At 41.6% G+C, this 60,948-nt stretch overlaps 3 protein-coding genes across 9 annotated transcripts; 1 reads left to right on the top strand and 2 right to left on the bottom strand.

The window, feature by feature from the left end:
* Positions 1-323: 323 nt before the first annotated feature.
* Positions 324-19,738, bottom strand: tab1 (TGF-beta activated kinase 1/MAP3K7 binding protein 1). Of its 5 annotated transcripts, none has more exons than XM_040147137.1 (11): positions 19,420-19,738; positions 18,346-18,476; positions 17,468-17,621; positions 15,755-15,850; positions 14,779-14,917; positions 9,687-9,803; positions 8,681-8,792; positions 7,006-7,150; positions 6,355-6,568; positions 4,732-4,885; positions 324-1,949 (listed from the first exon to the last, which is right to left on the bottom strand). In XM_040147137.1, exons 1-11 carry the CDS (start codon positions 19,450-19,452, stop codon positions 1,724-1,726), a joined length of 1,521 nt encoding a protein of 506 aa, XP_040003071.1. In that variant the 5' UTR covers positions 19,453-19,738; the 3' UTR covers positions 324-1,723. The 5 variants fall into 5 exon arrangements, with proteins under 5 accessions (XP_040003071.1, XP_040003072.1, XP_040003074.1 ...); XM_040147138.1 differs by having other exon boundaries at positions 324-1,946; XM_040147140.1 differs by having other exon boundaries at positions 14,779-14,899.
* Positions 19,739-22,607: 2,869 nt separating this feature from the next.
* LOC120800380 (synaptogyrin-1-like) lies at positions 22,608-46,647 on the bottom strand. 2 transcript variants are annotated; one of them, XM_040146454.1, is made up of 4 exons: positions 46,546-46,647; positions 29,817-30,054; positions 25,585-25,730; positions 22,608-22,974 (listed from the first exon to the last, which is right to left on the bottom strand). In XM_040146454.1, the coding sequence occupies exons 1-4, from the start codon at positions 46,645-46,647 to the stop codon at positions 22,762-22,764; spliced, it is 699 nt and encodes a 232-aa protein (XP_040002388.1). In that variant the 3' UTR covers positions 22,608-22,761. The 2 variants fall into 2 exon arrangements, with proteins under 2 accessions (XP_040002388.1, XP_040002389.1); XM_040146455.1 differs by lacking the exon at positions 22,608-22,974 and adding an exon at positions 25,071-25,310.
* A 1,182-nt stretch (positions 46,648-47,829) lies between these two features.
* ift27 (intraflagellar transport 27 homolog (Chlamydomonas)) lies at positions 47,830-56,958 on the top strand. Of its 2 annotated transcripts, XR_005708972.1 has the most exons (8): positions 47,830-48,015; positions 48,583-48,662; positions 54,358-54,417; positions 54,827-54,886; positions 55,134-55,251; positions 55,889-55,998; positions 56,143-56,322; positions 56,535-56,958. XR_005708972.1 is itself a non-coding variant. In XM_040146435.1 (7 exons), exons 1-7 carry the CDS (start codon positions 47,982-47,984, stop codon positions 56,245-56,247), a joined length of 567 nt encoding a protein of 188 aa, XP_040002369.1. In that variant the 5' UTR covers positions 47,830-47,981; the 3' UTR covers positions 56,248-56,464. The 2 variants fall into 2 exon arrangements, 1 of the variants encoding a protein (XP_040002369.1); XM_040146435.1 differs by lacking the exon at positions 56,535-56,958 and having other exon boundaries at positions 56,143-56,464.
* The last annotated feature ends 3,990 nt before the right edge of the window (positions 56,959-60,948 follow it).

The raw sequence follows: 60,948 nt of genomic DNA, 5'->3' as shown, positions 1-60,948 counted from the left end.
ATCCCTTTGAGTGGGAGAATTTAATGATGCAGGTAGAGGGAAAGCGGTAAACTGAAAAGTTTCATTAGAAAAATACTGGTATACTGTCCAGAAATACAATGAACATCAAAAACTGATATCCAACAGTGTAAGATAAAAAGTTGGTGAACTTATTAGTTAAAAATTTCATGTTAGCTAGTAAGTAATGATTCTTGCTGTGGTGGTTCTGAGATCATGGTGGCAACATGGGAAAGAAAAACCAAAGTGAGTGATGGCTCCATTTGCTCCAACAACCTCTCAGCTCCTCCTGTAGACCCCCCCCCCCACCATACGATGGGCGATTATATTTTTACCCGACTGCGTTACGAACACAATCGGCAGGTGCTCAAGTCTCCATTCTCCCCATCTATCAATACCATACTGCCCGAGGTGTCAGGGAAGTCCTTTTCCCATCCTCTTCCTTGTCATGTTTAAAGAACAGGCCGTGCCTCATACTCAAGGAATTAAAATTGTAGCCGTTGTACATTTTAGCTCGCCACTAAAATTGCTCACTGTTGACACCTGAAAACCCCCAGACTCAGCGTCTTGGTTGTTAGGATCAGACTCCTCATGCCATCTCATGAAACTGAACTATTCTGTTGTTTTTTAGCATTGGAATTTAGAGCTTACCGAAACACTGAAATTGTATATTTTCAAAAATACGCGGACAGCACGATTATTCTTGCCTTCATTCTTGGAAGATACAGTTTTTACAAGACTTTTAGTGTAAGGGTTAGTTCATTTTTTTTTTAAGAAAAAAGGATTAGACCGATCAGCCACAACATTAAAACCAGTTACCAGTTTTAATGTTTTGGCAGATAAGGGTAGCTTGAGGCTCATTCTTTGCACTTCATCATCTTCTGAATAAAATTGAATGTGCTTCCAGTTTTAACCATTATCGTTTGCCTGAAAGTGGAGCTGTACAGAGGAGTGCCTCTTGTTCAGATGAATTACTGGCAAGGTGCTTTGCTGCCCCTCCACAGGCCCAAATACCTGTGTCATTTAAAATGAAATTAGAATGGGAGTGTATTATCAAAATCCATCTTATGTTACCACCTGTCACCGCAGGTGATGTCATACCATCCACGTGACATGGTCAAATATGTCAAATAAGTGTTTTGAGTGTTGATATGAAGAGACGCCCAGAGAGTCTACTGATTCATTTAGGTGATATATTTCATTACAAATAAAAAAGTACTTTCAAACACATCCATTCATTCAATTTTAAGGCCTTACAGTGTGAAGTCATTCTCAGCTCCACAAATTCCCAGGTCTATGAGATTCCTGTTTTGCTGATATATGTTTTTACATTTGAAGAAAAAAAAAAAAAAAAAAAACAGCTACAATCTCGATTACATATATCCACAATCGCTCATGACCAGCATCTATTAGGGAAGAGCAAAGATTGTTTTATGGTGCGCAGTGACACCATTTTCTCCCTCTTTTAGGGATCATTCCTTCCCACACTGGCTTCACAGTTCTTTGATAACAAGACCTTGAAAACCCCTGTCCTTCCTCCATGCGTCCCCATGCACCTTTGGGTCACTTATTTTTGAGTTATGATACATTAATAGCATTTCATCGGTTACCCCAACCACCTCTTAAATTCGCGCTCCCTTCACAATCCATGTGCCTCCTTGCTGCCAGAAATCCCAGTCTGCCTCTTTCCAACTGGCGCCCAGCATCCTCCTCGTCCTCATCCTCATCACTGGGGTCCAAGTCCTCCCTGGGTGCTCTGGCCATCACTGTGGTCACTTCCCCACAGGCGGTAAAATATACTGAAGTCCACGTACGGCGGAACTCTGCCCGTCTCGTCAGGCTGCGCTGCCTGACTGCCTCTCTGGCGGAACAGACTCCCATCTCCCGAGCTGGAGCTGGAGCTCTGTGTCTGGGTGTTGGTGGACTGGAGGGTGGCTGTTGGGCTCTGACTGCTGGGGAGAGTGGAGGAGCAGAGGGGGGAGGAGAAAGATGGGTGGTTGGGGAGGGTGAAGGACAGGGAGGAGACGGGTGTGAGGGTTGGTACAGAGGACGACGAAGTGGGGGTACCAGAGGAGAGGAAGGGGTCCGTATTGTGGGTAGACAGGCAAAGGAGCGAGGTGGAGAGGTGCAGAGGACGGGGAGGAAGAGGGGTGGTAGAAAGAGAGAAGAGGGAGGTGGAGAGGGGGAGAGGAGGAAGGGGGGAGAGGGGGGAAACAGGGGAAACAGGGAGTTCAATTATGGGCTGCAAGATGTTGAAGGAGGCTTGGCAGGTAGTGGGGTGAAACGTGCTAAAGGAGCAGCAAAAGGAGCAAACAAAGACAGAGTGTAGGACACAGGACAGACATTAGCAAGTCGGGGCCCATGAGGAAGAGAAACATAGATGTGAGTCAGAGATTGAGTGATCGACAGGAACAGAGTGGAAGTCCTAAAGGAAGAGGAGATGGTGAAAGTAGTCCTTGCGGACGCCTGAACAGAAGGCAAATAAGGAGAGAGGAAGTGCGCACATGCAGCTAACCCAAAGCTGCAGCTCCATAAAATGTGTAAGTGCACACAGAGTTCTATCATGTCCAATCACATTACACTACAGGTAGTTTCAAGCAGGCAACCTAACAAGCAAAAGGCACATTCCAAGTATGCTGATGACAGCTGTCAAACATTCATGCTTTGTTATACATGAGACCTACACCGATCAGCCACAACATTAAAACCGGTAACTGGTTTTTTAACGGGTAACCGTGCCAATATTAGAGTTGGGCTGGTTATTCCCCTGCAAAAAGTAAAATGAATCAAACATAATATCTTTTCAAATGGAGAAAAAGAGAACAAATGGCCAGGACGCTTGAAGTTTCTGTCCTGCATTTTAGCAACTGAATTAAAGGCGATAAATCAAAAGATTGAAAGAAAACACAGTAGGTCCGTCAGTTTAATTCAAAATTTAAAATTCCGTTTGAACGTAGGGGACGAGAAAAAAAAAAAAAAACAATCATAAATTATTGAACTGAATTCAAAATCCCTTGAATGTATACTACATTAATCATCATTTGTTTGAATTAAACAGGCCCAAAACACAGCATTTCCCAGTAGAGGACGTATTTGCTTCTTCTGGTTTTTGTACTGTTCAACTCACTCTTGGTCACTTTGCATGAAGACAAATGACTACAGAAAATGTTGGAAAATGCAGAGACATTCAGGGGAACCCTTGCAAATACCAGCTGTGGCCACAGTGGCTCCTGTTCAGCAAAAGTAACACACACTCAATTTAAAACAGCTCCACTCTAGACGTCGGGTGAGGGAAAAACATCTTGTATGTCCTGTCCTCTGTGGGTTGAAAGGTGTAAGGCGGTGTTAAGACTGACTTGAGCCCTCAATGGAAAAAAGCTGCCTTCTCATTCCCCTCATTCTTATGGGGCCGGTCCCTTGAAGCAGTGGGATTTCCAACTGGTGGCACCAGCAAAAAAAAAACCACAAGGTCGACTGGCAGAAGAGTCGAAGCAGACTAATACAAGCAGGCACACCTTTCAGGTGAATTACTCTGTAACGTATATGTTGTATTTCTAGTGTTAACCTCACGATCGTAATGACAGATCACATAGTTGCCGCCGTGATAATTTTCTAGGGTTTTAAAATCCTGTCTGTGAGTGTTAAAACTGTTGTGCAGTCTTTCAGCATCTGAAAAAGCCTTTAAACGCGTTGATCTGAAACATGCCGGTGCTTTAAACAAGTCACCATCACCAACACAGCCTCCTGTGTTGTTTTAAGGCAGGACAAATGTCTGTCTGAATGAAACCTCACAACTGGGTGTGGTCAGATGCTTTCTGTTATGCTTGTGACCACATCCAGCTGTGATGTAGCTTGGTACTTTAGTGCCATGCTGCATCACTGCTGTACAGGTTGTGGAAAAGCACGTTGTTGCCAACAGCTGGCAGTACAAGCAGGACTGGGGGCTGTTACTTTTTAACACTGACGTTGAAGCAGCAATTTGTACAATTGTTAATTTCATGTGAGAGCATGAATAAGTTCCTTTGTAATATGTTTCTGCCAAACATAGTAAATCACAGTAAAAATGACCCCCAAGAGCATTACTGATGTAATTACATCTATATACTTAAACTACCGCATATGGTATTCACCGTATACACTGCTTATGGGAAAATTTAATATTGAAGTATTTTTCCAGCTGTACTTGATTCATCTTCCCCTTCTAAACTGTGAAAGGAACCCAGGCCTGACACACAGAACACATGGCGGAACAATGGGGAAGTGAAAACCATGCTCACACATAAATAAACATAGTAGTGGAGGGGACACAGGGAAGTGAAAATCAAGCTTACCTAAAATAAATATAACGAGGGAGGGACGGGGGAGTTGAAAATCTTGCTTATCTAAAACACACCAGAAATAAACCTCTCAGTAGGGAGGGAAGTGTGGAGTCAGAATAACCCAAAGTGAACACAACAGGAGTGGGACATGGGAGATAAAACCAAGCTTATCCAAATCATATACAGCAGGAAGCAGGACACAATGGAGTGAAATGGGGTCAAGTTTATGAATCAAAAACACAACAGTAATGAGGCAAAAATCAAAAATTAAGCTCATGCAGGACATGCAAAGCAGGCAAAGAAGATTGGAATAAAAATCACGATTACCCTGACCCAACATAAGAGTGGGAGGGAACCAGGAGGGAAGAACAAGCTTAACCAGAGCAAGCAGGGACAAGAGACAAACCGAGCTTACCCTGGTGTGGGGGTGCCTTCCTCTAAAGTGGAGGCAGTGTTGGTTCCATTGGTGAGGGTACTTTGGGAGGGCATGACCAGTGAGAGGGTGACACTCGTTTTACTGGTGCTCTGACTGTTGGAGTAGGGCACAGACACAGGGTAGATACGGCCACCTGAAAAAAGGGCAGGGAACATTAAAAAAAAAAAATTTGTAAAAAATAAATTAAATAAATAAAAATCACACAAAAATTACTGAGTCCTGATCATTCATTACTGAGCTATCTATAAGGTTCACCAAGCAATAAGTTAAAAGCTGCTGTTCAGTTGTTTTGAAATGAAAATGTCTGAGGTACACCAATGTTGTTTTTCATTTTTCAAAAGTACTATTGTCAAGAAAATCATAGCTAAACTAGTGTGCAGGAACCTGGAGTAGACTTGATATTTTCTGCCTGGACCTTGTTATTTTGGCTCGATAAGATATTCTTGGCTACACTTCTCAAAATCTTTGATTCCTTTTTCTAAAGGCTGACTACTCAGACATGGATAAACCTAGTATTATTTTAAGATTTCTTTTGAAGTGTAGCTCTTCAGTGGTGTACGTTTTTTGGCGTAGGACTAGTTTTAATCCATGAGAAACCAACCCTGGAAATTCATCCATCCACATCCATCCAAAAAGCCACATTGTTGGCTAGAAGTACGTGCCCATCTGGGGAATCAAACCCTGGACCTTTGTATCCCCAGAGAAGGTGACTTACTGAGTCACTGAGGGGAGACCCCTAAAAATTCAATATAATCTCATTCCAACATAATTTTGAATTTTTCAAAATTCAATATTGTTCTGATTGTCCTAAAATTGTCCAGATTGTCCAGTATACTTACTGTATATTCACCCAAATGCTGATAAGATATATATCCGACACATTGAAAAAACAGCTGCTACTAAATTTGGCACACTTTAGTTTTCACGATCTACTTGATCCAAGCACTGGAGGTCCTGACTCAAAACTCTAAAGTGTTTCTGTTATTCAGATGATTCCGATCCTTAGGATTGGCTCGGGACATCTCTACTTTTAATGATTCTTATATTCTAAAGTTTAATATCATTATTATTTAGACCATAAAAGTTATAATGGTTTAAATAAAAAGGCTTAAACCAATTAGAAGTTCCTATAATTCCAAGTTCCAAGAGTGTCAGAAGGGGTTGCAAGATGATCATCAAGTTAGCGAAGAAAAATACATTCCTAGTCTATGCTTATCTTTTAGGACATTCATCTTTGCTATTTCCTTGTGACATACTGAGTAGTTTTATCTCTCTCTCTAAAAAATTATTCTGATTTAAAAAATCTGAGAATTTAATAACTGTTTTTTGCTTGAAGTGCTAACAGCTCGTAAAAATATATAACCTTTAACGAGGGGTTGTGTTTTGACTTTGTTTTAAAGGGTGACAAGCTAGAAACCTCTGATATAAATTTCTACGATTTTTCAAGATTGTGTATAAATTTGAATAATACATTTTTCACAAGCCTCCAAATTCTAATATTTTTAAATGCTGAAAATTGGCGTTGGTGTAGCCAGTATGGAGGTCTGTCCCTGGACAGGCTTTTTTAAAAATGTGAACTAATCCCAGAATGCCCTTTCCTACCCTGTGTGGGCGTGAGCACTCCATCAGCCAGCGGGTAGTTGAGCGTGCGGATGAGCAGGGTCATGTCCTCGTGCCGAGAACAGTAGGTCGCTCTCTGACGGCCAGACACGTAGACATCGTGGTGCAGCCGTTTGACGCGCTCCACCACTGACTGAGCCACTGCCTCCAGACTGGTCTGCAGGGCCAGCTCTGCTGCTACCATGGCAACGATTTCCTACGGTGACATTAGCAAGGAAAGGGAGTCAGAGAAAGATATACAGTATTGATGTTGGAATGGAAAAACTGAGGACGATGAGGAGGATGAAAAGAAAAAGTTGAAAATGAAACAGCAGAAGAACAAGAAGCCAATACGGAAACTAAGAAAATGCAATAAGTGAGGGAAAGAAAACAATAATGGACATCCAGACTAAAGTGGCTATGAAAACAGTACTTGAACTACAAGAAGGGGCAAGGAAAAGTAACAGAAAGATGACATCAATTAAAAAGAGAAAGGAGGATGTCTGGGTAGGAGGAGATGAAAAGAAGCACAGGAAGGAAGGAACGGAACAGACAGAGTGGAGGGTTTGAAAAAGATTAGAAAAAGATACCCGAAAAACAAGTGGAGGGAAAGTAGTTGAGGTGGGAAGAAATTGTCAGGATGAATGTACTAACCTGATTGGCCTGATCGGGGCCGTGGGCGGACTCAAGGGCATTGATTATACCTTCTGACATGAGCAACAAGAAGCCCGTCACGCTGTCCAAAGACTGGCTGCCATGAATCTCTGGCTCTGCGATGATTGGCCTTGTCTTGGCCGCACTGATGGTAGAGGAAGACAGGAGAAGATAGATATATGAATACATAAATGAATATCAAAGAGAAAGAAAGAAGAAAACAAGCAGGGCGGGGACTGGAAAAAGTGGGAGGAGGAGACAGCAAGTTGATTGAAAGTTGTGAAATTTAGATAAAAGGAAAGAAAGTAAATGGTCAAATTTGGAAAAGAGACTGGGAGATGGTATGGAAACAGAAGGGAGGAATTGAGACGAAAAGAGAGACGCAAGTGCAGCAGACTGAAATACAATAAATCTAGCTAATCTCATAAATCCAACGACTTGCCTATACTTTGACCACACCAAATTTCCTGCACTCTCCTTGATGGAACTAAGATGATTTTATTGTGTGTTTTATTAAGGATCATAATTGGAATGACTCATAGATATGTGAGATTGATTTTCTTGGCCTGGACAGCTGACAGGAACAGGAAATGAGACATGTGAGACAGGGGGCCCTGGATCATGTAATTTCAAGAGGCTCATCTTTAGTAAAAGTGAGGTCTGGAACAGAGTCAGATCTGATAATAACGCCTCCACTGTCCAGGTACTGCTGAGTACACACACTGATACAGAGGCAAAAAGGGATTCTACTTTAAAATGTTTCACTAGCTGCACCAGTTTCCCTTGAACACAGTCAAAACAGTTCTTAAAAGGAATAGTACAACATTTAGGGCAATATGCTGAGTCTTTTTTTTTCCCCCACAGGGAAATGAGAGGATTGATACCGCTCTCTTGTTTGTATGTAAGATTTCAAGTTAGATCGAGAAGGCGAAGAGTTTAGCTTAGCATAAAGACTGGAAGAACAGGTAAACAGCTAGCCTGTCTCTGTTCATTAAGCATCCAGTGGAGACTTGAGGAAGTCGCTGTGCCCGGCCAAGAAATAGTTGTAGCACATGACTCCCTGTAAAAACACCACTTTTCATTTTTGGATTTCGGATTGTGGATTAAACAAATAAGATATAACATGTAAATTAGTGAGCTTTGATTCTTTAGGTCAGATAATTTTTTAACTTTAAAGAGACCCAGACTGTTTCCCTAGCTAACTGTCGCTTGCTTAAAAAACAAAAAACAAAACTTGATATCTGAAGAAAGACCCACTTACCGATTTATCAAAAATACAAAAACCTACTTGTTATTGCTGAATTTTAGTTTTTACTTTTTTTCACGATTCTTGAGAATAATTCTTCTGATCATTCACGACACCAAAACACAGAAACACATGCCACAAAGTCAGACATCAAAGGAAACAATAGGAAAAGATGGACAAAAAGAACTGTAGGTTTTGAATTCATTGGTTCAATATTTCTAGATGACCACTAATTTTACCATTCAAGGTATTTTAAAGTATTACATTTTCAATTTTTTTGCATTTCATAAATAGACTAAACATAAAATATATAACTTCAAAAGTAGACAGAACAAGGAGAACCAAACAATAAAAAAGTTGGGGAACTGGGGGTACCGATGTGCTATATGAACAGAATGTGTATTTGTGGTTTGTGAACTGTGGCTTCACCTGAGCAGGTCAATTTCATTGTAGTTGAATTTGACCCTGTAGTCTCCAAGCCTCCGGGTGCTACTCTGTCCCGCTATCTGCCCTGCCTGCCTCACACGAGCTATATCCACACCTAGAGGAGAGGAGAGGCATTAATGAGGTGGACAGGGAGGAGCATCTAGTGGGGACAAAACAGGGGATGTGTTTAAGGAAAGTAGGGGAGCGAGCAAGAGATTTGGTATGGGGAAGGAGAGGACAAAGCAATAGGACAAGAGCAATAAGTTGATGCAGGAGGTGGGGGTTGGCAGGCGGAGAGGGATTCATATGTGTGTTTTGGGGTGGATGAAAGTATCAGGGGAGAGGTCACCTTCAGCTGGGTTAATGGAATGAATGCAATTTCATTTAAATCATTCAGAGAGCCTGAACAACAGAATAATTATGTGGCTCCCAACTGGCAGAGACAGAGAGAAGGAGCAAGAGAACAAGGAGTGACAGAGCTCCGGCTTCTCATCTACTGGTGTGGTGTGAAACGCTAGGAAACAAAGCAGCTAATTACCCATTAGACTTTTTGCAGGTGCCTGGCAGCACCTAATGCTTCTTCTGCAAAGTTAATCACAATGTATGTATTTTCTGTTACATATACAACCCTCATTACTGGACCATTAGCTTTTCTGTCTACCGTGAATAGACGACTCCAAGCGTGTCTATAGCCAGCTAGTCTGCACTAATGGTTGTGTCTCTGTCGGCCTCTGTATCCTGCACAGAATCCAAGGAATGTAATGTCAGGTGTGAATGTACTTGGGTATCCTGGTTGTTCTGAAGGATAAAAATCAGATTATCACAGTGGCCTATCTGTATATTCATCGGATATTCTAGGAAACTCAAAACTAAACAAAAAATAACGATAGTTCCTAAATATTACGGAAAATAACTCAACTGAAGAAGTGCACCAAATTAACTGTGGTCAAATGGTGTATGTGTGTTCCATTCTGTCACCTTTCGGGGTAACTATCTATCTGTGTCTCACCCAGAGCAGCCAGTCTCTGTAGCTCGTCCTCGTTGTCGGTACTGTGTGGACGGCCTATCTGGAGAACCTGGTTCTGGCCATCGCTGCTGGATTTACATAGCAGTGCCCTGTTGGTACCTGGAAGCGCAGACAAGTGGTTTATTAGGGAAATCATAATCTGGCACAGTCCAAAACTACAGCCCATAATAAATCTCCTCGAAGAATATAGACCGTCTGCATAGTAGATATTTTTACTTGTCACAGTAGGACATTCACAGGTGCAACTAATACCATTAACGTTGATCCCAGGTCCAGGTTTTGTGCACGCTTGCTGACTGGCCTTGCTTACTTGGACATTTAAATGGAACAGAGTCAAAATCAATGAGTCAAAATGTCTGCTGTGACAAAAGCAAATTCTAGGGCCCTGTGAGGGGTACGCCTAAACAGCAAGCAGCCATTACTGTTATCACTTAAACCCAATGTTTAACAAGTCAAAATGTCTGCTGCTTAAAATGTTTATAATGCTCTTGTCTATAATGTTTTTGTTGATACTGTCAGATAAGAGCTGATTCAACCCTATGGTAATTTTTGAGGCTGTGTGTAGTTTCGGTGCTTATGGGACTAAATTACCTATAAACTGAAATATGTTTCTAGTGTTTTAATGGTTCCATCCCATTTACACACAAGAGGGGGTCAGAATATTAAAAACACCACAATATAATTCAGTTTAATATAATGCCACCACTAACTGCAGCCCACGTGTCTGACACAGTGTCAACAATTAGGGAGATGATTTACTGCATGTCTGTTGCATTAGATTGCAAAATATTGTACAGATATACCAAATGAACTGGTACCTCAAGATGGAGCCTACATTTTAAACTTAATGTTAATCAACTTCATGATTAAAATGTAACAAAAAAAAAACTATAATATTTAAGTTCAAAATGACTTTCTCTTCATCTTCAACCCCCATTCATATCCTTGAGACATTTTGCCTTCTAATTTTTCCACACATTAATGATGCAGAGACAAAAAAGCACTGTCGTAGCTCTGAGGTGAGTCACAGATCCAAACGTTAGCCAATTAATCAGCTAAGATGCTGTGGTACTTTTTAAAAGCTAAATATTAATCACTAGCTAATGAATCCACTTCTTGACACATAGGAATAGATCAGATCAATGATTCATTTACTTTTATATTAACAATCTTAGGCCACTGAGCAGAAGCTAAATATTAAGCTCTGATAACGCCTGGAGTTGCATGCGCTGCTCGTATTATCTGCAGACGAGGCCATCCAAGAAGCCACGTTATATTGTTGGCCTCTCTGTGTCCTCTCTGTAGGGCCACTGGGCTTCAGCCTGTCTAACTCTGTGTGTTACGCAGGCAGTGTTGACAGGATATTTTGGTGTTTAACAATGATCTGTTGGTTTAGTAAGCCTGGCTATCATGTTCATATGTGCAAGAATAAAGTTGTTAAGCTACATATCAGCAAAGAATAGCCAACCATGCCCATTGTATGTTCATACCCCCCCACACACACACATGACCTTAACTGTCAAATATATTTCACGTCAACACACAGCTGGGAGTGCTTTCTAGAGCAAACTTACTCTCTTGTTTACACCTCCCTGGGATTCATGGCAACTTTGAACTCCTGACCCTCACACAATGGGCCAGTGGGGAGAACAGTCCTCCTTTCTACCCGCTACTAATTACTGCCCCCCTCCCATTTTAGCTCTGTGCCACGTCCTAGAGGACAAAGGAAAATGAAATCCCAGACGGAGGGTGAGGGGCTCTTTTCCTTGGCTGCTACAGAAGCAAAGATGTAACAAAACCTTAAATTTAGGGGAAATAGGAAATACTCCCAACCATAGTGACTTAGAATGAGTGCGGCGCTAGAATAAGACTCAAACCCTTGATAACTTCTCAAATCAAGTAGAAGTAAGAAGACACACAGTGCCCAGTTACATCAAACAAGCCCCATCTACAGCTGCTGGAGTCTAGTCCTTTATGGTTACCTTTGAATATTCTTAAGGAGAGACACTTAGAGATGACTGTGGCTCCTCTGGGTCTGTGTGTGCCGGTGTGAATGTCTGTCTCCTAAATTCTCATTTGAATTTCTTCACTGTTTAGGATCAAAAATGGCCTGCAGGTTGCTGTACTAAATTATTAATGACAGATGCCTCTATTCTGTTCTGCAGCTTAAGGTGTCAGGAAGGAATGTGTACACAGAAACAAAACCCACGCACACAATAAAACACAAACAGACTCAGAACAGGCTACTGTATCATGGTACTGCCCCTGCAGCTGTCGTCTGCAGGAGCCTGCTTTGGCAACAGGGATTCAAGAACAATGACCAACATTGTTGGTATGTTTTGAATCAAGAGAGTCAAAATGATTCCAACATCTGCCTGAGGGCCACATAAAACAGAACCTCTGGGAACAATTTTCTGGTTTTCTGTGGATATAAACTTTTTGAACAGTATGTAAAACACATGTTTGCTGGCAGGACATTCATCTTGTATATGTGAGACCTACTCATTTTTTGTTTAGGTGTTTCAGGACCATCGCAAATCAGCATTTATTTCTAATATCTAGCAAAATAATCTGAATAAATGTGTGAGATCATTTTGCAACTCTTCCTTTGGATGATAAGATATGTACTTATATGTATGCATTTGTGTGGATAAGAGCACATGACCACAAAAATATTTAGCTGAATAATTTGTAACACATTCTGTCTAGACAGTGTACCTTTGGTCTCTGGCTACTTACTATTGGCCGCACAATGAAAGATTTAGGAATTTCACTGTGCGTTAATTGTGTATAAGCAGTACTAGTTTAACGAGGTTGAGCCTGGTTGTCATTCACTGTGTTGGGCAGTATGTATGTTGTGCTTGACACAAACAAACTACGCAAGATCACGTCAGCGATCCCTAAAAGTTCCAAATTTTTCTTCCTCTAACACCAACAGTCTACACCTCTAAAATGGAAATATGGAGTAGCCTAGTACTTACATGACATCACCAAATGACCCGGTGTCACAAAACCCGTGTCAGTGTGCATCCACCCTGCTGAACTGGCCTTGAGCAAAACACTGAATCCCTAACAGCACAAAGAGCATTGTTCTGTAGCTGCTGTTGACCTTGTCTTTAAGTGGATCCATACAATATAAGTTTTACAAGGTACTAACTATAATTGCATGGCATCTTTAATTCAAAGGCTATAGAAAGTTCTGGAAAAAAAAGGAACAAATAAGCTTAAAAGCTTCACCTGAACAAGTCATACTTGATGCATCTGGATATGAAATTAGCAAAAAGAATACCTCCCCAGACCAAACCATGCCCTGCTTGAAGCTGATGCTGTGCATCTAGCATTAGCTTAAATGGTTGCTATAAATAGCACCAGTGTCCGCTCTGTAGAGAGGCAAAAGGAGCACATACGTGATGGAGGGCTTCATAAAAGGGTTTTCCTGGCTTAAAAATCTCACGTCCATTTTGAGACTTACATGACATCATTTGCCACAGCAGTTTCAAGGACTCTCCAAATATCAGAAAATGAAATATATGATTTGGTGTTTTAAGATCAGTGCAAGTTGAAGTGAAACACCCAGCCCCTAGGTAGTTGGCATGGAGCTGACTATCAAACAAGTGTAGGTCAAAACCTAGTAAAGGGCTCGACCACCTTTTATCTGTTTGCCTGTCTCCTACTCTCTTTGCCAGCCGAATTTCCAATAAAGCTGTTCTCATTTACAAGTTTTTCTGTTTCTTTTGTCCGACAATAGAACAAGTATGAAATAGTGACTGAAACGCGGCCCATGAAGACTACATGTTAACCAGCAGTCACTTCTAAGCCATTTCCAAGCTGCTGCTCTGCACTGCTAAAATCCTGATTTTATAACTGTAACGTCATCTGACAAAATTCACCATTCACATAAATTAAAGACAATGGCTGTGCAGGTTTTTAGCTATATTTACTTGTAAAATCATCACTCAGAGAGAAAGTTAGAAGCTCATTCACGTCTGTGTCAGCTGCCATGCGGTCAATTGAAAGAGACGCAAAGAGAGGTTTGCCTGCGGAGGGAAAGCCCGACCCGTGGCTTAAGGTGCAATACTGGCAACTCTCTTCTACGAAAAGTAGCTAAGGTTTGTCCAAAAAGTCGATAGATTTGTCGCAAGGTGCTTTTGTGAAGAAAACTGGCCAAAGGGGTCTGAAAAGTTGGTAAATCTAGTGACAAAGGTGCTAAGTTGGCAACACTGTTTGTAAACGACACCTTATGACGCAATTGAAACTGTTTATGCCAATTAATTTTGAAAGAGCAACGGCCAATTGGGGAAAATCCAACACTCCCCCGACCGACCACGTGGCATTCAGCTGACCAATGGTGTAACTTTATCACACGCTCAGTCATTCACACACTCAGTCACAGACATTCCCTTTTATAGGGCTTGCCCCGTTGTTGCAGTTCAGTCAACAAAGCCACACCAGTTTGGTCTCGTACATTTCTCTTTGCTTTTGTTTGTTACATGACTATTATTTACAGTATTTAGAATATTATCATACAAGTACTACAAAAATGAAGAAATTCCTACAGCAGAAATCCTAAATTTGCTTCAAAATGCAATGGAATACAACACAGCGGTTTCTCTCAGGTCTAAAAAGCAGATGCACGTTTTACTTGTGTAATAGTACTTTCCCTGTCTCTGTTTGAACTAAATGAAATATTTCAAACTCTGAATTGCCATTCTGCCTTTTGTGAACAGAACCTCAGTAACCTAACTTTTACATCGTGGTCGAGTCTACACAGATTACCTTTCAATATTGAAAGTGGGTTTTGAGTTGGAAGAGAGAACAAACTACAAAGCCAAATCTATTTGAAGCCTGACATCTACTGGTGTAAAGCAGATACTGAAGTGACTGCTGTTTTGGTGCCAACCATATCATTGATCACTACTAATTAGATGATGTATCAATGTGCTTAATTGCTTTGGTTGCTTTTAATGGATCTGTGATTGCATTTAACACAAAGATATAAATCTCAGTATTTGAGCTATCAAAGTCAGAATTTGGGTATCAAAACTCTAGCCTGTGTAAACGTTTGTGTCCATACCAACATTGGCGATGTAGAGCTTGTTGTTGAGGATCAGTGCCACCACGGCTGTAGCCCCTCCTGACACCTCCTGCTCCAGCTCCTTAAGACGCTCCTGCATCTTCTGACTCTGAGGAGAAAGCTGATGGAATGAAACATTCTGACCAGCCGGGAAGAGATGAGGAAGACAGAGGAAGGAGGAGACGAGAAAGTGGGAATAGTGAGTAAGGTAAGTTAAAAAAAAAAAAATGTTGTGATTGGGAGGAGGACGACAGGAGGGAAAGGAGGCGAGAGGAAGAAGGAAACGAGGAGAAATAGAAGGAGTAGGCAGGTTTAAGGAGTAAAACAGGAAATTAGACAAATGATAAAAGCGGAGGTGTGATAAAAGAGCAAGAGAGATGAGATGAGATGAAAGGCAAGTGGAAACAAGGAAGGGGAGGAATGGTGGATAAGGAAAAAAGGAAACAGGCAGGAGGTAAGATGAAAAAGGGTAAGAGATGAATAAGAACACAGGAGATAGTGAGCATGAAAGAAAGAGATGAGAAAACAAGAACAAAGTGTGAGGACAGGGAAAAGGAGATTATGACTAGATGTTTTTTAATGAAACATCTCACAGCCGCAAAAGTGACTAACATCAACTTACAAAAACGCCCACACCAGAAACAATATCAGACTTGAATACCACGCTGTGTGAAGCAGAGAAAATAGAGGAGAGATGTCTGACGGTTGGCACGAGAAGAAATAGATGGAGGGGGGAGAAGCAGAGGCAGAATAGCAGGGAGAGCTAGATCCAGAGAAGGGAAAACTGAGGCAGGGTTATCTAATGAAAGAGGCTGATGAGACCAATTAGAACATAAAAGGCTCATTCTCCAATGGCTGAGCATTAGCTCACAGTAATGCCCAAATCTGCAGTTGCTATGGAAACCAACAGAGAACTCCTCGTCTCAATTTTCAGCTTAATCTGTCAGTATTTTTTGCGGCGCGTGTCCATGTTTACCTCATTGAGTGGCAGGACGAAGTTGGACAGGTGAGCCTTCTCAGCCAGAGCATCATCTATTGTCTCAAAATAGCTCTTCTCCACCACATCGAACGCCTGCAGCAAAAATTACATATATCTGGATGTACTATGTGGATCATACACACCATCAATGCCAAGTACATGGTCCAGATATTGAAAAAATGTATGTGAGAAAGAGTATAGCTATTATAGAGTTGATAACTAATGACTTACAAATTAGCTCAACAGAAGAGGTGGGATCTATAGTGTTTAGAATATTGCAATGTCAACACAATATTAGCACCCTGGGTATTTTGTATTAATGAGGAATAAACATCCACACTGCAGAAAACTACCATCTTCCTCAGCTTGTAAATGTCATGCAGTTTTCTGGCCGACCACCACAAATACATTTAAGCTTTGGCACCTGCACAACTATGGTTCTTTCTGTTTAAAGTAAAGCACTTTGAACTGCTTTCCATGCCTAGACATAAATGCCATTAAAAAAAAAACAACATAAAAATCTGAAAATATACTGTACATACAATTATCATTAATTCAATAATTATTGTCTGTGAGTGTTTGTATTATCAAAACGTGGTGCTGTGTGTTGCAATTAAAGACTTCATTAGCTTCGGCAATGAGCAATAGGATCCCGATATTAACCCAATTTTTTTTGCCAAAGTTGTAACAGCTTTGGTTATATACATGATAGATTTTTGTATTTGTATTTTTGTCTGGGACTTTCTCACTTGTTTGAAGAAGGGGGGGGGGGGCTCAGTTGGGAAAAGGTGATGCCATGTACTCATGTACTTCTCATCCTCCAATCAGGATTTAAGAATTTTTGAATCAAAATGTGACGTAAGTTGTGGGTGACAGTGATGTCCGCCTTCCATCAAGTTTAATGAAACCTCACCCACACAGCCCCGATGAAGCAGTTTATCTGAGTTTGAGTGTTAATTAATAATGACAAAGGATGAGTCAAAGTGATGAAATCGCTTAAAGAAGAATCACATAACCTTTGAAAATAGCGACAGGTAAATTGTGGACACAGGCAACGGCTTTGAAAGTCTTCTCTTACAGCACTACAGTAACCATGGAACCAGCATAAAAAGTCACACCCTGCCCAATGCAGAAGATTTTTAGCAGAGGCTAGTTCAGCAGAAAGATAGTGTATGCACAAATATACAGTAGACCGTGTACTTAGTCTGCCAAGTTTTTAGAATGACCGTGAATCTTTCTTCTTGTTTTATTCATTTATTAGGTCCTTCTTGATTCTTTGTCTTATGTTTACATCAAATATGATTTTCTTCTTCCACTGCCAGTACCTCAGGTAGCTACATACTACAGAAACAGAATGTTTGAGATGATGTCTTGCTGCCAAAAGAAAACAATAAATTGCGTTTTCAATCGTTATTGATGTAAATTAACAGCTCAAGAAAACATTAATAATTTAAATTTAGTTGCAGTTAGTCTGTGCATTTAAAGACCTGCCCATCAATGTTGGAGTTAGCGTTCTGAATTTTTGCAGTGGGGCTACCCTCTTGTTCACATTTAAATCAAAGATTTACAAATCAAGAAATGACTGTAAAAATGTAAGAATATTAATCAATTTCCCACCTTGGAAGGTAAAAGTCTATTTCTCACTTGTCCTAGAATACATTCTACTACTTGCGTTGTAGTTATTAACATGTAATATAAACACAAGCAGACCTGAGTGAGGATCCTGCGGACGTCGCTGTCTGTGTGATTGGAGTTGAGCTGTCCTAGTAGCAGTTCAGCTGTCAGACACTGGGAGACAAAACTGGCCACTCTGCTGCCATCATAACCGTTAAAAACCCCATACAGGAAACAGCCATCCTCGCCTCTGATTGGTGGACAAAAAACAACAAACATGAGGCTTTTGTTTCACTTCAAGGAGGAAAGCCCGCAATAGCGGGCTGGTACTGTTTTCACCTCGTATATTTGTATGTGTGTCTCTGTGTGCATGCGTGCGGCCGTGTGTCATCATGGCAAAATGTGCTCCTGGAGACGGCTATTGTAGTGGGAACGCCCTCGTGTAATAATAGCAATAACCACTGAGTACTCATGGGGGCAGACTGTTAACATGTCGACAGGCATCACGGCTGGTGTGATCCAATCGCATGATGGTCTCTAGTTCTGCTGGCTGTGCACTTTCACAACCGCAGAATCCGTAATCAGCGACGGGAAGCCGGCTCTTGCGCCGACAACTGCATGTATCGGTAGGGGTGAAACCGCACACCGGATGTTCATAACGGGCTTGAACCCCTTATGGAGGATTTTTTACAATGGGGGGAATACTATAATTTGACATGCTGTATTAGAAAGAAACTTAAAATTTACATTCACGGTTTCCTATGTTTGAGAAAGAACAAGCCTGGCATCTTGTTACTGTTACTGTATTTACTGTAAGTTACCATGAGGTAATGAGTGCATGTGTGTTTGGGTCAGCAAGTTTCCATTCATTAGACATGAGCATATATCCCTGCTATTTCCTCCTCGACAGTTATTACTCCAGGCTTGACGTGATTTTGTTCTCACTTCGTTCTCTGTTCTTATTGAAGGCTCACCGGAACCTGAAGTGTCCATCCTCGTTGGGATGGCTCTGAGTTCCTTTACCGTCAGGACTGTACACGCAGTTGGGGGCCGTGCCAACCCCACACATCTGGCACAGCGGCAGGTCATCTGTCCAGCTCTGATGCTGTCAGGGCAAAAAGGAATAAGGGAAAGGTCCTTACTCCATGCATGAAAAAAACAAGTAGTGATCTGCACCTGCACAGTCTGTTGCAGGTCAACTTGTACAAACCAAAATTGGTTTACATTTACACCCTTAAAATCTCCTAGTACTGCTACCAAGTGTTAAGAAATGCTATCTGACCACGAGATAAATATAAAGATCAAAAACAGCAACGGTTTTTTAAAACAGATTAATACCATGATCTGTATTTATCTGCATGATAAATCTAATAATTTAAAAAAAAAAAAAAAAAGGCCATACAGATTTTAATTGTAATTCTTGCATGCCTACAGTAGAGACCGACACCGTCCCCGAAGTGGTGTCAGTGGAAACACAATACACGGACCCCGCTCTGACCTAAGACCGGACCTAACAGTCAGCATACATCATCATAACAATCACAAATGTCACAGTTTCCGAGGAACCGTTTGAGTGAAACATACTAACACGACCATCGCTTCACGCAACTGACAGTTTGAACTCGTAACTCGAAGCCAGCCATGTCGTTCACTGTGTTTGTTTACAAAGTGGCTAGTTAGCAGGTCCTGATTCTCGGCTAATTCACACAAGGTGTGCGAAAGATATGCCGGGGCAATGCAAACTGAATAGCCCTCACACCTCAAAACTACTTTTAGTAACAGCTACTGCCTTGGTGATTGGACACTAATAAATTGCATTATTTTGCGATTACAGTTGGGGTTGCTAGCTAACGATTAGCAAGCCTCTTAATAAGATCAACTAAATTAGCTAGCAGTAGCATCACTGAACGACACGATACAACACCGAACGAAAAAAAGCGCATAGACGACCACCGAGGAAGACAAATGAGACCGAAGCACTCTCCAGTAATACTTCAAATGTGACATTACAGGTTAGTGAAAGTAATAATAGTTGAGTTTTCACTTACACTCTGCATTAAATTCCTTCGCTGGGCCGCCATGTTGGACGGGGGTCGTTGCCTTCACGGATTCATCGCAAGTTCCAAATTCGTGGCCACCGTGACAATTCACCGTTACTTAGCTGAACTCTAATAATAGAATTGTACCTTTTTCCCCTCAGTTCATTCCAACATCACCGACCTAATCTTTTTTGGATCAGGTTTTTGACGCGGATTTCATGCTCCCTTCTAAGCGTATTCTCTCCTGGCGTCTTGTGGCGGTAGATTTACCAATCACTCTGGTTCACCATTGCTCAACTAAATTTCCGACCGCACGTTGAGGCAGCATCCGGACATTTTTTTTGTCGAGATCGTAAATCTTTTTTTTTTAATATATATATATATATCTATATATATATATATATATATATATATATATATATATATATATATATATATATATATATATCTATTGCAAAATGATATGGGTTCTCCCTATGGCTGCTATTTAAAATGTTTTATACTATAATTTGTAATTAGTTTCATTTACAAAACAGTAAAGAACAAAAATAAAAGTGAAAACACCTCTTCCGGTTTGTTGCTATGCTGGATTACTGTGACGATACCACCACCGTACGGGTTTACTAGGAACTACACTAGAAACAACATGTTGCTGATGGGCTCTTGAGCCCTTTTGTGCATCATCACTGCCACAACCTTGTCTGTATTTGAATCCGCACTGTCTGATAGTGACAAACGTGTCCGATAATCTAGCGCTGATGAGTTTATTTTCCGGAAGCACGCATGAATTTGGATGATGCAACCTACGTGAATGTTAGTCGTTGTTAGGGGTCTGTTTTTAAAAATGCCTCTCACCTCCTCCGATTTTCAGGGTATCGATCCAAACGATCGGTTCAGCCAGTAAACACACTACCGGGCAGCTTCCCTCTCTTGCACTCCACTGTTTTGATTTGGGATCAGCGGGGATGAGCACAACGAAGTTACAAACGCGCTGCATGATTTCACCAGATCAAAAGCTCTCCTTTGCAAAAGCGGTTTTTAATGTGTGACCAGACTGTGGTTAGAAGTCTTGCCAGCGGAGGGAGACCTGTGCCTTATTTCTGTGCACGGCTGCAGCAATGAGCTGTTATCCCCAGTATTTCTTTTATTTGGAAAAGTTGACTGTATATCAGCAATAACGCTTATATAACCCTGCTGTTATATATATATAGATATATTTTCTTGCTCTGAAACAGACAAGTTGCTGTTGTTTGACTTGGCGAGGCAGTATGGTAGATGTGCTGCGTCCTTCACACTAGTGGTGCCTAGGGACCCAAGAGATTTAGTCCAACAGAACTAAAACACAAAAAATCCCAGACCAGTCAATCATATCTTTATCAGTATTTTCTTTATTTTTACTGGTTAAAATTGAACACAACAAAGACATACATTTGTACACAATGTTTTTCTTAAATCCTACCTTGCTTTTTTAAAACAGATTTCACAGAGGAACACCACACATTTCTAAGTCTACACTTGTTGTACAAGTATAAAGTATATATGTGCATACATACATAGATTTTTTTGTTGCTGTATTTTTTTAATAGTTAATATTATTATCCCAAAATAAAAACATCTCCTTACCCTGAAAGCAACATAAAGCATGAGGCAATGATGGCCTCACCATATATCTTATCACAAAAACACTCAACAGACCATAGATTTTCTTTCTTTTGTGTTTTTCTTTTTTTATATACAGAACTAGCATAATGCCCTAAAATAAAGCATAATCTTTTGTTCAACACTATAATATACTGAATTATAGATTTACATATATTTTTTGGAGAGAGATATATACTTTATTCTTTAAGAAAATTGAGCAATGCATGTTCATAAGTACTCAGGATTTTTATGGTTGACTCATCTGTAGATTTGCTGAAATAAGTTGGAAAACACGATAGATAAATAACCTTCAGTTCTTCAGTGTTTCAAGCTGTCCGTAGGCGTGCTGATTTTATGTCATCTGGAATGCTCTATGTCAAACGCTTGGTTTTATTCAGGGTTTTTACGCGCTTAAGTACAAAAACAAGACAAAATTCAACTATCTGTTCTTTCGCCCTCAAGATGCCGAAAGAGAACCGTGATCCTGTGCATGTTGGGTGTAAACTGTATGTTGCCCTGTGTTCGTTGGATTTTGCTTGGCAGTCGGCACTAAGGCAACAGTCGAGGAGAGAACAAGCAGGTCGTTCGGGGGGAAACAAGAAAACACAAATATCCACACATCGATACAAAAAAACAAACAAACAAAAAAACAGGAAAACAGAGGACACTTTTCAACACACACAGACACACTCCCATTTCACAGTTGAGGGGATTAGTTGCCACTTATGCCACTGTGCTGATATCGTGTAATGCACCTGTAGGAGTTTTGTCAGCAGAAACTTGTCTTGTATCTGTTCAAAGTCAAAATACTGTGGACCTGTGCTTGCACGTGTGTTTGTTTGACGGTCTTTCCAACTAACACTGATCGCAGTCATCTGGCTGATGGCAGACCTCAGAAGATGAAGGCGATGTGGTCACAAGCATTGAGTGGGACCATTTCTGCAAACACTTGACCTCCCAATTCTTTCTAAAGCCCCAGACCCTCCTCCGTGCTTCCAATCGAACCCAGTGTATCATCCTTCCCATAACCCCTTCCCATGAATGTCCTAAACCCTTTGCTGTTGTTCCTCCCGGACTCACGCGTGATCGACCTTTTACCCGTCCTTCCCCAAAATCTGGAAAGTTGCCTAAGATTTCTGACCTAGAGACAAATTCTGATGTTTGTCCTACAGACATAGATGTTTAAGTCCTATAACTGAACTGCCATAGGTATGAAATGCACTGTCTTCCCCCTGATCACTATAGGTCACACTGGCTGAAGAGCATTAGCTAAATGCATAAATCCTTGCATGTACACACTTAATATCACTGGGTCAAAACCTGACATAATACTGCATTGTTTTGACCCAGTGTCAGTGTTTTTCTATATTACTGTTGGGTTATTTACCCAAAGTAAAATGTGGTAATGGTCTTTTTTAAAGTTACATGTCCTCATTTGTTACTGATTGTTAATAATATCCGTATCCTTTGCAGTTTTGAATGTCATATGCACGTTTTGTACATCCAACAATACATTTGTAACAGTTTTAGGTTAAATCTTGAAATTGTGTCTAATACTGGGTCAAAACAGACCTCCGGCACTCGGTAAAGTTAATCTATTATTCTGTTGGTTCTATATTGACACATAGTAACAATAAAAACTGCTCTAAATTAGAAACTTTATGCAACATCATCCAGATCCTCCCCATTATATATCTAACCTCCAACATCTTAGTAGTCCTGACGCTGGTAGCCTGCAGTGCCGTCAAAGGCCCCGTCGCTGTTCGCCTGGCCCCCTCCTCCCGGGCTCTCCAGGTCATCCCCACCGAAGGAGGTGTAGGGGGCTCCCGCTGCATCCTGGCTGGGGTCCGTGTATTCCTGGGAGAAAAGGGCTGAGTCGGCCCCCAGCTTGTACCTCTGGAAGGCCAGGAAGGACTGGCCCGCCTTGGAGAGATGATCAGAGATGGAGAAGGACAAGAGGGCAAAAGGTGCACAGAAGGTGATTGAAAGGTGTGGAGGTAAATGTTGAAGCAGAGATGCAGTAGTGTTAGAGCAGAGGGTTTGGGAGAAGTGAGAGAACAAAGAGAGAGAAGGAAACATTGATTAGTTGCCTAGAAAGCTTGTGAAGCATATTAGACAGAGTGAGTCATTTAGTCAGTCAGAGCAGGTTAGTTCTTCAGGCAGCAGTGCAAAAAAGGGTATTTATCCATTGTTCAGCTCCATAGTGAGGAGCAACACCTTAACACCACTCCAGTCCACACTTGGAATGCAAGTGTGCATTTAAACTGAGTCTACGTGCACAACACAATAGTGCACGGGAGCCAGAGAGCGCGAGTACACAGAGCAAACAAAGACACTCACACAAAGAAAGACAAAACCACAGAGAGAGTTGAGATGGTTTAAGCTCCGAGTTGTGGGAAGCTTCATGAGGAAGTTTTATTGACTGTTGTGTCTCGGCTGATCAGATGTTGCAGTGAGACTGAGTCTGCTTGAACAGTTTTGACTCTTTCAGTCTGAATCACCAATCTGTCTCTGGCCCGTCACCTGATAACACATTTTGCAGACTGAACCCTCAATATTTCATATTTTTTGTTAATATGGATTTGGAACATTTTAGTATAGCACTTATGTAATGAATCCTATTTATGGCTCAATAGCATGCACGGTTTCAAGCCATAAAAATCCAATGAATATGCAATAAACCAGTGTAATACGTCAGTTAAAGTGATCTAAAAACTCCCTGCCTTAACTGTGAGGTCAATCTCAAAAAGTTATAAAAAAAAAACAACAACAATCTACTGACTAAACTTCATAACATAATAAAGGAGGCTAAAGCATGGACGTGCATTGAAAGTTGGACATTTTAGGAAATTTTTTTTCCACTTTTGGGTGGACAGTTAGATTATTTTAGCATAAAGTCTGGAAACAGGAAAATGGCTACCCCAGCTCTCTCCAAAGGTAATAAAATGTGGCCACTGTACCATCTAAAGATCACCAACACACGTGTTATATCTCTTTGCTTGTTTGTCCAAAGGTCCTGGCACTTTAAATAGTCAGGCACATAACCCCCCATAGCTAGCTTTTTTCCAGTCTTTATGCTAAGCTAAGCTAACTACATGCCAGCTCTAGCTTCATATTGAATTTACTGATATGGGAGTGGTATTGATCTTTTCTTCTAACTGTCCGCCCAGAAGTGAATAAAGATATTTCCCGAAATGTCCAACTGTTCCTTCAAGGTATGGAGTCAGGGGTTTGAGAATAAGACTTTGGCTCTAGCTTGATCAAAAACCAAAGGGAATACAAAATACAAAAACCTTTACAACCATGTTTTAAGCAAAAAAAAAAAAGCAAAAAACCTCTCCCCTCGATAAGTATGACCCCTTCAGCATAAAGACAAAGCACAACTATTGTGTAAACCTGCACGTTAATGATGAAGAATGAGGTCTTAGCATGTCCTGTATATTGAGACTACACTTGTTTAAGAGCTCCAGGTTTGGGGGTGAAGCCACAGCTGGAGGGAGTAGGTACATGCCATACACCGAACTTCTTCAGCAACAACCCGCTGAGCTGCCTGCTTTGAATATGAAGCAAAAACTGGGCAAAACCCAAAACAGAAAACCACATTGCAGATGGAGAACACACAGGTTTCTACAAGGAAACATCTTAGAATTTAAGAACCAAATATTAATAAATTCAAACATTCAGCTTGCATGCTTTTCTTCATCTTCTGACTTCTTTTTCTATCAATTTAAAAAAAAAAAGACATCTACATGAAGTGGGAGCATTTTAAAATTCCTGTGGGCAGGGAGCTGTCCTTCCAATAAGGATTACAGGAATTTAAGAAGGTATTTAAGGCAAATCCAAGCATTTGGTGATGTAATTGTTGAGTCATTGGTATTGATCAACTAATGAATCAACCCACCTACACATACATTATAATTATAATGTGCTAGAGTCAGGCGATAAGTTATTTTATCATAAGGAGGCAAAAACATTGAGCGACATCTTACTGGCAACAGTGATGGTACAACTGTTCCTACTGCTGGGTTACAAATACAATCACCTCCAGCAGTATTTGACGTTACTGGGTGCCCTTAAACAAGTGCAACCACAGTGAAGGACTGTGTAGGACCAGCTGCAGAGGGTTAAGGCAGCAGGGGGGAGAAGACAGAGCAGAGTCAGACAAAGGGTTGATGAGGCTGAGGGGGGAACAGCTTGATGTATTCCTCTTCAAATGACACATTCTTTAACTTCTCCATAGAGAAGAGAGCCTGGGCGCCCTGTTGAAACAACATCCACGCACTTAATGAGTTCACATGCACAAAAAGACAAATTAACATGTTCACACACATCCACATACTAACCAAAAAGAAGATGGAGGAAAAGCAGCCGAGACATACACTTTTATATAACTAAATGGCTATTGAGGTGTTCAGTCCTGTCTTAGGCCATCCACAGCAATGTACCAAACCTTAAATAAAAGCGTCCACCTAATGGCGGGTGTTGTGTAATGCTGTGTTACACTGTAGGCTAATGAGTTGTGGAGGGTCTTACCCAGGTGAAGATGGAGAAGAAGGAGAAGGTGATGGCTGCCCGAGCAGCGTCACCTCCCTCCCTCAGCGGGTTGTCCTCATGGTTGGTCACCTGCCACTGGTTGGCCAAGAAGCAGAAACCCACAAACCACATGAAGGACCAGAATGCTGGAGAGAGAGAGAAAAATACAGAAACAATGTTAAAAATAATGGCAGAAATGTAACAAGGCATCGTCTGACGTATAGTATTTTCTCTGACCTACTTCTGGAGATAAATATGCTAAACAAGAAGCAATTAAAGCATTAGCAATTCCGTTCAATTCATCACTGGACTTTATTTTAGACATGTTTCAAACTGAATGACACTGTGAAAGGAATTGTTTTACTTTTTAGGATATATGCTCAGTTTTATTGCTGAGACTTAGATGAGATCAATACCACTTTCATGTCTCCACTCAAAAAAATGAAGCTTCAGCCGGCAGTCAGTCAGCTCTGGATAAAGACTGGAAGCAGGGGTAAACGGTTAGTCTGGTTCTGTCCCATCTGCCTACCAGCACTTCTAAAGCTCAATAATTAACATGTCCAATCTTGTGTCTTTAATCTGCACAAAAAAACAAAATGTATGGTTTATTACATGCTAATTAGAGAGCTTCAGAGGTGCTGGCATGTGGACTTTATTTTATGTTTGGACAGAGCCAGGCTAATTGTGTACCCCTGCTTCCAGTCTTTATGCTAAGTTAACTGCCTGCTGGCTCTTGCTTCTTATTTAGCATACTGACATGAGAGTGGTATTACTTCTAACTCTCACAAGAAACCAAAAAAGAATATTCCCCAAAATGTAAAACTATTCCTTTAAAACAAACACTTGAATCAATTAAGACAGTAATTGTTTTTTAAATGGGTTTTGTGTAGTTTTTCTCTCATCTGAATCAAGGGTCAAAGGACAGACAGTGCCACACACTGTATTACTTGTAAAGCCCTCTGAGAAAATATTGGTTTTGGGCTACAGGAAGAAATTACCTTGACTTGACACTGACATAGAAAAGGGCAAGCCAAGCAAGCTAAACTGCTATAGTTGGAGGTCTAGAGTAGGTGAAAATTAAATTGTATATTATCAGCATAACAATGAAGAAGATTGTTGTGACAATCGATTGAAAACAACAAGGGACCAACAACTGGCCCCTGTGGAACACCACATGTAAAATGAGCAGACAAACAGCAGGAATTACCCCTAAAACCAGATAGGGTTCTATCCCGCTGGCCACTGGTGGCAACCAGTGGAAGAGAGACATATTAAGAGATTCTAACATTATCCTATCACATCCACTGCAGTAGGAAGAGTGGCAGTGAGGGAGGAAATAGATAAAGCTTAATCAGAAACATCCAGGTCCAATCGAGACACGTGTACCAGCTGTCACATGGCCACAGTAAGGTACAAAACATCTCATAACATATACATGGTTGGAGACAGAGAGAAGGTGTACGAATGATGAAAACAGGGAGTCCATGACAGGAACGGCCTCATTAACCGACTCAACACTTGACTTTCTTGTCATCATATCTGAGTTCACTGCAGTAGCAGTGCAGCAGAGAAGGAGAGGGAGCCACAGTCGGAGCCACCAAGAGCCTTGTTAGTGCCAGAAGAGTACTCCTCTCCTTATTATCCCTTTCACATCTCCTCTCCCTTTGCTGTGATGATAACCTAACTATGTATGTCATGTGTTTTTATAGACTGAAAAGAGTGCTCCCATTTTCTCAGAAGGTAGGGTATTTTTGGGGCATTTGATCCGCTGGAAAAAACTGTACAGTAATAAGAAAATTTCAAAAAATGCTCTCTGATTCTTACAACCCAACTAGTGTGAAAAGAGAAGGACTATATGAGTTTGGAAGAGGAGGTGCTGCAGAATCAACTAGATAAAAACCTAATATGACAATGGCAGCAGTATCCATGAATCCGTGAATTTAACACTGGAAAGCTGTCACTGACTAACTTTTTTATGAATTAGAGCATCTCTGATATCAGAATGTCCCTTCAGAACATTCCCAGATATGCTTTCAATACTGTGTTGTTTTCCGTACAAAATAGACCTTTTGACTTTTTTTAGCGTTAACCTCATCTATGAGGAAACAGTTTCTCACACACCATCCATCCATTACCATTGGTTCAATCTGAGTAATATGAAAATGGTTGCTCACAGTGCTTAACCCACTGAAAATCAGCAGCCAACTAAGGAGCGCTATGCAGTTTTTAGCCTCTTTTGGTCTCTTTTGTGTCTGCTGACATTGCTGTAGCACTTGCCAAAACAACTGGATAAGCAGTACTATAGGTCCCTACAGACATAATGTATGTCTGTCTTGTTATGTCTTGTTTTAGTTGTGCTTCTGATGATTCAGACAAAGTGCTCGTCAGATCATCTAAAAGTGTCTAAACCCCCCCCCTCAGAATTTGAGGCGCTGCGTCTGGAAATTTTTGTAACTTTCTAAAAGCAAATATCCAGGGATAACGGGATTTTTGTGCAGAGACAGTATTTGAAGTAATCACCAAAGCTTTCTTTCTTTCCAGTCTTCATACAACTACTCCCACCACTGTTCATGTATATAAACATAGTGCAACACCATAATTGCCTTTGCTCAGTCTTTGAGTTTGGCAGTTCAGAGCAGCTACACACACTTGGTCGGATGACACTTTGTATGAACTAGTTTGTTCAGAGCATAGCCGGGCCCTTACTTGTGTTATTGAGGCATACTGTTCAAAGTCCCTGTGTCTCTGTAAGTTTGTTTTGACACGTCTCTGTACTCCGAAAAATGATTCCAGCATTTTTAAAAACGCTTGTTGTTGCTTTTGCCTGAAAACTGAAGATATCAGAGTGGACTGCATTTGGCCTTCATGTAACAAGTTATAAATGATGGATGAAATGCTCAGTTTACAGTGTACAACACGGTATAGAACATTTTCGTAAGATATGGTATTTATACAGCCGTCTATGTGCAACATTGCAGCTTTAAGTGCTTTATAACGGGAGTAAAAAGGAAAGGTTAAATGAGCAAGGCCAGTACTTTATATTCCACTGGATGTAACAGTTTTGAAGCGCTGATTCTGCTCCTCTCGACTCACCTTTCCATCTCTGTGATTGATAAACAGGCAGTGATTTCTGAAGTTTTTTTCATCAGCTCGTGTTACCACCTCCCAGCGAAGCTCAGATTGTGTTGGTAGCAGGGAGGCCTATTGTACCTGCTACTGCTGTAATATAACCCCTAAACGGCGGTTTATCATATGAAATGGGTTCAGTTTGTCTGCATGTAGTTCAAGGTAAAATTCTTGGATGATGGCCTGAAGCATGACTGGTTTGCTCAATAGACTAAAAAGTCAATGCCATGCTTGAAATGAATTATTCTTATGTAATACTGTTTTCAATTCATCTATACTGAATCTCAGGTGAATGAATGTCAGTCATCTGGGCTCTGCAGAACTGTATAGAAATACAGAACTGCTCTGTATAACTTCATTCAAGCCTGTGAAGTTAAAGTTAATCAGGTCTAAATGGCTTTTAATTGGTGTTATTTGACCAAGATAAATCTATTGAATCTCTACCCCATGCCAGCCCTTACTCTAACTATCTGTTAGTGCGAGGGACGGCTGTTTGTTGTGTTACTGTGAGTCCCGCAGCCTCCTTTTTTATAGACAAGGTGTAAAAATTGGCCATGTCTCAAAACCTTGTGAATAAATTTCCATAAAATGTGAAAGTCCTTATGGCCACTGAAGGACTGGCTGGATATGGCTGGTATGCTAATGTTCTGGATATTTTCAAGCAGTCAATTAAACTTATTTCTAGAAGTCATTGCAGTAATGTCTTTGAGTGTTAGAGCAAATGGGGGAACTGCTTTGGTGGGACACGTGATCTCTGACTGCCTCGTAGTAATTTATTTTAAGATCTTTGAAGTGTTATTGCCTCGCAAGCTGTTCGGCACTTTGTGAATGTGTTTTGAAAGGGTTATAGAACTTGAAATTATTTATCCCAAGATCATTAGTACCAATGCCCCTGCAAAGTGTCTTTACACCCCTGTTTGTGTGTTAGAAATGTTTTCAATTTCAATGTTTTTTTGTTCAGTGTTAAAGTTGTAAACGTGTTATAGAAATCTAAGTAAGATTTGAGCGAATGAAAAGAAAACACGCACATACATGAATATTAAAAAAAGAGAAAAACAAGCATGTTGTGATGTAGTTAAAGTATGCATAGTGCATAATGCGTTTACCTGACACCCCGATATCAGCCAGCACAGCCCTCTTGCGGTCTTTGACGCTGCTGATCTGGGGGAAGTACACGTCCAGAGCCAGGAAGGCCATGCAGCAGAGGAAGGCCATGGAGCCCATAAAGACCCCATAATTACAGGCGTTCTGGTTGCGGTTGAAGATGCAGTACTCCTCCACTTCATTGGGGCGGTTGATGTAGCCTTCATTGGCGATGCAGCCGAAGATCACAATGGAGAAGAGCTGCGGGGAAGAAGAAAAGAAGGGAGGAGACTGTGAGAAAAGAAATAAGGCGTCCCTTTGTAGCTCATGGTACTGTCAGGACATTTGGATAAAAGACCATTAATGAACAGGATAGAATTGGGGGCGACTGTGGCTCAAGAGGCGGAGCGGGTCGTCCACTAATTGAAGTGTCCTTGGGCAGGATACTGAACCCCACGTTGCCCCTGATGTATCATCGCGTCACCCAGTTCTCCACTTGCACGTTTTGTAATTATTCATAAAAGCCCTTTACAGCCCAAAAGAATACCTCCTGCTACAGTCCGGTGGTATATTAAGACTGACTGGGTAATTTTATGATTAAGAAAACACTTCAGCGTGACGCTCTCAGCCCATAATGTCACGACAACCCTGCGGGGGAGTTTCATGTTTTTCAAACAATTTTGCCCCATGTGCCTCTGGGATTTCTCTGAGAATGTGGAGTTCGACCGTGGAGAACTTGGCCTTTCTCTGCCGTTCTGCGATTTAGTGTGACAGCTCCTGGACCCACAACGATGTGAATAATATATAATATTTAGTGTAGCTCTTATGCGAATAAGGACATCAGTCTGATCAGTACTTAGGCAGTCTGTTAAAGTTTTGAGAAAACAGGCTTCCATCATGTTTTGTTAAGGGTAATTACCTCACCAATGGCTGCATTTTTATCAGATAATTCCTAATGTTACTGCAACTAAGTATCCATCAAATTACAACTGATCACATTCTGGTTTACTATAGTGTTGTTCTGGTGTACTGGTTGTCTTTTCTGCCCACAGACTGCGGATGCAAATTACCTAACTCCGGTGCAATTATTGTACTTGTGCTTGGTGCCTACAAAATGAACAATACTTTATAGTAAAATTAAATGCCTTACTAACTTTTAAAAATCCTTCTGCCTCGTCATTTTATGCTGTCAGTCAAATTCATAAAAAAGTGCCTTTAACCTTTCACACACCGGTGACCTCCACCAAATTTTGGAGCATCATGTAATATTCCAAAAAAGTACCCCAGGTGCTTTGCATATCAGCGTCATTACATCTCTGAATGCCTGATAAGCTTGGTTGTCTGCATCAACTAGGCATTTCTCCTCCGCTTCGACAGAATCCTTTGAAAGTAAAATTGCACTTTGGGAGAATATCAATATATTTGAACAATTTGTCTTTTACTCTCTTGGAGGAATAGTTAAACATTTGGGTAAATATATTTGCCCAGAGTTAAATGAGCAGAGGAATACCACTCTCATCTAAGTATCTGTTCAATAAAAGGCCTCAGAGGTAAACAGCTAGCCTGATTCTGTTCTAAGGTAACAAAATCCTCATTTAAGCTTTGGTTTTTGTAGGTATTAAACAAGCAAGATATAACGTGTTAATCAGAGAGCTTTAGATGAGAATAAGTTTGGCCCCTATGAGAAACAATTTATCTGAGACTTTTAACCAAGTGACGGCATAATCTTGGACCTGCTTTGTGTTAAGTTACCTTAAAGGTCTTACGCAGAAGATTTAAACATTTATGACATTGCCTACAGCTAACGGTATTAATCACCAGGACTGTGTAATTTTTCTACAAAACAAAAACTGTCATCGAAAAAATTGCTGTGTTCATGTAAACAACAAAAACAAAGCATGTCTGCATGTGTATGTGATACTAATGTATAACCACGTGCTGATAAGTAACTTCAGACGTTTTATTCCAGATTGCACTTGTGCACGCATTGAAAATGAACTATTTCAAAGGCATTTTTAAGTATTGCGTATTGACTTCGACACACAAAAACCAATGGGTACTGTGTTTAGTTAAACTGGTGGATTACATAGTGCTCTTGTGACTCTCGGCCAAATGAAATCCTTTTCAAACCAAGCGTTTAATTTAAAGAAAAATGCACGGTGGTGAGATGAAATGTGCTGCTGGAGAGGTTTTGGCCGCACAGCGACGGTCTGTCTAAGGCGGAGGACGGACGACGACGGTGACAAAATGGAGTCAATGAAAGGAGGAGGTAACTATGACAGCATCTGATCCCTCACTCCTTTACACTACTCTGCGTTCCTCTCCTTTCATCCTCTCTCCTCTGTCCTTTCTTTCATTTTTCTTCTCCTCTCCTAGCTGCCTGTGCCTGGGGGAGTGGAGACACAAAGGGCTACAAAATGGAGAGAATAACAGGAGCAGGTTACTAAGATACCATCTAATCCCTCTCTGCTCTCCTCTCCTCTCCAATAAGCCCGGCATCCCAGAGACACGCTTTCCGAGGTCACAAATATGAGACCACACACGCATACAAACACCCGCAGTGTTAGTATTCCGCCCTGCAGTGCAGTGTAGCAGTCTGCCTTGTACTTCAGTTGATAAAAGCCGATCAGACAACTCCATCCAACTAACAAACCCGCAGTCCAAACCTCCAGGGAGCCAGTTCTCTCTGGATAAGACCGGGGCTGAGTGTGTTTATGTTTGTCTGCATTCTGTGCGTGGATTTTGCTGCGGCGAGCGAGGGATTCTCAGTTTGTGTGTGTATATACCTTGGGTTGGTGGATAGTTTACCCAGCTGTTTTTGTCTGTATTTGTGTGATAAATGACGGCGATACAAAGGCAGAACACACAATGGACTTCCACTGACAGCCCCGACCACGAAGGCCAACAACCGGGCTGGGCGGAGACAGGGATGTCAGTCAGGAGGGGGATTACAGCACGGTTCTTCTCTTTCACGCTTTCCTTTCGGTCTGCTCTCAAGCCCTTCAGTTTTCTTTCCACTGTCTGCTCCACGCTTGGGAAACCGCATTTTCACTGTGAACACCGAGAGCTAGGCGTCTGAAGCGCCAGCCAAAGAAGAATGTAACTCTGTTAAATGACACAGACTTTATTTCAAGTCTTAGATTTTGAGATTCCATCTGTTTGCCTGTTTGAGGTGGAAAAACTTGAAAATCAAGCCACCTTGCCTTGTTACTGTGTTACTCTTTGAAGGAACTCCCCATTGTTCCTGCCCTGTTTTATCCCAGCTCTGGCCCAGTTAACACCAGTATGTGTGTAATCCTTCCTCTAAGGATTTGTATCTGAGAACAAAGAAACTTTACACCTTTTCTTTAACCCATTCTGGAATTTCTATCTGTGGGTATATTTAGTACAGTTTTAGTGATTATAGTGAGTAATGGTTTAAAATGAATTGTTTTGAGCACCTTTGGCAATGAACTGTGATGAATTTTTGAAAATTGTAAAAATGAAGCATAGACCAGACCTTAAAAGCTTGTAACTGCTTTTATACAGAGCTTTCGACTGATTCTCACAGTGTTCCTCTGGGGATGAAGTTATCACATGAGCACGGTTCTATACTCAGGCCATGTGATAGCGGTTAAGCAGCCTTCGTGACAGCTGAACACTGAACAAAATTTGATCCACTGAGGAGGTGAGTAACATGGATGAAAGTTCTGGAAAAAGTTAATAAGACGCTGCACTAGTGGCGTGGCTCTAGGGATGGGAATGTCTTTCTGCTGGTCAGTCCACCACTTTGGTCCAAACTGAAATATCTCAATTGGATAAATTGCCATAAAATTTCACAAAGACATTTCTTGTCCCCAAAGGCTGAGCCTTAATAACATTAGTGATCCCATGACTTTTCCTCAAGCACGAAATCGAGATTGATATTTGTGCGTGCTTTGAATAAAATGTCACCCAACAACTGTTGGATGAATTACAGTGAATTTACACGTATTATTTACACACATTAGCTCCCGCTCAGTATGAAATGTCATAGCTTTAGTGATCTCCTGACTTATAATCTAGTGCCATCATCAGGCAAAATTTCAATTCGACCAATCATTTGGTTTCTAATTAAATATCTGCAAAACTAATGACATCATGTTTTGTTAACAAAAAACATGTTTTTTTAGGAGAAAGGATTGAAATATTATTTCTACTGTCACACAGGACATGAACCATTAATCGTTCTACAGATAAAATTTCCATTCAGTACAAAGCTATTCAGAACCAGTCTTTTCACCCAAAATTTAATCTAATCTGTGCATTTTGGGTGTTTCCCCTTATTTTAACTCTGTTCATGATTGCAAATGAGTTCAAGCAAACAAAAACTTTCCATTTAAACGTAGCCTTCAAGGTGAACAAGTGACCTTCCCCGTCGTGTCTTTGATTCCCTTCACACCTGGCATGAAAATGCGTCTCGTATCCAGATTGCATCGAGATATGATTTTTACCTGGTTACATTTACACCCGGTATTAATGTGTCTCCAGTGTCCACACTGAGATCTGATTGAGATCCAATCGCTCTGTCCAGCTCAGGACAAATCCTCTTCTCATTGGTGAGGGTCAAAAAAAACAAAAAAACAAAAAACCAACAAACAACAACAAAAACAAGAAGAACAGAAGACCATCATCTCCACCACTTGCTTAGCCATTGCTTCATAAATGGCTCTGTAGCAATATGAATATACTTTCGTCGGACCAAACTGAAAGCAGACACTCGGTCTCGTCTTCACTTCATCCACGAGTGTCTTGAATAACGTCCACAGTTGAGGACTGAGGAGAGGAGTGCTTCGTGTGTTTGCCTAGCCTCTACCTTGCTGGTTTGGAATAATGCAATTTCCGCACACATGGTTGTTGCATGAGGACTGACGATGCAATTGCATTTTACACTTGTGTTCAATGTGGTCACAACGCGTGCCTGACCACCTCCGGAGGTGGTCTGGCCGGTTGGATCCCAATCCGTCCTCAATGCATCTTAGGTGGATTCACAAGTAGGACTTTCATGTGGCCAGGCACTGTCCGATTGCAATCTGACCACCCGAAACGCGTTTCAACGCCAGGTGTAAATGGGATATTTGAGGTTATGTATCATGATGTAAAATGTTGTTAACGTTAACGTTAATTCACATTTGTCTTAAAAAGGAGTTTTTTAGCCTTCATAGTTGAAATATCTTTCAAAAAGCCATGAGTCGATTGTACGTAGCTCTGTTGAGTGAATTCTGATATGAGCTTCCTCTCCAAAAGAAAGGAGAGAGCATGCATCATAAAGTTAGTTTTGACTGCTGTAAATCGTACAACCTGATGAAGTAATCACTTAGTCAATTGTATTCATCAGCAGTAACAAAAGTGACTCTCTATTTTATGGCATATACGGTAAATACACGGTCATTTTGTGCTGTTACGTTGTAAAAATATGACTTGTTCCCACTTTAAAGACGAAGTGAGTGCACAACTTGATCTTCCTACAGCATCCACAGAGGATCCACGAGTTGGCATTTGGAGTCTGTGTCTTGACGACAAACTGGAACAGTATGTTAACAAGCATGCACAACCTTTCTGTTTCCTTTCTCCCTCCCTCCGTCCCCTTTCTGCCTCTCTGCTCTCTGGTCCATCTCTAGCCTCTCGCGCCCTCCACGGAACGAAGGATGTGCGGAGGAGGACACCTCAGTCCCTTCCTTCATCTACCTGCACTCTTTTTCATTAAGGGGGAAGATGATGAAGAGATGGAGGGATTGCAGAGGGGATTAGTGGAGGAAAGTGTCGGGGGCAGAAGGGGGTATGCAGGCGGTGCTATTTTTAGAGCGGCTGCATCATTGTTCCGTCCCTCCCTCCCCCCTCGTCTTCTCCCATCTCCCCTCGTTACTGGCCCTGCCTCTGCCCTCGAGTGTTCTTGAGAAAAATGGCCGCGCTCCGACACACACACACACACACACACACACACACACACACACACACACGCTGACATACACAGTTTATCCGCCGCTTCACATGCCCGGCTTTACTTTAAGTTTCAGGTCAGGACACACAAAGTCACACACACACATCGGCCAACGCGCGCAAACAGTCGATCACTGCTCAGAATAGTCAGGCGATAAACCAATGCTAAACACACACACACTGAGAAGAAAAGTTCTGTTCTCTGCTTCGGTTTCTTTCCTTGCCTACCACAGACAGAGACATTCTGGGTGTGTGGCTCTGGGTGTAAAGCTATAGAAGAATTGTAGTGTATTGTCATACACATTACATATTGTTGCACTGGTGGAATCCGCTTGGGATATAAGAATATAAAGATATGCAACATAAATGTAACAAAAAAAAAAAGCACATTTATAATGCATTAAGTTAGCTAGGGGACAGTGTATATATATATATCATGGATTTTTATTGGTTTTTAAAAAAAAGATTTTTTTGTAAAAAACAATATCTATATTTCGACGGTTTCTTCAATTGTTGATAGACTCCGTAGACAGTTTCCATGGCAGACTTTTTATAGATGTCCCCTAAACAGACATGGAGAATAATGAACACACCCACACCCCCTTTAGAGACAGTTTCAAACATAAGCAAAGAACCCACAGTTATCCAAGACGTTTCAAATACATGACCCACGGAGTGAACCAGACAACTCGCACAATCCCTCTCCTCTCTTTTTTGTACAAATAGGAACACCGTAGCTAACACGCTCACGCTTACCCCTCCACACACACACACACACACACACGTTTGCTATCCACTGTCCATGATTTAATTTTGTGCAGTGCAGCAAACATAGAATTATTTTTATGCCACATATAATGCTATGGACGGTCTTGTTATTTTTAGTGATGGGCAGAGCCCAAAGTCTTTTATCTAACTGAGTTCAACTGATTCATTTGACAGCAGTAAATTGGTTCCAGTCAAGTTATTGGATTTCTCTCTCAGAAACTTACCCCATACTGAATGTATGAGAAATTGAAAAATGATTTTTTTTTTTTTTCTTCTGTGTCAGAGCCAGAGAATCTCTAATGGCCGTGATGTATGGAAAGAGGTTAGGATCAGATGTAAACTGAACAAATTGCAGGAAATGGTAATGCTAATGAATGCTAACGCTAACCAATTAAGGATGTTAACAGGTAACTGTTGGGCGGCTATCGCCGTCAGCGATGCATTACATACTCTTGTATGGTTTAAACAGGAACTATTAACTTACATTTTGAAGGCTGCGGCTAATGTTTCAGTTTCTATAAATCAATTGGTGTCATTGTAAAAAGCATCCTCTGTTCTGTTCTTTAGTTATGATGATGCTACTTTGCTTTAGAGCTAGAACGATAAATCAGCCAATATTAGCTCACTGCCTTTATGTCTGTATGGAAATACATTTCAGCCAACGAGTAGAGAATTAGACCAGCGGAAAAGAAATTACAGGCTAAAAATTCCAAAGATATATTTGAGATCATTTAGAAACAGCGTTGCCGTTGCATAGTTTATAGTTTCTTTTTGAACTGTAAGATATCCTGCTTACTCACTATTATTTTGGGTCTGCAGACACTGTGACACTGTGACTATTGAACACGTAGATGTGTGTCCCTCACTGGTTTTGATTTGGAGGCAGAAGGGAGTTTATTAGCTTCTGTAACAAGGACAGCAGGACCTGCAGGGCCACTAGTTTTTAGTGGCGTGACATAGTTTGGTTTTCTGATGCTCCCATGAGAAACCCCCCTGGGAAATAAACTCACCACCAGGGACTCTCTTTCTCCACAGTATGTGCCTCTAATTTCCGCACTCGCTCTTTTTCTCTGCTCGCTCGGGTCACACAAACACCGGACACACGAATGCCCTTACTTGAAATAAGGATTGGTTTTGGCATGACCTAGTTCGTTGGGTTTGAAAGCGCACGTCGTCTTCAGGGCCACAATCATATTTGCTGTCACATGGAAGGAGGCAGATTGAATTACTGAGCTTTCTCTCCGGCTGCCAGCAGAAATCCAGCCGGGTTTGTGATGGCTGGAGCAGGAGCATGTCCTTCACATGCACATCAACTGCATGTTGCAAGCTGTAACTGTCCTTTTTCTGCTCTGTCTGTCTTTCCAGATATTCACTTTAGCATACTTATATAATCGACCATAATGAATCACGCATGCAAATGTGCAACAAACGAAACGTGGTGAATACTTGAACTCACTGCACCTAAACATTCCTCGCTTGCTTAGGAGTCATGAAAAGGAGAGCATGTGATATGGTTTCTTATGCGACTCCTTCACACTCTCCCCCACTCTTTTTTTTTTTGCTGTGGTTCTGTCGATACAAGACTTCTTTAGGTGTGTGTGTGTGTGTGTGTGTGTGTGTGTGTGTTCCTCGCCCCTCTGATCCGTGGACAGATCACAAGGCTTCTGGAGGTGATGAAAGCAGGCACTGTGAAGAACACCACGTGGGTTTCTGATCTTGTGACCATCAGAGGGTCACTTACAAATTGCACATTAAGGACGCCGATTGCCAGAGCTGTGTGTGTGTGTGTGTGTGTGTGTGTGTGTGTGTGTGTGTGTGTGTGTGTACATGCTTCTGAAAGTGTGTGCATGCATGCGTGAATGCATGTGCTTTCTCCCTTTCTCTCTGTTGCTATTTTTCATTTTCTGCCTTACTTACTTTGCATCTACCTTTCCTGTCTTTCTCTAAGTTTAAATCTGAAATTCCTCTTTCGTTTCATTTCCATATTCAACACACATGCACAGCAAACAGCCATGTCAGCCACTAGGTAGGCCTAAATCATATCAGTCCAGTCTGGCTCATTGTGAATGATTTAGAACTGCCGTTGTGCTGGCTGAAAAGCCTTTTGGATCCATTGTAAAGACCAGACAATTGAGCCAGGCCTCATATCAGCCCCGGTATTCACCCTGCACCTCACACAAAATCCTGTATTAGAAATAGCCACGCACTAAACAGAGGGACACAGCAGACCATGGCCTAGCACTGCATTTTGTCCAGGCCTTTGTGACCGCGGCCTTCATCAGACAGTGTTCACAATCGAACGATAAAGGAGATGGCATCCACGGAAAAAACATCAAAAAATTTATTTAGTCTACCTCTTTGTTGACTCATTGACGGATTTACAGGGTAAACTGATTTTCACCTTCAAATTTATGAAGCAAATTGACAGATTTTTAATGACATTGTGAACCTTAACTGTGATTACACTTGAAAAAACCTCAGTCTTAACAAGGGATTTCATATTAGATTTGCATTCAGCTTTCAGGACTTGCTTGAAGTTGTTTTTAATGAACCTGCCTTTGTTTGGAGAATGTTCCACAAGTATCCACTTGTAAGCGGTAGACAGAATAAAGCAGACTGTCGCACTAGTATCTAAAAAATAAATACCCGGTTCCAAAATTCTCTAAAGTAGTTTATTGGTATTACCAACAAGTAAAAAGTATTTGAGAAAAAAGATTATTTGCTTAACAGAATTAAATTTTTGGACTCAAAAATACAAAATAAGTGGTTGAAATTCAGATTTGTGGCACGACTACTTTTAGTTCACACGTTACGTTAAGATTACTTGCACAAAAATAAGTTCCGTGTTAAGGTTGAGCAGTTATTTGGTTAAAATTAAGCGCGAAACACGGCAGCTGCGTCAAGGAGAGCTGTGTTGTTTGACATTCGTCAAATGACATCCTTGGCTCATCGTACAGACGGAAGAAGCAGTCAAGGTACAGCAGCTGCGATCTGCCAATCCATGGAGCAAATTAGCTGCCGCTCCCCAGGGAGGCGACATCTGTCGAAGCTGGGAAATGGGGCAGCGGTGTATTCTGACGAGTATGCCCACGTCAACCCACGAGGACACGTTTCAAGATGCCATGGGAAACAGGGGGTCCACAGAAAACCATGGCTGCATCATACGGTTTACATGGGGTTAGCAGCGCGCAGTTTTCGACGTGTCGCTCCTGCAGGGCATTTATGGCGTCGCGCTCGTTTGTAAAAACAAAATGTGGCAGAGGTGGTTGTGTCAGGACTTTAAAAAGATAGCGTGAGAGAAGAACATTCTGCCTACTCTCACCCCTCTGCCCACCTGAACAGTCATTGTATATCAAGCGAAGGCTGGATGGACATCGGAAAGTTACAGGTATTGTCTGTTCAGCCGTCCAACAAGCACTTCGCCTGGAGCATTCTGACACATCAGGTTTGTACCATTCAGCTTGCCAACCTCCACACCTTTTCTTTATGCTATTCTTTTCTGCTGTTAAGCTATAGTCGGCTACTACAACTAAAACCACAATGTGGAATAAATCTAAACGAAAAGGATTATGAAAGGGAAATCCTCGGAATAATAAAATTGAAATTCTCAGACGTCTTGAGCCCTGATCCATTTTGATCACTAATCTTGATCTCCACACTTCCCCGTCATTATTGTGATCTGTAGATTTCAAGCTTTTGTTGCATTCATAATAAGTCACTCTAGACATGAACATCGGTTAAATGAAAAAAAAAAAAATGTTGACAATTTCAAAGCAACAACACCGGACGAAAGGACCAGATCTGCCCGGCATTATGCTGCATTCATCACTGACAGATGACAAAGCTGTAGATGACAGGCCACTGGGAACCGGATCCTCTACAGAAACCCACAGAAAATGTGTGATTTTCTGAGATTTGGTTTTGATCTGCTGTCGGAAGCAAACAAAACCCAAAATGCCAGAGACTGGCTGGCGTGAATGATCAGCAAATCTTACTTGTGTAAGGAGATGGATGTGACAGAGAGAAGTGATGTTCACTACAAGTCAAGGGTGAGTCAACCGGACTGCTGAATAATACAGGATCCCGGCCGGAGGATATTATCTGCCGTGCATGTGTGTGAGGGTGCGTGAGGGCCTATTGTCTGCGGCAGAGCGTTGGCCTGGACTGGGGATACCTGATTGCTGCTGTCACCATGGCAGCAGCTGCTCGTGTAATGAAAGAGAGAGAGAGAGAGAGAGTGTGATAGAGAGAGGAGACCTCGTCAAAGTAAAACTCAAGGAGAGCCACTGCAGTACCGATTGTACAGACAGACATAATCACAAGTCCAGGAGAACAGCGACACTCATATCCACACGTCTACGCGCTGTTCTACCCACTCCCTCATTCACACACCCTCAGCTCTCCTCAATATGCCTCTCTCTTTGTTTTTAGTTCGCAGTTAGTGAGAACACGATCAGATGAGACCAGACAAAAAAAAAAAAAGCTCAATCTCGTAAAGCCGAGCGCAACAGAATCAAGTGAGAGTAGAACTGCAAGTCTGGGCTGGGGCTCATTCGGTTACTTGTGCAAGTTCTCTTAACTAGCATGACGGGTCCATCATGCAGTTTCACTGTATGTTATATCAGTCTTTGGGCATTTTCAAACCTGTGTTGTTTAGTCCGTTTGAATCGGACTCTGGTTTATTTTCCCCCTTGGTATGATTCATTTGGACGGATCGGAACGCGGCAATCGTACAACCGCGCTGAGAATGTATAAATGAATTCTAGAGCAGTTGTAGAAAACGCGATCCAACTTCGATCTGTTCCAACTTGAAGCCAGGAGCGCTGTGCATATTGGGTCGTGGTTGAGTAACATCAAATGTTGCTAACAGCTAGCCACAGAAGGAATCGAGGTGTATGCTGCCTTTATGATATTGGGGCAGATGCAGTGGGACCTTCTTCGGGGCTTTTCTCACTCCCGCCCCGGGACCCGTCTGACCAATGAGCAGAGTGAATGTTCTCACATGGCTTTTATTGATGCAGTTGGTTCGCCTGAATGAAAATTAACCGAACCAAGGGGAAAACTTGACCGGTTTGGCAACGCATCCGCTGATTTTGACACAGCAAACGAACCGTAGGTTTGAAAATACCCTTAAACGACCACACCAGTGGTTTTGCAAGTTTTAGCCCATTTCCCATAAATGTTCTCCCATCCACCTGGTCTTTATCCATTTATGACTCTAAAAACTTGCTTGAGCTGTGTAATCTGTCTATCAGTGAACAGTGCCAAATATACATTTCAATCAACGTCACTTTTTAATAATATGCACAATATTCTTTTTTATATCCTGTTGCTGTTGTTAAAAGGTTTTGAACCCCAGTGTAGCAATTCTTTACATGGTATCCAACCCTTTCGTCTTTTAACTCCTTGATGTCATCTCTCTCTCCATCACTGTAAACTGTCTGCCGGTCCTATTGTCTGCCTGCAAAAACCATTTATTACAACTGCATTGCATTCTGTTTGATCCTTTAGCTCTTGGCCCACGGTATAAATGTCCTACCCCGCCATTGCACTGGGTGTGGCTTAGCCCGTCAGACCCCCTCTCTGTGTCTGTAAGCTCACTCTTAGTATACTATTAAACACCTGGTGCAGGGAAACGTCCACTAACAATTTTGAAAGATTTATTTTGGCTGGCTGGCTGGAGTGGGGCATTTCTTTGGGAGATTTACTGATTTCTATGTATCCCAATGAAAGAACCTTTAACTAAAGCTACGGGGACTGGATCAGATTTATACACTTCTGATCAGATTTATACACTTCTGATCAGGCAGTGCAAACACAGAAGAACAAAATACGGAAGTACGAAAAACTAACTGAACTTCTCCACTGCACTCAAGCCAGAGGAAACGGCAGTATATGCAGTCACATCTTTTGTATTAATATTCATATATAAGACTGTCAACTTGGTGATGTTTACCACAAAAAGACAATGATACTCCAGCCATTGCAGTACGGAGACCAATCAGCGGAGAGTTTAGGGAGTTACTGACACTGACCAGCCAAATGCCAGAATTTTATTCGACAGACAATTGGGTGTTAATCTAGGCTCGGCTGTAAATATTTAACACGGGAGTACAGACGGGCTTCTTTAGTTGACCACAAATCTGCAGACACCTACAGCATGACTACTGCAAGCGGACAAAGTGGCATTTACTGTACAATGCAAACATGCAGCTTGCATCTCAAAAAAGCTTGCAAACTGTGTCTGAATTCTGACAAGTGGGCACTAATGAAGTGTTTGAGCGTTCCTGTTTTACATGGAGATGACAGAATGTGCCGCAATGCAGTCTGTGTGTTTGCGTTGCTAATTTCAAATAGTTACTCACCATTTACAAAATCTCTTGACCTCTCACAGTTTATCACCATCACAACTAATTTTGAAACGTCAGCCCACGTTACTTATGTAAGAGCTTTTCAATGGAAGAGAAAACAGCAGAACGGCAGAGTTTTCTTCCGCAGCTCACAGTTAATTAACCCGTAAATCATGGTTTGTTATACATCTGCTTCCAAATATTCCTTGTGTCCCAGATTGCATTAAAATTCAAGAAACTCGTGGAAGAGAAAGAAGCATCTGGTGAATTATGAGACGCAGGGGAATCCTATTATCACCATCTACGTGTAGTGTAGAGGTGGTTTTCTCAGATTGTAGACACAGTCATATGAGAAAGTGAGCAAATATTTACTTTAACCCTCTTAGTCTTTCAAAGAAAACCACACACGTGCAGCAAATATCACTTTCTTTTTTGCATATCAGCTGAGTTAAGTTGAGAACTTTGATCTGCAAATTCACACGGCTGGCAAACGGACACGCTGCTTTGGGCGTGTTGACTTTCAAAAGTAAAAATGCGTCTCTAGCGGAGTCAAGCACAAAGCAAAACTGAACACCACATTTAGTTGCATAATGGTTTGATAGATGTTTTAAGTTGCCCAGGCAATAACCCTAACTCTTGAACAGCAGCAGAATTTAAGAAGCTGCGCTCGAAGCAAAAAGGCAAAGATCCAAGATTCAAAAATAATGCTCTTTTAAACACGGATAGAAAGCAGAACCATGTCATATCAAAAAAGATTTCATATCAGCTGGGCGAGTCAGATTGACCATGTTTAGTCTAATTCAATGAATAAATTCCTTCTTTTTTCCATTTAAAAAACCACACACATATACAAGGTCCGGTGCGCTCCCTCCATCTGTCACTGTGTTCACCGTTCTTCTCTCCTCCATCCATCGTACATCGTCACACACAAACTGGACTGACTTCCTAAGGCTGAATCACACACACACACACACACACACACACACACACACACACAAAAACAAACACTCATTATCACCTCCACATACAGCCCAGTCTGAAGAAGTGGGAGATAGAGAGAAAAGGGAGGGAACCCTCAGCCACCATTCAGAAACTTCTCTCTGAAACACACACACACACACACACACACACACACACACACACACACACACACACACACACACACACACACACACACATTCTTAACATACCCCATCACCAAACGTTTAAAGTGCTGATAGTTTCCTCCCCCACAGTCCACAGCACTGTGGGTATTAGCACCATCACACAAAGCATCACAACTCAGGCTGTGGCTGTTACTATGGAGACATGTTGTTGCTCTGGTGACAGCTCAGGTTCGGGGCATCTGACGAGGGCCCATAGAGACGCTCCACACCTGATCTGTGTGCGGGTTTGTATTTTCATCTGCATGTTTTTCAAAGCCTGGTGTAGTGCAAAAATGAATCTGACTCTTAATCAAACCTCTGATGTTAAACATGACGCTTGAAACAGTAGCGCTGAAAAAAATGTGTGGATTAATCAATTGGTTAAATAATAGTAAATTACAAAACCATACGTTAAATATTGTTGCAAATTGAATATTCTTGAGATTCGGATTTGTTGGTTGGATAAAACAAGCTACGGCTTAAGATGTCACCTTGGACTCCGCAGGGGAAATGCTGAAACTGTGAAGGCCTGTTTCACTACTTTTGGATATTTTACAGCTTGAATAATTTATAGCCTTTGGGTTAATTAAAAAAAAAAACGGTACGTCCATTTGTCGCGGCCCTAGATCACACTCTAACTTTCAGGCCACCCGCAGTAAAAATATATGCAATCGTGACACTGTAAGGAGCTCCGGACAAAGACGTTACCTCATGTGTGCCATGAAAAATCAACCCTGATGGATTGTGACGCAGAATCCACACAGAAAATCCCAGGATGCCTTTCTCAGCCCTGAAACCTGCTCAAATCACACAGAAGTAACCCCATATACAGAAGTACCCTACAGTATGTGTATATCCCACGTAGCTGTCAAAATAAAATATAAAATGCTTCATCACATTCACAAAACATGGAAATAATATATATCACTCAGAAATCTGGTGCTTGCGTGACTGTGGATGACGCACAACCTATTTGCACACTTCTTTCATGTGGTTGAGATTTGAATGATTCAATTCATGTTTTAAGGTTTTAGCTTTTCATTCAGTATCAGTCATACCCATCGCATTAGTCACGAGGGCCGGAAACACAAGCCGTCGTACGACACAGTTAACGGTACGCGATCACTCCTTTCCCTCACTACAAGAACCAGGAACTACATCTACCGGCAAAAAACAAATGTTCCCCGTCTCGATGGTTAGTCCTGACTGCGATGTAGGCGACTTGGGAAGCGGTCTCAGAGGGGACCAGTCCTTGCGGCCCCACGTTTTTCGACAGCCGGCATGTGAGTAAGTCTTGCCCCTTCGCTGGAACAATATAACCAGTGTATCCGCACGAGTCCACCTGCCTCACTGTCTTCCCAGCCCGCTCGAGAAGGCTCTCGGGTGTTTACTCGGGGACACGCAGACACAGACCCAGTCCTATGGATGAGACATAATCCCGACTATACGACTTCCCTGCCGCAAGGCGGGGAGACTGGGAAGACTGGCCCCGATTTCATATTTTTCGCTTTAACGTCCAGCATATGCCAGTTGCTCTAAACTATAACTAATGTTTATTGTTCTTAGAGGGTAACTTTACACATTTCACGTGAAGAAGTGTAAACAAGGTCAGTGCATTTTTAAGACCATTGCTTGATCCTATTAAACATCGTTTGATGTAGCAACCATTTTGTTTTCGTGCCAGTCTAAGAGTACGATAAACGAATGTGTGCGACTAAAACTGTCAGTGGATATCATCTGAGTGCAGTGGAGTACTGCCGCCCCCGTAAACTGGCCTCAAGATGAGGAGCAGGTCATTGTGTCATTTTATTTAACCTGGAATATGCGAATCAAACAAGCGAGGCGGTGGAAAGGAGTGGCAGAGAGTGTGCTTGATGTTCCTTCATGAGAGAAACTCTTACGATTCTCCACTGGTGGCCTATAGTGCACCTGCCCCCCGACTACAAAAAAAAAAAATGAAGGTGATGTTACATGCAACAATGCAAACATAGGTTGAAAGATACCCAAAGAAGAAGAAATTCGCGGGGAGCTCATTGTGACCCCAGTCTGCTAAAAACGGCCCCTTGGGAGCGGAGAGGCCCCCCTGGAGTTTTGGAGACTTTGGAAACTTTTTGCTTCCGTCCGTTTACTGTGCTTCGGTCGCCTACTGTTGCTTCTCCTCGTCCGTTAGTGCTCCGCGGCGGGCAGTCATTGGGAAATGATGAAATCCCTCGTTAAGAAGTCATCCTGTGTGTGTGTGTGTGTGTGTGTGTGTGTGTGTGTGTGTGTGTGTGTGCGCGCGCCTGCGTGTGTCCTCACCGTGCTCATTAGAGAACATCTGTGGATCATCGACAGATCATCTACAGACAGTGAATTATCGGGGCCATTCTGATAACGACCCTTTTCCAGGCCCGCACCAGTTTCGCATTACTGTGTGCGCATGAAGTAAAGTCACTTCGGTCCGGCCTGTGCAGCCACCGTCGCCCAGTGGTACCGACAAACTTATATTGACATTTTTTTCTGTCTCTTGGTGCACGGGAGCGGTCACTCACCCAAGACACTATGCGGAGAATGGTCTGAGGCTGCTGGAAGAAGGTGACGGGGTCGAAGGCTCCTCCGGCTTTCCCGGCTCCGTACGCCTGCATCCCCTCCATGGTCCTCCTCCTCCTCCTCCTCTCTGGACAGCCTCCTCTCCTCCCTGCCGCTGGCGCAAAGGTAGGGCTACAAGGGGATGTGGAGCACCGGGCCACCGACGCGGAAAAAAAAAAAAAAGAAAAAGAAAACAAACCAAAACAAGACCCCGAGTCTGCCTCCTGCCACTACTACTGCCTCTGCTGCTGCAAGGATGTACGACGCGTCTCCCCGTGGCTCCGCGGCGCGCAGCCTCCCGCTGTTCTCCCCTGTCGGTGTTTTCAGTTTAACCTCTAAATCCCCCCCCTTCGTTGTCCTCTTCGATGTCCGGGCGTTTGGAAGCCGTACGCCGGCGTTTTCTGACGGTGCCGCTCTCCCTCCCTCTCAGCGCAGGAGCCGGCGGCGAACGCGTGAACGCGCCTCGGCTGAACACGCCTCGAGACGGGGCGCTCCTCGTGCGAAACACGCGCGCGCGTAAAAGCCACGCGGCTGCCGCGCGCGCTTGCGCTCGCAGGTTTTGGAGTCACGAGCTTTTCCCCGATTTGTTGGAAGGGCTTCACCCCCCAGTAAAAACAAAAGCAAGAAAAACAGTAGACGGGTGAAGGAGACGAGGAAAACATGTTGATTCAACCAGAACATGACAATAACTAAAGCTACGTTATATAACCAGGATGCCCGCGCGTGCGTTTTCTACTTGGGACATGGATCTATGTATGAAAGCCGCTGCAACGATCTGATGATAAAGTTGACAGTGATACAATAACGTAAAAAAAAATAAATGAAAAAATAAGAAATAAATAATTTCTAAGTGCAGGTCAAAAATCAGTGATTTGAGTTGCCGAGGAATGAAATTCCGCCCTCTAGTGGTCTCGGCGGGTTTTGCACTTGAAATGTCGGGTCCTTCGTGCGACGGCTCGGCCTTTCAGGCACTGCTCGCTATCACAGTGTGTCACCGCGCCACCGCCGTCCGACCAACAGGCGTCACCACTCAAACGGTTATGTCTAGTTCAGCGCTGCGGTTGGAGTCGGGACGCGCCAGTCTCACGGCTGGCGTAAAGAGCACTTGCCTGACAAAACATCCAGGAGGGAAAAATCCCCCCCATCGTCGTACGGCGCTCTTTTTACGTCCTCGCAGCCGGCCAATGATAGCGCAGCTACGCGCGGCACGTGAACGCTGTTTGGACCAATGACACACCTTTGTGGCTGGTTGCTAAGAGACGCGTTGTCTCCATGTTGCCGAGGCACGACGAGGGAAATATTTATACGCATAGACGGCTGACCCAGTAAATAGAGCTTATTTAGCGTCATTAATGAAACCAGAGAGTTTCCTCATAGTGTCTGGAAGTTATCCACTGTAATGGTGAAGCTGAGGGCGAGATGTCTGCTCGTCGGTAAGGTTTTGTAAACTTAGTCGGTCCTGTTACTTAAGGCTACTTGTAAACGGGCTAAAGCTAACCAATCTGCTACTAAATCTGCCACGGTCAGTTCAACTTAGGCGTTAAAAGACCAGAGATGAATAAACAGTCCTTCGTCCAATACTTTCCTAAACATAAGAAATTGTACTTTATTTACTCATCGTGAGGTTTCATCCCATTCAGTATGAAAACAATTTGCTGGCTCTCCTTTTTTCAGTAACACGTAACACGCCCCAGATGTTGTGATTCTGGTAGTATATATCCGACGCAAAACAAATGCTGGTAAATATGGCCGTGTTTGCCGGATAATTTAGCAATACCAATTGTAAACTGGGTATTATCAAGGCTGACATGATGAATTTAATTGACAAAATCGTGAGTAAATACATATTTACTCACTTATAACCTCAGTAAAGCTGAGAAATAATGAACCACAATGTAAACACACAGAGATTATGACTGCTCGTTTCCATCCCTCTGTGTGTGTGTGTGTGTGTGTGTGTGTGTGTGTGTGTGTGTGTGTGTGTGTGTGTGTGTGTGTAGGAGATGCTGCAGTGGGCAAAAGTGCCCTTTCTCATATGTTCCAGAGTGATGGTACTCTCTTCCAGAAGAACTACAGCATGGTGAGAGCATTAGCGAATACTCAATAAAAGATTGCACGTTCGATCCCCGGTGTAATGCAAAGGCATGCAATTCAAAATACACTGTTTTGTATTTGGAGCGGCCAGAGCACTACTGTATGACTCCTCCTAATAAGAGTGATTTACTGTTTATATTTACATCACACAATCATAACAGAGGAAGTGGGTTCTAAAACAGCTGTTTGAGGGATTTAGGGATTCGGCAGTGCTCTGTTGCAAAGTCTGGCCACGGGCTTATGGAGTATTTTTACATTCATGTAGGGTAACTGAGGTTTTCAACTGGGTTTGAAGGAGCAACTCATGAAGTTTATTTCTGGCTCATTGCCAGCCCAAAATAGACGGCAATATGTTGGGAATACCCTGATCCATGTGCTATGAAGAACTGCAGTATTTATCTAGTATTCAGATATACAGTCCTGCCTGAGACTAAAGCAGCGAGTTAATCCGAAAAATCTGCCGCTTTAGTCTGCACACTTTTACCCAGTCAGTATTAGGAATTACATATACAGGAGACCCCCAGAGCTCTCCTACCTGCAGAGATCTTAGCAGGTTCCATATATATTTATAGATATAGACAGTGCAGTTAAGCAGTAATAAAATAGTTGTGGATCACATTTGCACAGTTAATCATGTACTGTATAGTCAGATATATGAAATTTACACAATCAATAATTGTAGAATTAGGCAATTATGAAACATCAAATTTAATTTTAGGTCATTTGCCTGAGGTTAAGACTTTTACTTTACTCAAGATGTAATTATGCATCAGCTCCAAATCATTAAGACTAAAAATGGTCACTGAAAATCATGATCATATTACATACTGTATGCAGTTTCTTTAGTGGAACTCCTTGTGAGCTTTTCAAGGACCTGCAGAGGTCTCTTAAATCTACTACAGGAATCGCTGAAGTGCAACACAGAATAATGTACCAATTAATGCTGATGCAGAGAAGGCTTATCTACATTATTTATGCTAATCTGCATGAGTGAGGGAACCATGTCATTAACCTGACTCTGTGATATATGGGGTCATGTCTACTCAGTGATTCCCTCCGTCAACGTTTCAAGGACTGCTGACTAAATGCATGCACTGCACATGCAAGTGACTGCATTCACGTGAGGGAATCAGTGTATGCACTTTAGCAGCTTGCACACATTCACTTGTTTGTTACATTTACTGAGTTTACTATTAAGCCTTGCAGCTGGTTAGGGTACAGAACAGGTTGGTGAGTAAAATGCTGGTAAAGAGCCAAGTGTGTGTGTGTGTGTGTGTGTGTGTGTGTGTGTGTCTAGTGTCTCTAGTGTCTCTGCGTGTGTGTGTGTGTGTGTGTGTGTGTGTGTGTGTGTGTGTGTGTGTGTGTGTGTGTGTGTGTGTGTCTCTAGTGTCTCTAGTGTCTCTCTTTGTGTGTGTGTGTGTGTGTGTTTGTTTGTTACCCTTACTGTGTCAGCAGTATCGGGGGTTCTGAGGTGACAGGAACGTCGATAATTAATACAGCAGGATTCTGGAAAGCCACCAGAACAGGTACTTAACAAGTGCAGAACAACAGTGCTCAGTTTCTCCATACTGCCTAAACCTGTACCCACTTGTTTGTGATGCTGTGCATGTCTGTTCCTGTTGTACTAGTGGAGTATTAACAAAGTAAAGAGGCACTGCAATAGTGATACATTTTTAATTATCACTGGCTTAGAACGTGTGTTTGCTGAACTCCAGACACGTTAACACATCTGGGTTACTACATAATATGAAAATATACCAAAAAATGAAGTACACACAGTATGACGTAGTGTAAAAAATGTAAAAATCCATGTAAACTGAAAAATAGGAAACTGACAAAGGGATGTCGAATTGAAATTAAGTGGGGAGATATTCAGGTTACCATGTGCACCTGTAGATCAAGGCCCTGTGTCCACCACAAACCGCTTTATTAACTGGATGCACTGAAAGAAATGCCCATGGGAAAGTGCTGGTCACAGTCTCTGCTGTTGCTATGCAACTGTTAAAACACCTATTTGAAGCCAACCGCTTGCTTTATATTATTCAAAATATTTTTAACTTATTGCTCACTTGACGCCAAGTGCTTCATTTAAGAGGAGCTCCACCTTCAAAAAATTTAGAGCTTTTCACTTTAAATTTTTGATCCATATGTATATTTTTTTAGATCAGTTACCATAATGGTAGTGATAGTAGTAATAGCAAAAATGAAGAAAGTTAGTTTTTCAGTTAAGAACAGTTATGTTAATTGTAAAACCACAACCTTAGAAAGATGCAGAAAGCTTTAGAAATGTACTACTGTCCAGATACCGTTGAAATTTGGTATGGATATTTGTAGTCCTAAAACATGAATTTTTAATTCCTTTTTTGTTCAGTGCTGTTTTCAGAGTAAAATATCCCCCTGACCCTGCACTTTTGTCAGTGATTTTTTTTTCTGTAAAATTTGCTGTGGATATTGATGGTTCTCAGAGGATGAATCTTGTTTTGTTTTTTTTAATGACCCCCTGACATATCCCTCACATGTGAAATAATAAAAACTAATTGGCAGATTGACATGAAATTCACTCCTTAATGTTCTCGAGAGGAAGAACCCTTTCCATGGTGGACACTCAATGAGGTTTCATTTGGTGCCATCCTCAGGCTACAATGTTATCTCATATATTTCATAGTCTAATCCACAGATTGCCATTATATTTGCTGAGCACATTAAGGCTCCCAATGAGGTAAACACTTTTGATTTTTATTCCACTGCCTTTAGGACAAACTTTGATGAGGCTCTAAGAACAGTAACATTGTCTTTATGGTGTTTATGCCAATTTGTTCATACTTACCCCACTATGAACACATCACCTTACCCTCATGACTGCGAGGTGCATTGCTAGTAGCAGTCCTAAGCAGCATTAAATGTATCAGGTTGTATTTTATTCTGTAAGATTTCAGTGCAGATGGAAACAGGGAACAGCTTGTCCTTACCATTGTGACTAATGTGAAAAAGAAATTGTGCTGTGTGGAGTTATTTCTTGTATAGACGCCCAAGTCATCCCTGATGTTCTTCAACTTTTGATTTTGAAGGGTAGCGGAGGCTGTCGGCCATTCTGCTCACGTCCTCCTTTGAAAATGTCAGATGGCCCGTTAGCAATATTCCAAGCTTATTTGTTACTAATAGGCCCTCATTGACATTCCAGCGAGAGACTTCCTATGCATCACACCAGCTCATTAAACCACTCTGAAGTGGGACCGCCGCAGCATCTGTGTGTGTGTATAACACTGGATCCTTGTTATGAACTTTTTCTGTGTCAGGTAAATGCTGGTCTAAAGTGTGTGTGTGTGTGTGTGTGTGTGTGTGTGTGTGTGTGTGTGTGTGTGTGTGTGTGTGTGTATGTATTTGTAATTCACAGAGGCAGTGAGTGTGAAAAGTATGTGTATGTGTTTTCAGGGTTTTAGTCTCTGGCATTTGACATGCTCAGTTAAGTGTGAGCTCAGGAGATCAGATCAATTTAGAGTTTGGTGCTGATGTGAAGAAACCTCAATTTGCTTCTTCAAGGTCACCACTGATCTCATACCACTGGATGCATAGTGGCAAAAGGCAGCCTGCAACCATCCCGTCTACTTAGGACTTCTTTAGATCTCATAGCTTGTGAAGAAGGTGCATCTGTGACAAGACCAGATTAATTATATCCTCCTTACACTCTCCTGCCTGCATTCTGTCTCCTTTTATATCATCTCCTCTGTTTGCCCTTTATCAGTTTCTAAAATATCTCAACTACTTGCTGTATGCCTGCAACCTCTGCAGTTTTTTTTTTTTTTTTTTACATCAAGACAGTCTGACCAAACATCAAACAGCTACTCTTTCACAAATGGCCATTTGGGCCGACTCCAAAACAAATCTGCCATCTCCACTATACACCAAACAAAAAAATAGAAGGGAGAACAGCATCTCAGGTCATTTTAGTCTCCCAAAAGAGACTCACTCAAACTACTAAGAGTCTCTTGCATTAGCTGTCATCTGGGGCTCACAGTTTTAGTTTTGTTTATGTAAAATGGCTGACGTGAAGCTGCTTGTGTCTGGACAACATTCAACATTTGAGAACTTATTTTGTTAAAGGGGCCACAATCAATAATTTGATACTAACAATGGATCACATGATTACTTGCATGTGAAAGGGATAGCTTGTCAAATCCACAGAGAATTATCAGCTCTTTGGAGCTTTATAGTGTCTTCCAACTCATTGTTTTTGTTATCTGTCACTCAATTGTTTTAGTTAACTCTCACCACTCTCATCAGTGTTGATTTCAGCCACAGAAAGCAACTGTTTTCATTTAAAAAGCTCTAAAAACTGGCTATATGCTACCTGCCCAGCACCAAAACACAAAGTTAGCAACTAGCTGGTGATCAAAGTGGATCTTTTAACAGCTAAAGAGCCAGATGTTCCTCCAAAAAGAGAGTGAATATTGGACTTACATTTGCTAAGTGGATGCAAGCACAACTCCAAATGAATGCTAATGCTGCTCCATATCTGCTGGATGTGTAAATAAGCAACAGTTTTCTGGCAAGACTGCCATATCAATTTAAGGGGCATTAATACTGTATGTCACTGTTATGTTTACAGCTTGTTTCTGCTGCCCCCAAGTAACCGAAAGTGAGTCATTGACATGTATAATATCATTATTGGTACTGAAACTGTCAAACAATGTGTCCTTGTGTCCTGTCTCTTATATCACTCTCCTCTATACAGTATGCCCTGTTTTAATTTGTACTAAACTACTTAAAACTTCTACTTGTCAGCTACTTATGTGTCCATGCTTTGCAGTGTTTTTCATCAGACAGTTTGACCAAAGCTGAAACCGTCACTATTTCTCAGCTGGCCAGTGTCTTACCACTCAGAATTACAGAAGGGAGAGTGGTCTGCCAAAATGACCAGACTTACCAACCACAGCCAAATTACCAGCTTGTGGTAACTGTCAACCCTGCGTAAATGTAATCCTCCTCCATTAGTCTTAGCTATTAAGACTCACAGTATGCCTATATAGTTTCCACTGATGGACTCAAGGGGGGGTTTGTATCATTCTTAGACTTAAAGAGAACTGATTGCCCTCTCCCTCGAGGCATTTATCCTTATTGAGTCATTAAAAATAATATGATCCGAAGTAATGGAGACAGAAAGAGAGTTTGGTCAGGATTTGAACATCAGGACAGTGATTTCGCTTTCAAGCCAAGCCAAGCTGCTAATTAGCGATGCTTATGTTTTGACATTAACAATAAATCACACAAGACAGTTTGTTGTGCTACTCTGTGTAGAGGCAACTCTGTGACAACCAAATTTCTCTTCTCTTCTCTTCTCTTCTCTTCTCTTCTCTTCTCTTCTCTTCTCTTCTCTTCTCTTCTCTTCGGCACAAAAGCCACAGTAATGTTTGAGCTGTTAAATGTATTTTGACAGGTACAGCCCTAATATGATATGTTTGACCAACTGCATCTCGGGAATAGAGTTAAAGAAACCAAAACTTTACACATAATGCAGTTGAAAATTCAGCATTTTCAGACAATATTCAATAAGAAGCCATGAAAAAAACAACAAATGAAAGATGTTTTAGTTTAGAAGCACGCATAGAGCTTCATGAAGGTCTTTTAGCTGTACATTACATAACAAAATTATAATTAACATCTTGGCTGTGTTTGCTCGGCAGACAACCGGAGTGCAACTGCTGATGAAATGTGTCAACATCCCAGAGACCAATGACAGTGTGGTGAGTCCAGCCATTGTCTCTTCTTCATCCTGTCTCCACCACACTGCTTATAGCTTTACCAGCAGCCATGTTGAGTACAGGCTAAATTTTCCTGATTGTTGCTCGTCTACAGATACTTTATTAGGCAACCAACCATGGTTTAGGCTACTATACTATGCTAAAATTCACTAAATCACCAAAGTTGGGTTGTGAGGCTGGGAGTCTCAGTGTGGGAGAAGTTTTCCCAGACATATAATATTGTTAGTTTCTCATCTGTATTCAGTAAGCAATAGGGCAGCATCGTAGGAGGAAAATGAATGGCCTTGCCAAAGAAAATAGGAAGTTTAAAACCATGTACTTATACAAAATCTGTATCTGTAAATGTATAACACCTCTTCCCTTCCCCTCTTTCTTCTCCTTTCCCCTCCAGGAGCTCTACATCATAGACTCTGCAGGGAAGGAGACATTAGTGGAAGCCTGCGAGAAAATGGTAGGAGTTTCTCCATTTGCCTGAAACTAATGAAATCCACCATCCAGGCCTCCACATCCACACATACATAAAGTGCAAACACAGTGGAGCTACTGAGGTATTATTCATTTTGTCACAGAATTAGGAAGAAGTAAATTGATGTGATACTAACTTTCTCTCATTGTCCGTGCCCGTCTCCTCAATTCCTAACGTGAATCCTACACAACCCTCCCCACCTCATCACCACCCATCACCCTCTCTGCCATAGTGGGGTGAGCCATCGTTGCTGCTCCTGGTTTTTGACCTGACCAGTGAGCAGTCTTTTGCCAACTGCAGCCGCTGGATGGAGAGAGTCTGTGCCCACTGCCAGGGTCTCCATATTCCAGGTATAGCACCCTAAAGATCAAAGAATTTGTGGAAAACTGGCACACTGTCAGAAATCCTTAAATTGTGTAGTCGCTGTGAATTCTTTTGCAATTTTCATTTTGGCACATTATGTGAAGGATATTCAGGTGTTTTGAAAGAGGCATGTAATAACTTGGACTACGTCCTGAGCGGATTTACTAGCTTTTGAGGCTGATACAGATATTGATATTTGTTTATCTCAAAGATATTTTTAGTACTGCAATTTGTTGTTACTTCACGGTTTACATACAGTTTACAATTTTTAAGAGCATGCAAAAAGAAATAAAACACTATCACATTTTCTTACCAGTAACTAATTAAACCTTAGGCATCCGCTCTCTTTTCCCAACAGATTTCAGAGAATCATCCAAGAAAGCCTCATCCAGAACGTGTGTTTTTTTTCACCGGTTGTTTCTAACGCATTCATAGAATCAAATTTGAACCCTCTTGAGCTAAGATCCACTGCAGTGGCAATGTTTACATTTTAGCCAAGTTAATATCTTGCTTCATACTTAAATAATACTACAGACATTTTCCAGGTAGATGGAAACACTTTACACGTCACTTGTGCTTGAGTCTGTGTTTATGTGAACATGTGAATTTGTGTGTGTGTTTGAGGTGTCCTGGTTGGCAACAAGTCAGACCTGTCCGCTAGAAGGGAGGTACAGGCATCCATGGCCCAGGAATGGGCCCAGAGCCAGGGGTTGGAGTACCACGAGACCTCAGCCGTGAGTGCAGTTCACTATAGATGTCACACTATATGGTGCCGTTATTTGGCTTGGTCCAAATAAGGGCACATTAACCGTTCCCACGTTGGGAAGATCAGCTTTAAATGCCGTTCATCACTGTCTGTCCATGTTTGTCTCTTGCAGAGGGAGATGGAGAACTGTGATGCGCCGCTCCTCAGTTTAGCCCGGGCCTTCCAGTCTCTCTATCAAGAACGCCGGGAGACCATCCAGAACCTAAGTCCAGGCTAGACCCCTCCCCACTCGCACACGCACCTTGACTTTTCACCAGTTGGATAGTAGGCACAGGATTTCCATTGAGAGAATGTAAAAAGCTTTATGGATAATAGAAAAATGTGAGGATGTGAGGCAATTCAAAGAAACCCAGTGTTCTTCTGTATCAGCCATGCTGCAGGCCCGGCAGAGAATGGCTTGTTCAGAATGATATTTTGATATGCCAATGAATAAAGTTGTTTTTCTTTGACAGTCAGTGGTTGGTCACGTTTTTTGTAATTTGCTTGTTCCCTCTCTGTGTACAGATAGTGGAGTTTCCTTTCACAGTGACGGTCAGGTCATTACCAAAACCACAATAAGACTCCAGCTCAACGTGGAGGAAAAAGCAGAGTCTGTGCCTCTTCTCCTCTAATCTGCATGGATGGCTGTCCCCAATTTTAGGTGGAACTAAGGTTGAAAATCACAGTTATTTATTGTCTCCTCCCCTCCCCTTTTTAATGTTTTCCTTTTATCTCAATGTCACTTTGATCTGAGCTTCATCTCTCTCCTCTCCATCTCTTTCTCACTTGCTCCATCTTTGTCTCTGTCTCACTTTCTTTCTCTCTGCTTTTATCGGTTTCTCCCAGGTTTGTTGCTTTTTGAAAACTCGTCCCTCTCGCTTCCCTCTAGCTGTCTCTTCTCTCTCCAGTTCTGTCTCTCTCTCTCTCTCTCTCTCTCTCTCTCTCTCTCTCTCTCTCTCTCTCTCTCTCGTTGTGTTAACTCCCCAGCTGCAGCACTCTCACATCATTTCAGTCATGTCCCTGGTGCGACGCTAACAACCAGTAATCACTGTTTTAATCATCGGTCTCCCATTCAAACCAGGTCAAAGCCACATCCTTGTTCTCTCTTCCTCACAGACCAGCTGCCACCATTCAAATGAGGATGCGCTAGTTCAAGTCAGACACAATGGTTTTTATCCCATTATGCGCCACATTGACAGTGACCTTGCTTGTAATAATCAAGAGACAGTCTCTGTCCTGCATAGTAAATGTGGAGTCCACAAGCAGTCACTTTCTTTCAGTTTTCTGTATCAACTGTCTTTTGACGTGTTGAGAAATATACAATTTATTACCAAACATATGAGGTCATTAGATAATACATAAAGGAACTTGTTGGGCAACTTTTCTCCTGTAAAATGAAAACTGATTTGTAATGAGATTCTTCACAGAATCCGTATTTAACAACTTGTAATTGTTATTCCAGCACAGTGTTTTGTACTCTTTGAGTGGGTGATCATAATTATAGTAATTAGGATCTCAATCGTTCTCGTTCTCACTGTCCTTATTGTTGTCGGGTTTGTAATGTGTGTGTGTGTGTGTGTGTGTGTGTGTGTGTGTGTGTGTGTGTGTGTGTGTGTGTGTGTTTCAGGGTGCGTCCGTGTGTTTTCGTGTGTATAAGGCTTTTTTCTCTATTTGTTTTTCCAGGCACATGGAAACAGAATCCAAATAATAGCAGTATTATCTCTCACATCAGTGTACTTTGTGTACCAGTATGTAGGTTTTACATCTGTCCCCTTTATTTGTGCCCAGCAATGTGCATATTAGAGTGTGTAATGCGTGTGCCATTGCCAACGACAGTGGTTTCCTTCAGTGCTGAATTAAAGCCGAGTACATTATGTAAGTAAGTGAACACACACGCACACATACACACAGGTGTAACACAAGCTCTTGACCATCCCTGGAAAGTCACTCTGAGCACTTCAGCATTATCCCACAGTCTTCTATTCATTTGAAATGGCGCATCAAGCCTTGGGAATTTCACTTAATAACACCAAAGGATAGAGTGTGGGCTGTTGCTTATTGCTTTGGGAGAGACTTCTTCATTTCAACAGATATTGAGACGGGTGGTGAGATATCACAGAAATGTCAAGCCGATTCTATTTTGGTGGCTCTCTGTTCTACTCAGTCATCGGTACCATCGAAAAACAGTCACTCATTTTAAATAATAAGTATTCGAAACGTGTTTGCTCCCTTGGCGCAGACCTATAGCAAAGCAGGAGCAACTGCTGTTCGGCTTTTAGCCACAAGAGAGGGCAAAAGTGGTCACTGCAAAACCGAGGTCTGCATTAGGTGATGTTTCAGACAGTCGGGTGACAACCACAGTTTTTCCTCATATTTTGGTTGAATTCATATTGGAAAGACATTAGCGTTTCTTCTGATTATAATCGTGTAGAACTAAACACTATCTTATAATGTACAGTAATTAATGCAGGGTCTTTTTGCAGTATTCAGCAGACAACTTAAGAATATTTTAAAACTGTTCATGCCTTACTTATTAATGCTTACATGTGCCATTAGGTGGGTGCTTTTATTTAAAGCGCAAGTGCTTGCATTTTATCATGCATGGCCCCAGTGGGCACTGTACAACTACTGTGCTGCAGTGCTCTTTCAAGTGATTTAAATAGGGAATGAAAAAAAAGGTTGGGCATTCTTGATATCAACACGAATACACTCCATTTAAAAGTGCACTAGGCATGGTTTATATATCTAAAACTCTGACAAAAATGGACGCTAGCCAGAAAGCAGCAGAGCTGGACTAATTTAATATTTTCATCATATCTACCATCCCCAAACTCTAGATACTAGGAAAAAAATTAGGACGAAGAAGTGCACTTTTTATGAATATCATGTTTCAGTTATTTCTTATTGAGGCTTTAAGCAAATAGATCATTATTGCAGCTGTTAAAGTTACTGTGTGATGGAGGATGTTCAGTCATTCAGAACTATATTTGCTCTGTTTGTTGCTTCGTTCTTCTGTGCTTTTGTACTTGTATCATACTTTTTTGTGCACTTTTGAAAAGATTAAGAAAATCTGTGCCGTATATAGACGCTAAGAATCACGATGCAATTTAAATGCATAGACCTGTGTGCATTAAAGTTGAAGGTCTAACAATTGATTTGCTGCCAATCACGACTTTACAATTAAGCCTCAAGTTGTGGATGAGCAGCAAATAAACGTGTTAACAGTGCATGAAAGTGGATACACAGTTTCAACTGCTTCATCTTGCATCCAGATTTGTGGAGTACATTTTGTGAGTGGTGCACCCAAATGTCTATGAGCTCGGCCAATATTTGCAGCCACCTACAGCACATCTTTGAACCATAAATTATCCTTTATCTGGCCAGTTTTTAGGATGTCGATTCTTATTAGTTTAGAAATTTAAAGCCAATTATCATCAATTAAAATTGGTTTAATTTATCTGACTGAGGGCAGAACCTGAGCAGCTGCATTGAAAATTTTCTCATTTGCTACAAATAGCAAAAGCGGAGTAAACACCTTAAGTGCTAATTACTACGTTTGGATAAAACCTAATTCATTTACACTTGGTTCACCTAGTAATGTCATGCAGCCATATGTTTAAATTTTCACAAATTATGCTCATTGTGCTCTTTTACATCCCATAAAAATGCAAAAAGTGTGTTTGGTGATCAGCCGGTGACTCCATTCCAAAACTGACTGCGATTGGCCCTAGCGTACCTGTCTATGCACATCTGCACATCATATCTTTGCAAGGTCTGCTTTGGGACATCGGGGCTTTATTTCAGCTGTATTTCACTGCAGTGCTCCTCACCCAAACAAACTCTAACACAGAGTTTTGTATTCATGACACAGCCTGAGCACAGGGCGTAGAGTTGCAGCTCATATCTTACACCTACACTGCTCTTTTTCTGTTTCTCACGCTCTTTTCCTGCAGATCAGCTCTCTGTCTGTCTGGTTAATTTCTCTCTTATCTTCTCGATCTGACAAATTATAACATTATATCATGGCTTTAAATAATGCAAACCCATATTAATGTACTAATTTGGTTGAATTTAAAGTAAATTGACATCAACCTTGGTCTCTCTCTCTTGATCTGTGTGTGTGTGTGTGTGTGTGTGTGTGTGTGTGTGTGTGTGTGTGTGTGTGTGTGTGTGTGTGTGTGTGTGTGTGTGTGTGTGTGTGTGTGTGTGTGTGTTGTGTGTGTTTGTTTGTCTAAGCATGGCTTGTTCCATAGCCCCTAACTGTCCGTGACCTAAAAAGCTTGCTAATTGCAGGTGAGGGAGGACACAGCAGCTGTTCCCCCAAATCTGCTACCCTCCCATCTGAAGTGCAGCATTACAGAAATCAGCCACAATGCCTCCAAGCTCACCTGCATAATGACAGAAATTTTTTATTACATTATTATCTGCCGTTTCAGAAACTTGATGCCCTTTCTCGTAAAAAATGTGTAATAGCAGCCCAAAAAAAGGAATTTGCATTCACATTTTAAAGGAAATTAGGTACAGTCCTGGTTGAAATTATTGGCACCCCTGAATTTTAAGTACAGAATTTAGAAATAAGTACAAATTAACCAATTTTGTATGATGAGAATATTTTTTAAAATGTCCAAAGTTACTGAACAACAACAATTTAAAAAAAAAGCTTTCAGACAGTGAAATAAAAAACACAAACTTGAAACGTATGCTTTTTCTCACTTTTGCGTAATTTTCAGTGTTCACATGACCTGAATTAGCCAATGAGTGATGGTTTTACTGCATAAAAAGGGGCTGATTGTTTCCAGTTTCTTTTTCACATTGGCAAAGACAAAAGAGCTGCCCGAGAGCATTAGAAATGCTATTATCAAAAAACATAACAATTCCAAAGATCTCGAAATCCCTGTTTCAACAGTTCATAGTGTTATCAAAAAGTTTCACAGCCATA

The sequence above is a fragment of the Xiphias gladius genome, chromosome 15 (genome assembly GCF_016859285.1).
Source record: "Xiphias gladius isolate SHS-SW01 ecotype Sanya breed wild chromosome 15, ASM1685928v1, whole genome shotgun sequence".
In the NCBI taxonomy this organism is placed as follows: Eukaryota; Metazoa; Chordata; class Actinopteri; order Istiophoriformes; family Xiphiidae; genus Xiphias; species Xiphias gladius.
Note: the sequence above shows the minus strand (reverse complement) of the source record. Positions and strands in the feature narration are given on the sequence as shown.

Bases quoted from the DNA above. Each gene is read 5' to 3' on its own strand.
- tab1 (XM_040147137.1), bottom strand. From the start codon at position 19,452: ATGGCGGCCCAGCGAAGGAATTTAATGCAGAGT. The intron at 18,477-19,419 runs GTAAGTGAAAAC...TTGCCCTGACAG, and splicing joins GAAGGAATTTAATGCAGAGT to CATCAGAGCTGGACAGATGA. The intron at 17,622-18,345 runs GTGAGCCTTCAA...TCCACCAATCAG, and splicing joins GATGGACACTTCAGGTTCCG to AGGCGAGGATGGCTGTTTCC.
- LOC120800380 (XM_040146454.1), bottom strand. From the start codon at position 46,647: ATGGAGGGGATGCAGGCGTACGGAGCCGGGAAAGCCGGAGGAGCCTTC. The intron at 30,055-46,545 runs GTGAGTGACCGC...TCTTCCCCGCAG, and splicing joins TTCTCCGCATAGTGTCTTGG to CTCTTCTCCATTGTGATCTT. The intron at 25,731-29,816 runs GTAAACGCATTA...CTCTCTCTCCAG, and splicing joins GGCTGATATCGGGGTGTCAG to CATTCTGGTCCTTCATGTGG.
- ift27 (XM_040146435.1), top strand. From the start codon at position 47,982: ATGGTGAAGCTGAGGGCGAGATGTCTGCTCGTCG. The intron at 55,252-55,888 runs GTATAGCACCCT...TGTGTGTTTGAG, and splicing joins CCAGGGTCTCCATATTCCAG to GTGTCCTGGTTGGCAACAAG. The intron at 55,999-56,142 runs GTGAGTGCAGTT...TGTCTCTTGCAG, and splicing joins AGTACCACGAGACCTCAGCC to AGGGAGATGGAGAACTGTGA.